At 35.3% G+C, this 72,089-nt stretch overlaps 1 protein-coding gene across 1 annotated transcript; it reads left to right on the top strand.

Annotated features, from left to right (window-relative positions):
• The first annotated feature begins 26,421 nt into the window (after nt 1-26,421).
• LOC131150907 (AP-2 complex subunit alpha-1-like) lies at nt 26,422-65,273 on the top strand. The gene is made up of 27 exons (XM_058101979.1): nt 26,422-26,914; nt 36,680-36,811; nt 38,982-39,107; nt 41,079-41,141; nt 41,281-41,378; nt 41,462-41,669; nt 44,697-44,768; nt 44,847-44,939; nt 47,232-47,333; nt 47,490-47,587; nt 50,020-50,101; nt 50,254-50,342; nt 50,710-50,815; nt 50,900-50,965; nt 56,299-56,405; nt 56,496-56,600; nt 56,720-56,840; nt 57,311-57,493; nt 57,835-58,077; nt 62,257-62,337; nt 62,441-62,605; nt 62,745-62,831; nt 62,912-63,037; nt 63,589-63,669; nt 63,751-63,822; nt 64,534-64,613; nt 64,716-65,273. Exons 1-27 carry the CDS (start codon nt 26,783-26,785, stop codon nt 64,855-64,857), a joined length of 3,060 nt encoding a protein of 1,019 aa, XP_057957962.1. The 5' UTR covers nt 26,422-26,782; the 3' UTR covers nt 64,858-65,273.
• The last annotated feature ends 6,816 nt before the right edge of the window (nt 65,274-72,089 follow it).

Here is a 72,089-nt window from a genome sequence, read left to right as displayed (position 1 = left end):
TTATTATTTATTTTATATTTTATATTTTATATTTTTTTCTTTACATTTCCATGCATACAATTTACTAGGACGTTAGATTCTCCTCTCCTTAAAAGAATTTCGTCCTCAAAATTTGTTGAATACAACCCAAGTAAAATTCACCGTTAACCTAACAAGTTTTGAGTTAACCTTTTGAAAAAGTCTATTAGAATTGATAACTAACATAAATTAATGGATCATACATCTTGTCCTAATACATCTTATTTCAGTATCAACACTCAACAACTTCAATTTTCATCTCTAGTCTTTCAAAGATTTAATATTAATATAACCTTACAAAAATTAATAGATAATTATCCTTTGATTATGACATGATCCAAAGATTCCATATTAGTTGTCTAAAACCCACATTTCCTATTTAGCATATAACTGATGCTATTATAATGTTTGTAAAATTAGTCACAAGTGTTATTCATGCTTCTTAAGTCTTTGAATGCCCCAAAAATTATCCATAAAAATTATAATAATTTGATCCAAGTATGGTTGAATAACTTGATTCATCCTATCCATGAAAATGTAAGGTGCATTGGTAACCCCAATTGGTAAGACCATAAACTTATAGCGATCTTACTATGTACTCAATTCTATCTTTGGGGTGCATAATTCCCAAATCTTAATTAGTGGTAATTTAATTAAAAATCATTCTTAAAATTTTTTTGGATTTTACCAATTAATCAAATAATCCACCAATCCCTAGAAGTCGATACCAATTCTTAATGTAACATGATTCAACTTCCCATGATTAATGCACAACCTCGAGGTCCCATTATGTTTCTTAGTGAATAACACAGGTGCAACCTATGATGATATACTAGGTCGAACAAATTCTTTGTCGATAAAATCTTCTAGTTGCACCCTAGGTTGCCTTAATTCAGTTAATGTCATTCTATACAAAGTAGATGACATAGGCCTCATTCCTACCACCAACTCAATATTAAATTCAATCTCCTCTTTGAGGTAGCCTCAATAAATCATCCGAGAAGAATATCTAAAAATTCATCAACTATGGGTAAAAAAGTTCGAAATTCGTTAACTCGTATATTTCTTTCATTGTTTTTACAACCCCAGACATGTGCCTAAATTCTATCCTTTCCCAAGAACTCAAAATGTCAAGTATGAGAGCTTGTTAGTTAGAAAAAAAATCCTCACTCCATTTGGATCTCTGAGTACTACTTCCTTTTGAAAACACTCAACTAGGTATATGATAAATAGATAACCACCAATGGTTAGCCTCATATTTAAATAGAGAACTTGCATTGATGACTCGTACTCATCAAGGACCATACTTGCTGGGACATCTCAGACCGGGGTTTGTAATCATTTGCTTATAAGATCAAATGTATAAAAGGCACTTCAAAACTCTCATCATAACTTTGTAATTCGTTTGAGTAAGAATTATATGAGCTTCTAAACATTCCCTAAAATTCTAATCATCCAATTCATTTTCAATGTCATACTATGCACAGGCTTACACTTTTAAATCAGGGTAAAGTTTTATTTTCCTACCAAATTGGTTTCTAAATTTATTTTTTCTTACTTTAAATAGTTTTTAAGGCTCAACTTCTAACTTATGGTGGCACATGTTGAATATCAAAATATAGTTGGAAAATATCCTTAATGAAAAACACGAATTGCAATTATAGCAAGTCTAAGTCCTAGTATACTAACTCAAGCCAACCATGATCTTGCTCCAGTGACTGGACAAATATGCAATAAACACGCGTCTTGGTTTTTGGTATAGAATACAATACTAATGAAGTTGTTCAGTCAGCTATGATCAGTGATCGGACATTATCTGGCAGCATAAATCTTATGTGAAATGGACCAAGAAGGAAAGGGTGACATTTATTTGTACTAGAGAGTTGCTAATGGTAGAAGCATCAGATTCTGAAGATGACTTCAAATGCTACAATCAACTGCAGAGCACCACAGAAGATTTCACATTAAGCTATATACAAATCAAATCCCAACCGAGCCGATGCCTAAGTTGTTAAATTGGTGTCCCATTGCCAAGTAGGATTCGCACTGGTTAGAGCGAAAAAATAAAACTCCAGGTCCTAGCATACATGATTTTCCTTCTAGATAGCAGATTGTTAAAAGTCTGAGTATCATTATGGATTTTCTTCTAGGTAAGTTACAAAAAATGATTTGGTTAAGTGTTATTTGGTTCACAGGATCCTTCGGAATACTTGGCAATTTGATGCCCATGACATCTTATTCTCATGTTTGTTTCCAGATTATGGTGATAACATCACTTCCTAGGAAATAAAGAATTTCTCCAAAACATAGGAGTCCAGTTGTTGCCCACTTAGTATCTTACATTCTTATGGGCATCTTAATTTTAGGATTAAACTGTCCCAACTATTTTGGCTGACTTATGGAAATATGAAAATATGTAGTCGATGCACATTCTCATCGACTTATTTTCTTTTTCACATACAATACCGACGCTCCCCAGGGTGACACGTTGGACCTGATAAACCCCTTATTTAACAATTCTTGTAGTTGCTCTTCCAACTCTTCTAACTCCACCAGTGCCATTCTGCACGGCGCTTTAGAAATTGGCACTATTCCCAGAGATAGGCTGATAGCAAACTCTATCTTATGATCAATAGGTAATCCCGGTAAGTCCTCTAGAAAACGTCCGAGAAATCCCTTATCACTGGGATATCCTCTAACTTAAGTCCCTCCTTCAGTGCTTCTTTCACAGATGCTAGGTACCCCTGGAAACCTTCCAGAGGTAGTCTCCTAGTATGAATCGCTGAAAGAATCTGTGGTATAGAGCGCACACATGACCCAACGAATTTAAACTCCTCCTCCCTAGGAGGTCTGAACACTACCTCCTTCCTATGGCAATCAATGCTCGCGTAGTTGGATGCTAGCCAATCCATCCCCAAAATGTCATCGAACTATGCATGTCAAAAATGATTAAACTAGCAGACAGCTTTCTCTCCTGAATCTCCATTGGGCAGTCTCTGATCACCCTACTACATACAACAACCGACCCCGTCAGCATAACCACTGCTAACTCGGCCTCTTACAACTAAGTCTCTACCCCACACAATCTAATGAATCCCCGAGACACAAAAGAGTATGTAGCACCTGAATCAAATAATACCACTGCACTATTTGACAAAATGGAAATAGTACCTATCACCACATTGTCAGTGTTCTTCGTATCTCCCGGAATAAGTGAGTACACCCGCACCTGAGCAGTGCCCCTTTGGTGACCACCTCGGGGTGCCTGGTTACCTTGTCGATGCTGAGGCTGTGAAGGAGTGTAACTCAACATCGCACGGTAGTCCCGCATAAGATGTCATGGACGCAATTCCTCAATCATCTTCGCCGACCTCCACCACCTCTTCGCTTCCCCTACAAATTTAAAGGTGGAAAACCACACCTTCTGCTCCTTTGTGCACTCCAACACACCAAGCAGTTCCTCTATTCCTTGAACCCAATCTTCTGCTACGATCGGGTTCGTTCCTCCTAAAAAAATCAGCGGATTCGTCCTAGTAAACTGCTGAAAAGTGCGGACTCGACTAACTGGTGGCTGATCTTGCTCTCTAGAGTCCCTCCGGTTCTCTTTCCTAGTCTGCCGCGCTATACTTCATAGCACAACCGAAGCCTCGACATCATCCTCACTAGAAGTATCCACGTGATTATCTTCTCCATCTACGATGTCATTTCCCCTAGAATCCATCCCGAAGAGAGGATAGAAACCGACTTAGAAACTCCTCATTTATCATAATTGAAGCAAGTATGAAATGAAAAACTACTAATACGTATGAATTCTCAGTTTAAAGATTCATTCCCCTATGTTGGCCTTACAAGACTTAAAATCTTGTTTAGATGCTAACAAACAAGTGAAACTTAACATATTTGGTTAAGTGATGATTTCAAGGCTCACATATATGAAAGTAAGGTCAAAGTACTCTATTGACCCTATTGGTCATGTGCCAATTTTGATAATGACAAATAATTTGATATTTAATGTCTATCAAGTTTGTGTGCAGGACCATATTAGGAAGATCATATGGATGGCACATGGTAACTTGAGGAAAATGAAGACCTAGAATGTTTTTTAATTGTTATAATCTATATTTCATCTTGATGGGTCTGTGATAATAATCATCCAAGGTCTATAATAATCTGCATATCATGCTTGTAGGATCTATAAGCTCAAGACCTTAGAGAGACCGGTCAACCAACGCCAGGTTTTTTGGCGTATTTAAAAAGGCCTTAGAAAAGACCTTAAGTCTATTGATTTAGGTGTAATCCCAGGAAGGGGGTGAATTGGGTATTTTAAATTCTTTGAAAGTTATTTACCACTTAATCCCTATTTGTATATTTAACAAATCAATTGCAGGGATTTAAGGCTGAATTAAATTTATTGTATCAATGAGTTCTTTTTACCCAATTAAGTGCATGTAGAGTTATTCAACATACACATGCAATATGATTAATGAAATGTAGTGCGGAAAGTAAAGAGATAAGGGAAGAGAGAATGCAAACGTGATTTTACAAGGTTCAGCCAACCTGACCTACGTCCTCGCCTTGAGCAACCCACTCAAGGATTCCACTATAATCCCTACTCCTTAAATTGGGATGGAGCTTCCCTTACATCCACTGCTTACAAGAGGTATTGCTTCCTCCTAATCCGCTGCTTACAAGAGATACAGATCTCTCCTCAAACCTGGTTCACAACCCGAACCATGATTACAATCAAATCTGTAAAACATTCAAAGTTGCTTCTAACAAAGCGAGTGAGTACAATTGAAATTCCTAATACATAATCATATGATGAAACTTGAAGCTCAGAATGTATGTAAAGATATGATCGTTATATGCAAAAGTATGATTCACTAACTCTCCCATTTATGAAATCTCCCAAAAAAAAATATTTATGTAAGTCAATGCTTTGGAGAACTTAGGTTAAATCTTTGAATGCACAAACAGCTTTGAATATTGCAAAGATTTGAAAACACACTTTGTCACAATAATATTTATCTCAAGTGTATATAGATAACCTTTAAACTTGTCAATCAAGTAGATTTTGGAATATTAAAAATATCGAGTTTTTGAATGAAAACTCACTTGAATAAAAAATATCTAATCAATAATAAAATCTTTTCTCAAGTGGGAACCTTATCAAAATGATTTAATATATATGCACACTCAAAATCAACCTTTTATCAAATATTCAAAAATGGATTTTGCAATGCCCAGCTCTTTGAAAAATGAATATCAACAAGTAGATTAGTATATATATATATATATATGAAGAACTCTATGAGACTAACTCTTAACAAGTAGTGTGATTTACCAAACCTCAATATCAAAAAGCTTGTACAATAATCACAAGAAAACCTTTTGAGGATGAAAGTAGCCTTAGCTCAAATGTGTAGTGTAAGATTTGAAATCCTAATCACAACCTCAGTAGTGTGATCTCCCAAGCTATGCTCATATGCTTAATCGTATTGCCAAGCTTTGATTTTCTTCTTCTTGTAGTTGAGTCTTATTGTTGTTCTTGTTCTTGTTGATCTTAGCCTTAGCACTAGGGTTTAGATGTTCAATATATAGGTGTCTTACCTTTAGAATCAATCCTAACCATTGGATCAAAGAAATAGCTCACATGTTCTTTCATTAAAAAATAAATTTTTAAACTTTCCCGCAAGTTCAGACGACTAAGGTTAAAAGCCCAAATGACTAGAGTTCCTTAATGCTTCAAAAAAATGACCTGGACACAGGGTTAGACAACTGAAGTTGGGGTTCAGGGGACTGAAGTGTCGGGTTCAGACGACGGAAGTCTAAGTTCAGTCTTCTGAGGTGCTTCTGCCAAGTTCTATGTTTCACCATAAATTCTCCAGGCGACTGAACTTAATTTTTGGTCTTCTGAAGAAATTCTTCAGATGACTGAGGTTAACTTCGGTCGTATGAAGTGGCAACTTCAAGCGACTAACTGTTGACTTCGATCTACTGAAGCTCCTATTTCCTAAATTTTTTCTTTATATTTTGAAAAACTGTTTTGCTCTCTTTCTTAGCCCTTTTATAAAAGTATTTTCCGGGGTTTTAAAGATATTTCTAAGTCCATGAAAGTCTCAAAATGTTGTTCATGAAATGCATGAGCTATAAATTCATTCTTGGGTATATGTTGAGTCTCAAATTAAATCATATGAAATGTAAATACATTGGTTCTAAGTACCCATTCTCATGACGTTCTTGAACTTGTTGCTTGCATCTTCATTTTTGTACTCTTTGAGTTCCATGGATTTGCCAAGTTGTATATGCTTTACTCTTCATGGCTTTCATGACTTGTTATTCTTCTGTGCATGCTTAATATAGTTCCTGTTCACAATCTCAATGCACGGATCAAGCACTAAGTGATTTGTCATTATCAAAACCGGATTTGAGTCATAGAGTCAACAATCTCCCTCTTTTTTATGATGACAAATACATGAGCAAAAATATATAATGGGTTACGCCTAACATGGCATCCCCTCAAATAATGCATCAAATATTCAGTAAATGAACTATACTCATGCCAAAAGAAATATGCTCATGTTCACACATACGTTGTATAGCCTGATTCCAAATGAAATATGCTCATGTGAGTACATAAGTTGTTTAGCCTGATTCTTCTCCTATAGTTTGATTTTTCTCCCCCTTTATACAACTAGTGTTGCCAACAATTTTTGCTATTATTCTTCTACCCTTTTGCACAATTAGGTTTGCCTACAATTTTTGCTTTTGCTTCTAATTTTAACAATTTTTGCTCCTGATTTTTAACACTCCTGATTTTTCTCCCCCTTTTGACATCAACGAAAAGGTGTATAATAATAATGCATGAGTGGACATAACCTTATGTTCTTCTCTCATATGAAATCTTAAAGTTTTAAACTTGTTCAACCATCATATTTGACAAAAAAAAACTTACTTCTCCCCCTTTTGACATCAACCATCCCCCTTGTTAATGCATAAATCTGTGCTGTGGAATGTAAATTGCATTGTGAACATACACAGTGTGCCAAATTTCAAAGATTATGTGAGGATACCAAATGTTAATTAATGTGATACCAAATGTTTACATCTTAAAAATGCGATTTAGAGAATAAATAAGCTGACTATGAGATTTTTTTTTTTAACAAATTGTGAATGTTAAGTGACATTGCTCCCCCAGAATTATGTCATCTAATGTAATTCTAGGCAACCTCTCAACTATGCATCAGGCCTTATTCTCACCTAATTTGGATAAACCTATCCTCCGCAAGTGATTTCGTGAATATGTCTGCCCATTGTTCATCTATGCATACAAACTCAAGTGTCGCATCCCCTTTTTGCACATGATCACGAAGAAAATTTTAGTGACCCGAAGAATAACAGTGTTTTTAATAATAAGAGGGAGAGAAAATAGAAACAGAAACAGAAGGAGGCCGTAGACTTTGCGTTTGTCGATGACATTGTAATTTGGAGAAAATATTAAATAATCATAATTACAGAATTTTGCCAGGCTTCGTCGACGAACATAGGGCTTTATCGACGAGAAAATACCGAGAGACAGTTCGGGGTGCTCCGAATTTCGTCGACGAACACAGGGTCTCGTCAACGAATTTTGTGAAGGGCTCGTCGACGAAGTGACATGACTCGTCGATGAACCTGGCCCTATAAAAGGCGGGAAACCGAGATATTTCTCATTTTCTCTCTCCTCTCTCTCTCCTACGACTCTCTCTCCCTTCTCTCTTCATTTTCGGCCCCACCAGTCACCGGATCGACGATCCGAAGCTACCACGACGCTCCTGACGGAGTTCTCTACGCTTCTACTAGAGCGGATCGTCAGGAAATCAGAGTTGGAAATCATCCCAAATTCAGGGTAAGCCCTTTTAGCCACTTTTTGGCCTCATGGCAGTTATAGGAAATAATGTAGGTAGGAAAATATTGATGTTTAGTTCTGGCAAATATTGGTTTCAAGGTGTTTTGTAGGAGACCCTGCGAGTATCGGGCTAGAGTACAGTAAGGGCTTTTTGAAGTTAAGGTAAGGGAAATATGCTATGCTAGGAAAATCCCAAATATTATACAGTGTATGTATTTACGAAAATTATGTATTTTAGTATGGTGTGGCTTGTGATTATGTATATGGTACGGGGATATGTTTTATGAATTTAGTTTCTGATTTATTATGAATTTCAGTATTATGGTTATACGAACTTCAGTATCATGATCTTACGGATTTCAATACCATGATTTTACGATATTTCAGTACCATGATTTTATGAATCTCAGTACCATGATTATACGAATTCCAGTATTACGCATATGTAGTTCCATGTTATGATTATTCAGATTTCAACACGTTATGCAGCATCATGGTTATTTCAGTATTTTAGAATCATGGTAAATCTGTTAGTTATGTATAGAAATATATTATATGATATCAGACCCTGTTGGACTTGCAGCTACAGAGCATGGTACTGTTGCTACAGATACTATGTTACTTTATGAGTGCAACCACCTATTCAAATAATACGTGATACGGTCGACCACCTAGGCCCTTGAAGAGGTTAGGCTCCCCATCCAGATATGGGTTGAGGTGGGCAGGTCGACTAACGGAGTTCAGTGATTTATTCCTGGTTGGCCAGCCAGGGTAAATCCAGCCTACGGGCCGCACAACCTCGTCATAATTGGCATGTCGTGACACAGATAACCATAGGGAACAGTTTCAGTTATTATTACATACGAACGGATTTACAGAAACAGGGACTCTACTTATGTACATTAGAAGTATTTTGAATTATAACCATAATACTGATATGTTAAGCAATAGGGAAAAGGGGTGGTGTGCTTTATTATTTGTACTGTACTTTTGTACTCAGTTATTCATGTTTATATGAAACAGATTTCATGATATATAGTAGTTCATTTGCCACACACTAGTAATAGCTTTCTCTTATAGAGTGTTGGCTCATCCTAGTGTTGAAATATTTTTCAGGTGATTCGAGTAGGCGAGTAGATCAGGCTCTCAAATAGAGGGCATCTGTAGTGCCCCATCAGAGAGTGAGTATCATTTTTGGGAATGATTTTGTGTAGCCCTAGCTAGTTGAGGGCATTTTGGGGGATACAGTTATGTTGTATATATTGCAAAACATTTTAGAACTCTGGTATTGAATGTAATGGTTTAGGTTATGTTTATATGATTCTGCTTCTCACTGCTTAGGTTAACACAATGGTATCAGAATATGTTAATTGCTATTATGGAAAAAAAAATCATGTTAATTAAGTCAGTCGTTACAAAAATGATGTCGTATTTCATATGCTTAGTTCGTGAATGTAATATGGGATTCTTTGAGTTGTTTATTGCACTCGTATTGTTGCATCTTATAGGAATTTTCATAGCTTAATCCAAAATTCGTCAGTTGTTGCTTCATGTATAGCGTTTGAGCACAACAATTACCTGCCGCTATGTATTCTGCCTCAACTGTGGAAAGAGCAACTGAATTTTGCTTCTTGGAAAACCAAGAGACTAACGAATGTCCTAAGAAATGACATGTACCACTTGTGCTTTTCATATCCACTTTGCTACCCGAAAAATCAGCATCGGAATAGTTGATAATATTAAAAGATTTGTACTTAGGATACCATAACCCAAGTTCAACAGTTCCTATTAGGTATCTACGTATTCATTTGACAGCTAACAAATGTAACTCTTTTGGTACCACCTGAAATCTTGCGTACAAACATACGCTAAACATTATGTCAAGTCTGCTGATAGTCAGATAAAGTAAGCTACCTATCATTCCAGGATAAAGCTTGACATCTACTGATGTACCTTGTTCATCTTTGTCTAATTTCAATGAAGTGCTCATAGGTGTACCTAGTATTTTTCCATCTTCCATATTAAACTTTTTGAGTAGATCTCTAATCCACTTTGATTGATTTATAAATATTCCATGTTTCGCTTGTTTGATCTGAAGTCCTAGGAAGAAATTTAGTTCACCCATCATGCTCATCTCAAATTCATTTTGCATAGTACTAGCAAATTCATTAGACAATTCTTTATTTGTAGCTCCAAATATAATATCATCTACATATACTTGAACTAGGAGAATGTCATCTTTCTTAGACTTTATGAGCAGAGTTGTATCTGTCTTTCCTCTGATAAATCCATTTTCTAATAGAAAACTGCTTAGCCATTCATACCAATCTCTAGGAGTTTGCTTTAAACCGTGCAGGTCTTTTATCAGTCTATACACGTGATCTGGATTCTTATGGTTTTCAAATCTTGGGGGTTGTTCTATATATACTTCCCCACTTATGTAGCCATTTAAAAATGCGCTTTTGACATCCATTTGATATTGTTTGAAATCTTTAAAAGCTGCATAGGCTAAAAGCATTCAAATGGCTTCCATTCTAGCTACAGGTGCAAAGGTTTCTTCAAAATCTATTCCTTCTTCCTGGTTATACCCCTGAGCTACTAAATTAGCTTTATTTCTAACGACTATCCCATGTTCATCTTTCTTGTTCTTATATATCCATTTTGTACCAATGATTGTCTTATCCTTAGGTCTAGGAAGTAATGTCCATACTTTGTTTATCTCAAACTAGTTTAACTCTTCTTGCATGGACAACACCCATGATTCATCCTCAATTGCTTCACTCACATTCCTAGGTTCTTCTTGAGATAGAAAGACAAAATGACTAAGCATATTCCTAAGTGAGGATCGTGTGGCTACTCCACGTAATGGTTCACCTATTGTTTGATCAATGGGATGATTATTTATGTACTTCCATTCTCTAGGTGGTTCATTAACCTCATTTTCAATTTGATTAGTTCAGTGGATGGTTCCTTAAGTTCATTTTTCTTTTCTGAATTATTCTGAATGGATAGTTTCTTAAATTCCTTATTTATTTCAATTTCATTTTCATCAGTTCTTTTGGAGAAGGGATTTGACTCATCGAATACTACATGAATAGATTCTATAACCGTTAATGTTCATTTTTTATATACTCTATAGGCTTTACTATCTAAGGCATACCCTAGGAAGATACCTTCATCTGATTTCACATCAAATTTTCCTAGATGTTCATTGTCTCTAAGAACAAAACATTTATAGCCAAAGACATGAAAATATTATATGTTTGGTCTATGGTCATTCCATAATTCGTACGAAGTCTTATTAAGTGATGGTCTAATCAGGACTCTATTTAGAACATAGCAGGTGGTATTCACTCCCTCAGTCCATAATTACTTAAGTAATTTATGTTCATTAAGCATAGTTCTGGCCATTTCTTGTATAGACCAATTCTTCCTTTCAACTACACCATTTTGTTGTGGTGTTCTAGGAGCCAAAAAATTATGAGTTATTCCTAATGAATTACAGTAGTCTTCCATGCCTTGATTTTTAAATTCTCTACCCCTATCACTTCGAATTTTAGTGATAGTATATCCCATTTCATTTTGGATTTTCTTGCACAGGTTTATGAATTGTTCACACACTTCATCATTGTAACCTAAGAATAATACCCACGTATATCTTGAAAAATCATCAACTATGACAAATGCCTATGATTTTCCTCTTACACTGTGAATTGGGTTTAGACCAAATAAATCTAAGTGTAGCATTTGAAGTGGCCTAGTAGTGGAGATTTCTTTCTTCTTCTTAAAGCTTGTTCTTACTTGTTTTCCTAGTTGACAAGCCTCACAAATTTTATCTTTGACAAATTTTGTCTTAGACAGTCCCTTAACTAAGTCTCCCTTAACTAGTTTAGATATTAAGTCCATGTTTGCGTGTCTTAGTCTCCTATGCCAGATCGAACTAATTTCATTCATAGCAAAGAAGTATGTCACACTCTGTGAGGTTAAGTTATCAAAACTGGTGGTATATACGTTTTCATGACGCTTAGCAGTGAACAATATCTTATTATCAGTTTTGTGTTCAACAATGCACTTGTCATGTTCAAAAGACACTTTGTAACCTTTATCACACAGTTAGCTTATACTCAATAAGTTGTGATTTAAACCATCAACCAATAAAACATCATCTATAATTAGTGATGAATAATTACCAACTTTACCTACATATGTGATCCTTCCCTTAGCATTATCTCCAAAAGTGACAAATCCTTCATCCTTGGGTGTGATGGATGTGAACTTCGCTTTATCCCCGATCATGTGACGTGAACATCTTCTATCCATATACCGTCTGTCTTTTGAGGATGATGATCTTAAGCATATCTGCAAGACACAATCAGACAACTAGCTTTGGTACCCAGATTTTCTTGGGTCCATGGGGGTTAGTACTAGATTCTCCTTTGACCTTCCATACTTTCTTAATTTTAACATCTTTATTTTTGAAAGAATAGTCAAATTTTATGTGACCCAACCTATTACATTTAAAACATGTAATATTTCTATGATAATCCTTAGTTGGAACATATGATTTTGACTCTCTTACAAAATATCTCATGTGAAGATGTCTTTGTTTTAGATTTTCTTTCCCATTAAAACCAAGACCTTCATTTTCTAGAGAATTTCTTTGAGCTCCTAGGAGTTTTTCAAAATTATTTTGTCCTTCAGTAAATTTACAAATAATTTCAGATTTATCTTTCAAGTCCTTTTCTAACTCCTCAATTTTCAATTCTTTGTCTTTCATGAGAGATGCATGAGATTCTTTTTGGCGTTCAACTAAGCTTGAAAGTTCTTTCTCTTTACTTTTCAAATCAGAAATTTTCTTTGTTTTCTTCATAAGCATTTTAATAGAGTACAAGTATTCTTGTTTCAATTCATGATATGAAAGCATGTCATTCTCATTTTCAGAATCACTAGAATAATGAGAAGATGATGAGAATGATGATTGTACCTCAAGATCATCATGTGCCATTAGAAATAGATTGGCAATCTCGTCATCGCTAGATTTAGATTCTAAACAGCTTGTGTTGTGGGTATCCCAACCAACTTTCAGTGCCTTCTTTTTTTTCTTTGAGGCTTTCACTAGTTTGGGACACTCAGGCTTGATGTGTTCAACCTCTCTGTAGTTGTAGTATGTTGGTGGATCTTCCTTTTTTTTCTTCATGCTTGACTCTCCTCTTTCTGATTTTGAGTTCCAGAATTTTTTGTTGAACTTCTTATTCTTCTTCAAGAACTTTTCAAACTTCTTTGTTAGCAAGGCCATGTCGTCATCTGATTCTGAGTCACTTCCCTCACTGGAGTTGAAAGATGTTGCCTTCAGTGTTGTGGCTTTCTTTGCTTTACTTTGCTTATTCTTCCTCTCATTTATTGGCAGCTCATAGGTGATGAGTGATCTAATGAGTTCGTCAACAGACATCTCCTTGAGATTTCTCCCTTCTGCTATTGCTGTAGCTTTCGCTTCCCAAATTGGAGGTAGTCCCCTGAGTATTTTCCTAATCAACTCATAAGTAGGGTAAATTTTTCCAAGTGCATTTAAAGAATTTGTGATGTGTGTGAATCTAGTGTACATGGATTGAACAGATTCATCAGTAGACATCTTAAATGCTTCATATTCATTAGTGAGCATGTCTATCCTACTATCTTTTACTTCCTTAGTGCCTTCATATGTAACTTCTAATTTTTCCCAAATTTCTTTAGTAGAGTAACATGTCATTATCCTATTAAATTCATTTACATCTAATGCACAGAAAAGCAAGTTCATTGCAGTAGCCTTGATTTGTACTGATTTCCAGTCCTCTTCAGGATACTCATCTTCAGTTTCTTATCAATTACTTTCATGGGAACATGGTTTCCCTTAGTAACTATTTTCCATACCTTCCAATCTACGTTTAATAGGTATATGCTCATCATACGTTTCCAATAGGTGTAATTTATACCACAGAAAATTGGTGGTCTAGTGGTTGAGTGTCCCTCACCAAATGGAGCTATACCGATATGTGCCATGTGATCTTTTTACAAATGAACTATTAAGTCTATGTAAGCCCGCTCTGATACCAAATGTTGATTTAGGTGTAATCCCAAAAGAGGGGGTGAATTGAGTATTTTAAATTCTTTGAAAACTATTTACCACTTAATCCCTATTTGTATATTTAACAAATCAATTGTAGGGATTTAAGGTTGAATTAAATTTATTGTATCAATGAGTTCTTTTTACCCAATTAAGTTTGTGTAGAGTTATTCAACATACACATGTAATACGATTAATGAAATGTAGTGCGGAAAGTAAAGAGATAAGGGAAGAGAGAATGTAAAAGCGATTTTACGAGGTTAAGCCAACCCGACCTACGTCCTCGCCTTGAGCAACTCACTCAAGGATTCCACTATAATTCCTGCTCCTTAAATTGGGACGGAGCTTCCCTTACATCCGCTGCTTACAAGAGGTACTGCTTCTTCCGAATCCGCTGCTTATAAGAGATACAACTCTCTCCTCAAACCCGATTCACAACCCGAACCGTGATTACAATCAAATCTGTAAAACACTCAAATTTGTTTCTAACAAAGCCAATGAGTACAATTGAAATTCCTAATACATAATCATATGATGAAACTTGAAGCTCAGAATGTATGTAATGATATGATTGTTATATGCAAGAGTAAAATTCACAAACTCTCCCTTTTATCAAATCTCCCAAAAAAAATATTTATGTAAGTCAATGCTTTGGAGAACTTAGGTTAAATCTTTGAATACACAAACAACTTTGAAGATTGTAAAGATTTGAAAACACACTTTGTCACAATAATATTTCTCTCAAGTGTATATAGATTACCTTTAGACTTGTCAATCAAGTAGATTTTGGAATATTAAAAATATCATGTCTTTGAATGAAAACTCACTCGAATAAAAAATATCTAATCAATAATAAAAGCTTTTCTCAAGTGGTAACCTTATCAAAATGATTTAATATATATGCACACTCAAAATCAACCTTTTATCAAATATTCAAAAATGGATTTTGCAATGCCGAGCTCATTGAAAAATGAATATCAACAAGTAGATCAGTATATATATTTGAAGAATTCTATAAGACTAACTCTTAACAAGTAGTGTGATTTACCAAACCTCAATATCAAAAAGCTTGTACAATAATCATAAGACAACCTTTTGAGGATGAAAGTAGCCTTAGCTCAGATGTGTAGTGTAAGATTTGAAATCCCAATCACATCCTCGGTAGTGTGATCTCCCAAGTTGTGCTCATGTGCTCAATCGTATTGCCAAGCTTTGATTTTCTTCTTCTTGTAGTTGAGTCTTATCGTTGTTCTTGTTCTTGTTGATCTTAGCCTTAGCACTAGGGTTTAAATGTTCAATATATAGGTGCCTTACCCTTAGAATCAATCCTAACCGTTGGATCAAAGAAATAGCTCGCGTATTCTTTCATTAAAAAATAAATTTTTAAATTTTCCCGCAAGTTCATACGACTGAGGTTAAATGCCCAGATGACTGAAGTTCCTTAAAGTTTTGAAAAAATAACCTGGACATAGGGTCAGACGACTGAAGTTGGGGTTCAGACGACTGAAGTCTAAGTTCAGTCTTCTAAGGTGCTTCTGCTAGGTTCTGTGTTTCACCATAAATTCTTCAGGCGACTAAACTTAATCTTCGGTTTTTTTAAGAAATTCTTCAGAGGACTGAGGTTAACTTCGATCTTCTAAAGTGGCAACTTCAGGCGACTAACCATTAACTTCAGTCTATTGAAGTTCCTATTTCCTGAATTTTTTCTTTATATTTTGAAAAACTGCTTTGCTCTCTTTCTTGGCCCTTTTATAAAAGTATTTTCTAGGGTTTTAAAGATATTTTTAAGTTCATGAAAGTCCCCTAATGATGTTCACGAAATGCATGAGTTCTAAAGTCATTCTAGGGTATATGTTGGGCCTCAAATTAAATCATATGAAATATAAATACATTGGTTCTAAGTACCCATTCCCATGACGTTCTTGAACTTGTTGCTTGCATCTTCATTCTTGTACACTTTGAGTTCCATGGAATTGCCAAGTTGTGTATGCTTTACTCTTCATGGCTTCCATGACTTGTTATCCTTCCGTGCATGCTTAATATAGTTCATGTTCACACTCTCAATGCATAGATCAAATACCAAGTGATTTGTCATTATCAAAATAGGATTGGAGTCATAGAGTCAACAAAGTCCCTAAACAAATGCACAAACAGTCCTCATATCACATACATAATCAGGTGAAACAATTGAATTAAAATAGGACTGAAAGGGCAAAAATTGTGAGAGGTCGGACGGCCGAACCCTTGGTGTTCAAAACACCTCGGTCGCCCGATCCACTAAGAAGTCAGCGGTTTGACCTAGTTTCAGGCGACCGAACCTAAAATGAATGTATCTCCCTCAGGCGACCGAACTGACCAATTCGGGCTATCGACCCTTGAACCGGGCACCCGAATCTTTCACCATATGGTTCTGACTTTAGTTCAGCCACTCGGTCCCAAACTCGGGCACCCGAAGCATTTTTTATAAATTTCTCTGATAAGTCTCTTCGGGCGACCGAACTAAAGTTCAGCCACCCAAATCCTCTCGGGTTGATTTATATTTTTAACGAGGTTAAAGGGTTAAATAGGGTTAATTTTGCTAAACTTTTTTAACAAATTTAAGAATGCCCTATGTGTCCTCCAACGGTTATAATTTTGCCATTCTCTATATATAGGGGCTTATTTGCAAAATTAAGGACAGATTTGCAATATAATTAGTGAAAAATTCTCTCAATCTCAAAAAGCTTATTTTTGCCTATTCCACTCCAAATACTCTCATATATTCATTTCATTGATACATCTTAGCATTGTGAGAGTTTTCAAATTGTGCTAGTTCTTGTTAGGTATTACTAATACTCCCATTGTCTTGCATGAATATTTGATATTGATTTTAGAGAGTTTAGCATAGTTTATCCCGTAGATTTTTATTAATAAAATCTTGTGTTGGGATAAACTCATAAGTTTAAGGATCTTTGCATTGTCATTGCAAGATTCCTATAGCTTTATTTTTGTGTGCAAAATATTTTACAAAACTAGATTTCAAACAACTCTTGTGCTAGATACATTTGAGAAAATATTTTTTGAGTTCATTTGAATATCATTGCTAGTATCTTTGAAACACTAATTTGATATTGAGATTTAATATACTCTGCTTTCAAAGATTAGCTTGTTAGAACACTCTGCGCATATTTGAAATTATACATCCTTAAGTGTTGATTGCACACGTAAAGCACCGAGCTTATAGTTCTTACATCATTAAGGTGCATTGATTCTATTGTGTGTAGTGGTACATATTTGCTTGTATAAGAAGCGTTTATTTGTACGAAAATTTTATATTAATTGTATTCCAGGTGTGGACCTGAAGAGGGAGACTAGCCCTATTAAATAGTTCCAGACTGGCTTAGACCCGGTTAGGAAAGTTAGGTGCGCCATCCTGGTAAGGCATGTTGGTTGAGGTCAGCCCCGTTAATTGACCTAGTTGTAACCGGTGCCGCTCCACCCGTTAAGTAAGTAGTAGTGGAATTTTTGTGCTGGTGTAGTCAAGGCGGGGACGTAGGCAGTATTGGCTGAACCCCGATAACATATTGTGTGTCTGTTTCTATTTCCGCACTTTACATTTACCACACATGTATGTTATAGTGTGAATGATGTGTATGATTTAAATTTCATATATTATACTTATCCACGCTTTTAGGTAGACATGCCCTAGGTTGTGTAATACTACAAATGTTTGGTTAAACTTAGGAAGAAGTTTAAAATTCCAATTCACCCCCCTCTTGGGAATACACCAAAGTTAACATACTCTGGTAATTATTTGTAGATACCAAAGTAGAGGGAAGCCACTTGTATGGGTGGGTGACCTTCCTTATTCTCGAAGACTTTACCTGGATACATAACCTGAGAGCTTACTGAGAAAGGTGAGTGTCCCGGTGTTAGAATTAGAGTAGAGGGAATCTACTTGTATGAGCGGGTAGACTTCCTTATTCTTGGGAATTATCAGTTAAAATAATTATATATGTGGGCATGTGATTGGTTGACAGAGAAGTTGACCATGGTGTGAATTGAACACGTTATTTCAGCTGCTATTGGATTATAAATGCATTTATACGGATATTTTAATTATATATTAAACACTTCAGCCACACACTGTTGTAAATTAATCTTTTCAGGTTATCCAGGTGATCGAGCTTAGATAACTCCAGGGCGGGGTAGTTTTGTGAGTTGAATATATCAGAAAGGATATTTACTTAGTTTATGTTTAATATATATTTAATTTTGGTTTTGTAATATAAAGAATGAGTTTGTAATTATTATGGATCTGCATATGTAAATATAGAACTCTGGCATTATGTTTGGGGTTATTTAATTAGTTCTGCTGCGTGAGTGGTATCAAAGACACGTGTTGGTCTTATAACACTCTGGACCCCACGTGGCGGGTTCGGGGTGATATAGTTGGTATTAGAGCATAACGGTCTTGCGGACTTTAGGAGGATTAATACCAGAGTATAGGTTTGAGTTGAATGAGGGTAGAAATGGGTAGATTAGGGTGTTGACAGGAGTTTGAGTTTATTTCGTAGCTTTAAGGCAGAAATCCCTTGACAGACTTTTGTGATTTTTTGAATCAGTCGACGGTTTCAAAAAACCACGATAAATCCATCAACGATGATGTTTCTGAACATAGTACTTGAAATTTGGAATTTGAATTTGGAAGTTAAAATGATTGCGGATAATTGGATATTGGATGTTTAATTGAAGATTTGGATATTAAATTGGTTTTATGTTTTGTGATTATGTCAGATATATTAAGATGTGGAAATTCTAAGTTGTCTCTGTTGTATATTTATATTCAGGGATGGATCCTAGAGGCAAAGGTGTGGATGAAGGAGGAGGAAGTGAATTAGTGGAATCATTGGGTGGTTTGCCCAAGGCGAGGATCTAGGCCGAGGTTGGCTGAACCTCGTAAAAACTGTGTTTGCATCTCTCTTCCCTTAACTCTTTTAATTTCCGCTTGCATTTAATTATTTTTTTGTTGTGTATGTATTAAATATTTATTATGTTTATGAGTAATTGGGTAATATTGTTTGCTTGATAAAGTCACACATTAAATTGATAATTTATGAAATACTTAGATGATTGTTAAGTAGTTTGTGGTTGTGTGATTGTAAGTTTTCAAAATTAGAATCTAAAGACCAAAATTTTTAAAATATCCAATTCACCCCCTCTTGGAATTACACCTAAATTCACAAAAGCCGCTTAAGAGAAAGAACTGCTCAGCAGATAAAAGTGTTGCTTAACAGATAAAATCTATTTAACAAAAGAGTTGTTTAATAGATAAAAGAGTTATTTAATAAACAAAAGACCTGCTCAGATTGAGCCAAAAGTGGGTCAACTACCTCAAATCGAACTGAATCGACTCAAAGTGAGCCCAAGATTTATCAACTCTTGAGATAAAGGAAAAATACTTAAATTAGATTTCATGGTTATACAAGGTTTCTGGTCCCCTCTCACATGACTTTGATTGAGTAAGAAACTCATTGAGCAGCTTGGAGATTCATCAATTCAGCTTGGATTAGACAAGCAACCTTTAAATATCTTGAACTAAGTCGAAACCCCTTTAATCAGCTCAGATTGAGCCATGAACCATTCAATTAGCATGAATTGGCCCAAACTCAGTAGCTCAAATTGAGTTGGGGTTCTCAAGGTTGGCCTAGGATAAGTCACATAGTTCAAGTGAAAACTTATAAGAATGACTGAGCCTTAATTTTCTTAAATAACACAAAAAGCCACTTGGATTGAACCAAAGCCACCGACAAAAAGCGTACTCTCGAGTTTTCGAATTAAATTTCTTTAATACAAGAGTAAAGGTAGGTGGTGATTGATATGACATTAAAATAATATTAGAAAAACAATTTAATGAAAGATGAAAATCAAGGTTTTGCAATTAACTTCTAGTTATTCCCATTAAACCAAGATGAAACTCCCCACCATCAAAATAACTAGCAAATAAATGCCAAATTTAATAAAGGCATGTCATCTCCAACTATAAAAGAGACATTCAGAAAGAAGGTAAGTATCTCATTCTCATCCACTCTTTCTTACTGTTGCAATCTTATCCTTCCACAGTCCTTGACTTAAACATCAGAGCGATCTCCCAAAGTACACCCTGGGTCCTCCAAGGCTCTCTTGTTCGATTCCTTGCAGGTGATTGCGATCAAAGATTAGTCTATATAAACCAACCAATTTTTGGTAGCAACACACACAATTATAGAAAAGGTGATCTCTACCTTCGTTGTGTTTCTTGCTAAGAGGGTAGCAAACAGATTGAATTTGATCATAGGAAAACAATTTATCCAAAGTACTTATCTATATAAACCAACCAATTTTTGGTAGCAACACACACAATTATAGAAAAGGTGATCTCTACCTTCGTTGTGTTTCGTGCTAAGAGGGTAGCAAACAGATTGAATTTTATCATAGGAAAACAATTTATCCAAAGTACTTATCTATTGAGGATTGTCAACTAGCTAATGAAAGAATGCTTTGGAATGCCCGATTTACTGCATACTTGCCAAGCAAATCTCATCTAAGAGACTTTGTTGGAGGTAAGAGACTAATGGATACTGTCCTCTTGGGATGAGTTAGGATAGAAGGCGTAGTGACCCAGGAAAAAAATAATAGAATAAATAAATAATAATAATAATAATTAATTAATTAAATATTATTAAGGAAATTAATTAAAGGAATAAACAAATAAAAGGAATAGTGTGGGGAAAAAATTGAAATAAGGATATATATTAAGTTATATATGTATCTGTGTGCATATATATATATAAAGTTATTATATAATAAGGTATAGAAAAAAACTTAGTGCTTAAGCTTCCTGGAAAAAAAAAAAAAACTCTCACGCTCTCCACTCCTCTCTCTACGATTTCGCGGCAGATTCTCGCCCAATTGAAAATCCGAAAATACCACTGGACTCCATTCTCCGCCACCGACATTTTTATTGAAGTGGATTTGTCATAAGAGCAACATAGCCATATCTCTTGGGGTAAGACAAATTCTCACTTTTACCTTAATTTTTCTTAAATTTTAAGTCAAATTGACGATCAGACACCACTACGAGAATCCAAGGATGACTCTCTACAAGTCTAGTGGAACATATTTCTCGTGGGATCATTGTAGGCATAACACCAAAACTAGGATAAATGGGTTATTTAGAAATTAATTGTTATTTCATTATTGTAAATTAGGAGAGGTTAAAATAATATTTTATTGGGGTTGATTTAATTTAATCAGGGTTTAGGTGAACGTTGTGAGTATAATTTTGGGAACCCTGCAAGTGTGGTTCAGGAAATCAGGTAAGGGGGAATAAAATTATATGAGTATTTTATTGAGGTGAACTAATTACTTACGAGCATATAAAATTTGTTATTTATCTATATGATTTTTTTTTATAGCAAATTGAGTATTGGAATATGATGATTTTGTTTAAGGTTTATATTTGGGACAATTGCATATGATATTAAATTCGTGTGACATGGGAACAATTTTTCTTAATAAATTGAATATGAATTACTGTAGTATTTGGATTTGTATGTGGAAATGTATTGATCTGTTGGACTACTGTGTGGGAATGTATTGATCCGTTGGATACTTGTGTGGTAATGCATTGATGCATTTGTGTGAACTAACTGGTGTGGTTATTCGTGTGCATCTCAATATAACGTTGGCATGAGGAAGTTGTTATATTGCCTAGATATAAATCATGATATGACGTTGGCAGGTCGAGGAGCTCGTCATATTGTCATTTATATGGGGTAGGACATTGCTAGGTCGAGGAGCTTGTTCTACTGATGTATGATGGATAAGTCATGGGGATTGGCTACTAGAGAATAGTAGTGCCTGTGTGGGCCACGTGTTGCGGAAGCTGTAGTGGTGCCTGTGTGGGCGACATTATATCCTTTGTGGATAATGACGCTTGTGTAGGCCATGTTATGTATCCTGTGTGGATGGTGGTGCCTGGGCCATGTTATGTACCTTGTGTGGGTAGTGGTGCATGTGTGGGCCACGTGTAGATAAAAAGTACGTAGGTGTCTGTGTGAGCCATATACTGATATATACGCAGTTGCTCTGTGTGGGCCACGTATTGAAGACATTGGAAGACGAAGTATGAGATGTATGATTCCTGTGTGGATGTGTTGTGTGCATATGAATTTGATTAAAACATAATAATAATGACATAGCATATTGTGAATGCATGTGTGTGCATGCGGCGAGGTAAGCATACCACCGGGGGCTTGCTAGGAAAGGCGAGTGCTCTGTTATGTAGTTTCTTGGTATCAGTGTAAAGGGATGCTATTTGTATGGGCAGGTAGACATCCTAATTCTCGAAAACCTTTGTCTTTAAAATAATAAAGATGTGTATACTGGCGGCGAGGTAATTCTTCACCTGAGGGCTTACTGAGTAAGGTAAGTGCTCTGGTAAGTAGTTTTTAGTACCAGAGTAGAGGGAAGCTACTTGTATGGGCGGGTAATCTTCCTTATCCTCAGGAGCTTTTGTCTACATAAAAATTATATACTTGTGCATATTGGGTGTGTGTATGATATCAGATGTCAGTGATGTTATTAATGATATGCTTTCTCATTTGTTATTGATGTTAAATGAGAAACAATTTATTTTGATATATAAATATTAAAACTCATTTGTCATACACTGTTATAATTTATTCCACCCTTACTGAGAAGTGTCTCACCTTAGTAGATTAACAACTTTTCAGGTTTTTCTGGAGATCGAGTTTGAAGGCCTAGGCTGGGATTGTTTTTGGTGGTTTATTGTTGGAGTATTGTGAGATACAAATATATTTGTATTGAGCTATATTTTAAATGCTGATTGTAGATACGGATATTTGGATGCTGTAGTGTTCGTTTTTGGGTTGTTATATAGAATTCTGATATTTATTTGAGGTTATTTATTTATATTCCATTGCATGTATGTTAATTATGGTATTAGATACAGGTGATTGGAACATGTGGCACCCGAGTCCCATTTGGTGGGTCCGAGGCGTCACAGAAGGAGATAACATTCATGAAATGCTCAACTCTACTTGTGGGTGTTCTTAACCTTTTTCCAGCTATTATTATGAATTATCTCACTTACTTTTGTGCCAAGATGAAGACCGAGTTCAGTTGCAAGCTGATCTCCTACATGTTGAACAAGGGGATTATAGTCATGTCATTTGTCACAAAGAATAAAACTAATAATTTGTTTGATTAATGTTTATAAAATTAAAAGAAATTAAAATTTTGATTAAACAAATGCTCATTTGTAACCTTTAACAAATTAAAAATTAAAACTACCACTAAAGTAATAAAATACAAAAGAATACAACTAAAAATGTTATAATAAAAGTGTTATAATTATTCTATTTAATTATAATATATCAAAATTCATTTTTAGTACTATGAAAATAATTTTGTTGTACATGACAGCTGCAAAACAATTAACTTCTAAATAATTTTTGTTATGTTTATTCAAAATTTAAGAAATTTTACTTGTATATTTTAATTTTAATTGTATTTTAAATTCACTAGTCATTTGATTTTAATTGTAACTAAAAATTATGCAAACAATGAATAATCATAATTATAAAATTAATTATAGATATTAAAATTCTTTGAGATGAGACTATTGAAATGACTAAAAATTATAAAGTTTAATTTTTATTTTTAAAAATTGCTAAAACTTGACAAAAGAACTGCTCGGCAGAAAAAAGAGTTGCTCAGTATATAGAATATGCTCAACAAAAAAGTCATTCAGCAGATAAAAGAGTTATTCAGTAGATAAAAGAGTTACTTAACAGATAAAAGTGTTCAGTAAATAAAATAGTTGCCTATCAAATAAAATCTATTCAGCAAATGACTTGTTTAATAGATAGAAGAGCTATTCAACAAGCAAAAGAACTATTTAGATTGAGCCAAAAGTGGGTTAACTAGCTTAAATCGAACTGAATCGACTCAGAGTGAGGCAAAGATTGATCAACTCTTGAGACAAAGGAAAAATACTAAAATAAAATTTCATGGTTATACAAGGTTTTAAGTCCCCCCCCCCCCCTCACATGACTTTGATTAAGCAAGAACCTCATCAAGCGACTTGGAGATTCATCAATTCGGCTCGGATGAGCCGATCAACCTTTAAATAGCTTGAACTGAGTCGAAACCCATTTAGTAGGCTCAGATTGAGCCATAAACCCTTTAATTAGCATAAATTAGCCCAAACTTAGTAGCTTAAATTGAGCCGGGTCCTCAAGGTTGCCCTAGGATAAGTCACATGGTTCGGTTGAAAACTTATAAGAATGACCGAGCCTTCATTTTCTTAAATAACACAAAAACCACTTAAATTGAACTAAAGCCACTCGCACAAAACAAACTATTGAGTTTTCTAATTAAATTTCTTTAACTCGAGAGTAAAGGTAGGTGGTAATTAATATGACATTAAAACAATATTAGAAAAACAAATCAATGAAAGGTGAAAATCAAGGTTTTGCAATCAACTTCTAGTTATTACCATTAAACTAAGAAGAAACCCCCTACCATCAAAATAACTAGCAAATAAATGTCAAATTTAATAAAGGCATGCCATCCCCAGCTATAAAAGAGACATTCGGAGAGAAGGTAAGTATCTCATTCTCATCCACTCTTTTTTACTGTTGCAATCTTATCTTTCCATAGTTCTAGACTTAAGCATCAGGGTGATCTCCCAAAGTATACCCTGGGTCCTCAAAGGCTCTCTTGTTCGATTCCTTATAGGAGATCGTGATAAAAGATTAGTCCATATCAACTAGCCAATTTTTGATAGCAACACACACAAGTGAAGAAATAATGATCTTTGCCTTTGTTGTGTTTCATGATAAGAGGGTAACAAATATATTGAATTTTATCATAGGAAAATAATTTATCCAAAGTACTTAGTCTGTTGCTGACGATTGTCAACTAGCTAATGAAAGAATGCTTTCGAATGCCCCATTATGTCAATTAATAATTTGGGCCGATCTCTCTAATGTGGTGCCAAGCAAATCTCATCTAGGAGACTTTGTTGGAGGTAAGAAACTAATGGATAATGTCCTTCTGGGATGAATTAGGATAGAAAGAGACAACATTCATGAAATGTTCAACTCTACTTGTGGGTGTTCTTAGCCTTTTTCCAACTATTATTGTGAATTATCTTACTTACTTTTGTGCCAAGATGAAGAATGAATCATTGCAAGCCTAAACGCTGAATAAAAGGATTATAGTTATGTCATTTGTCTCAAAGAATAAAACTAATAACTTATTTGATTAATGTTTATAAAATTAAAAGAAATAAAAAATTAGATTAAACAAATGCTCATTTGTATCCTTGAATAAATTAAAAATTAAATCTCCCACTAAAGTAATAAAATACAAAAGAACACAACTAAAAATCTTATAATAAAAGTGTTATAATTATTTAATTTAATTGTAATATATCAAAATTCATTTTTAGTACCATGAAAATAATTTTGTTGTACATGACAGTTGCAAAACAATTAACTTCTAAATAATTTTTGTTATAATTATTCAAAATTTAAGAAATTTTACTTGTATATTTTTATTTTAATCACATTTTTTAATTCAAATAGTCATTTGATTTTAATTGTAACTAAAAATTATGCAAACATTGAATAATCATAATTATAAAAATTAATTAATTATAGATATTAAAATTCTTTGAGAATAGATTGTTAAAATAACAAAAAATTATAAAGTTTAATTTTTATTTTTAAAAATTGCTAAAATTTGACAATAAAAATACAAATTAGTACATAAATAATTTGTTGCTATATATATATTTTAAGAATGAGAATAAATTTAAAAATGAAAAAATAATATTAAATATTCCATCAAGGTGCATTTGGTTGAAGAATTTTTCTAAGAAAAAATAAATAAAATATTATAAAAATAAAAATATTTTAATGTAATTGAAATTTTTATAAAAATAAATATTGATAAGGTATAAAATTAAAATTTCATCATTATTGGTGCCGTGGAAAGAAGCGGACAATCAAGTAGGAGTATCGGGGAGTTCAATTCCTGGTAGATGCACTTGGTTAGTTAGCAATTTAATTGTGGATGATAACTTGTTTGACCCAGTGAGCTAGCAGTTGACTATGGTTACTTATGGAAACTGCGACCGCATTCGGATTTAGAGGTAGACGGGTCAGGAGGGTTCGTCTGCCCATGAGTTGGTGCCGCACCGTGGGGTCCAAAGGGCTTGCGGGAGTCCCATGTAAATAAAATAAAAATAAAAATAAATAAATAAAATAAAAAAAGTGGAATCATTTCCATTTTCCATCCCAAAGTTAAATGGAAACGAGTTTTCCTTCATAACTTTATTTTCATAAAATTTTTCAATACCAAAAGCCTGAAATGACGGTGCACACAAATGGTAAAAGTCGTCTGCTGCTGTGGGCGACGGCTTTTCCAAATTTCCTCAGTCCACCCTCTCTCTCTCTAGAGACGTTTTCTTTCTCTCTCCTCTCTCATTCTGTGTGAACTTCTCTCTCTCTCGCTCTCTCTCTCTCTCTCTCTCTCTCGATCACATAGTTTGCTTTGAAGCACTCTCTCCATCTCTCTGCGTCTGGGAGGGGGCATTGGGTTTTAATTGGTTTGGGATTTTGTAGTTGACATTGCTCACGATCCGCTGAAGAAGTGGTGGGATCTAAGGAGAGAGAGCAAGACTTGTACGGCTGAAAGTGTGGCGTCGCTGGATCTGAGAGCAGATGGCGTTATCAGGCATGAGAGGTCTCTCGGTCTTCATCAGCGACATTCGTAATTGCCAAAACAAAGAACAGGAGAGGCTTCGGGTCGATAAGGAGCTCGGCAACGTCCGTACCCGCTTCAAAAATGAAAAGGTTAGGGTTTCTGCTTCTTCTTCTTTTATCTAGTTGATTTTTTCTCGTCATTTTTTTTTTTAAACTTTCCCCATATTTATTGATGATTTGACAAAGTTTTGATCTGTCTCGTAAGCTAAAGAACGTGTGAAATGCTTTTGAACATGATCAAACAGGGTCCATTTGACAAATTCTTAATCTTTCAGTTTAGATTGCTAGAGATTGATCATTTTAATTTTGATTTTTTATTGTGTGTGTGTGTGTGTGTTTTAAAATCTATTTTCTTTTCGAACATCACTAAGGCAGAATTGTTATTGTGGCGTGCAGGGGACGGATTAGGAATCGATACTTCATGGTGTGGTAATTTAGGTAGAATGTAGAATTTAGTAAAAGATGAATATGGAATGTGTTGGAAAAGGAAGAGCTCTACTTTTATTTTATTTTATTTTTAGATAAAAGGGGATTTATTGAGACTAGCAAGGAGAATCAAGTGCAATAAAGGATAACAAAAAGTCCTCAAGCCTAACAAGAGAAAAAAAAGAAAAAACCAGCATCCTCCTAAAAATGCTCTCTCTGTCCTGAACATCCTGAAAACAGTTGCCCTCCAAACAGCCTGCACTGTAAGCCAAAGAAAAGTCAAATACTGCACACTGTCCTGAAGATCTGTCAATAGCCTCTTTTTTGAAAATATTCTAGCGTTCCTTTCCAACTCAATTCCCTATAGAACAGCATAAAGAGCAAACATCCACAGCCTCCCAACGTCCTTGCCCTTCTAAAGACCATCGAAAGAAATACTCAAGAGCTCCTCCACTGATTTTGGGCATAACCTCAAATTTCCAAAAGCTCCAAATAACGTGTTCCACAATTCCCATGCAAATGAGAAGCATCCTTAGAGTTACTATTACACACGAGACACATTTTTGGAGACAAAGCTTTAAGGGCCACCGGCCCAGAGTATCCTGTTACTCCCGCTCAGATTGTTGGTGTTAATTCAATTAAGGGCTGCCTGCCAAAAGAACATTTTTATCTTAGAAGGAACTTTAGCACATTGTTGGTGTAAATATAAGAGTTTTATAAATAAGAATTGGATTGATGAAGGGTTTAAGTTAGCAATTTGATGGTCCCTGTATTTACCTATTGGAATGAAATGTTTTCGTTATCTCTAGTCTGTTGGTTTGAATGAGTCTGGCAAAAATTGACGATATTGACTTGTACAAATGCACTTCTTATTTTGTTTGTTTGCCAATCTTATGAGTATGAAGGTAGTATGTTTTTAGATACCGACATTGTTAGAGTATTCATCTTGGTTTGAGCAATAATGAGTGTACAGCAACAGTATCAAACAGAGCTAAGACAATATATGTATTTTTATCAGTAAAAAGAACTTTATTAATGGGGCATCATGGGGAAGCAGTCAGTCATCCTGCAGGATGTCACAGAAATCAAGGATTACATTATGATCATTCACAACTTGCCCACTGTGCTGACTGAAACAGTAGCAACTCACTGCTCTTTACTAATCTGAAGTGGCATAGTTGAATCTTTAAAGGCTGTCGTGTTCCTTTCCTTCCAAGCACACCAAAAAATGGCAAGAGGGATGACTGGATGAGAGTCAAAGCCTTTCTCTTCTCCTTGGTGGTTTGAATCCCTTTCCGAGCCCAAAACTCCCCTCCCACAGAGCTGGCAGAAGCCCACTGTTGTCTGGTCAAGGACAGAGCCATGCTCCATAGATTCGTGGTCCAGGGGCAGTGAAGAAGGATGTGAGCAACTGATTCTGCATCAGCCATGCAAAGACAGCACCTGTTGGTATTTAATGATGCATTGTGGTTTTTCTATGGTTCTACCGAAGAAATGATGCTTTAATTTGATATTCAGGTTGTTCTTGCTCTTCAACTGATGACGTTGACATGATGGATATTTAGCTTAATACTGATAAAAAGTAGGAAAACATTACAATTAGAATGACATTGTCTGCAACTAGTAATGTTGCAAGCCAAGTCTGATTCCAATTTTCAGCTTCATGAGGGTCATGAAGACATTGATGGGGTTAATCAATCAAGTGGGTTTGAAACAGGTTATTAGAGTTGACGAGTTGTTGGAATTGTAGCTGAAAATTTTTATTGAGAGCAGGAATGTACAACTCGTTTGGTTCTTGGAATGGAGTTGAGGAGGAAGAAATCAAGACATGCATGGAATTTTGATAACAATGGAAAGGAATGAGTACAGCGGTAACGATGGGATGGAATCAGTGCAGTGGTAACAATGGAATGGAATGAGTACAGTGGTACCTGTGTTTAGCTTGAGCACAGAGTTGAGGTTGGAATGACATGGCAATTCCATTCCATTGTTTGTCATGTATAATGAAGCTCATGAATAACAACAACAACAACTGCAAACCAGGCCTTAAGTCCCACTTGGCTGGGTTGGACCGACAATTTGAGGGCTATTAAAAAACTAGTGCTACCAATATATCTTCTTTGTTGTCTATATTGATTCATTGAACAATTGCAAATTATCCTCAGTCAGGGATGTTCATTCTTGGTGTCTGGATAATTCAGGGGCGTTTTCTTGTAAATCATTCTTTGCATTTTTGGCCTATTTAAATTACCCCTTTGCTCATTATTCAGTTATTTGGAAGGTTAAAGTTCCTCCAAAAATTAAAGCGTTTATTTGGTTGGTTGTGCTTAACAAAATTAATACCAATAACTTGCTACAGATTAGGAGACCTTTGAAGGCTCTCCCTCTCTCTCCAGATGTTTGCGCGCTCTGTTATAGGAATTCCGAAACAGTCTCTTACCTCTTTTTGCATTTTGATTTTGCATGGAGGATTTGGAATAACTTGTTCAGTGTTATGAAAGAGAGTTGGGTCTGCCCTTATTCAGTGGGAAGATTTGTTAATCACTTCTTTTGCGGGCTTTGAGAGAAGGAAGGAAAGGGCTGATTTATGGAAGTATAGTAAGTATGCAGTTTTATGGGTTCTTTGGTTGGAACGTAATGGGCTTTTTCCGGGAAGAAGTTGAATTTGTATTTGGTGTGGAAAAGATTCAGTTCTTGACTTCTTTATGGTGTATCGGGTTTGGAATTTTTAGAGAAGCTAGCTTTCGGAATTTAAATAGTGATTGGAGGAATTGGTTGGTTTGATTTCTGTATTTTGATGTTTTAGTTTTTCTCTGGTTTGTTCCAGATTTTTTTGGGTGATGCCTTTTCTCCTCCTTGTAAATTCTCTTCCTATTAATGAATTTCTTTTGCTATAAAAAAAATTATATGTTCTCCTTGTGTCAATGAATGATAAATTTTGTAGGACATAACCAAATTATGTAAACTTTTATTTTTTATACAAAACTAGTGGAATTAATAAATACAGTGTAAATATACCAGTAAAAATTTTTGCAGCATGTTTCACTATTTTTGATGCTTCAATCATAAATAACTAATGGCATATAGATCATGAGGCACTGACAAGGTTGCAGGGCCTTCATAGATTAGAAGGTGGTTTCTCCTCCAAAGCTATAAGGAGGCTCCATATTAGGCCTTTGAAATTGATGAAACAGGATTTTTTTTTTCCCTTTTTATGGAAGTGGTACTATAGTTCTTTTTAGCAAGAACTAACAAGGGATAATGATAACGAAATCTTTGGCAAAAAGTTTGCGATTTGGGAGTATGATGTTTGTTATTGGGAATGTTGGGTGACTAGGTTTACTGTTCTAATGGGGTTGATATTTGGTAGGCAAGAAAAGTTCGTGGTGGTAGTAAAATTCAGAGTGGGGGATGCAGATAAAGTTAGATTTTGAAAGGAAGTATGATGTTGGGGGAAGTGCTTATATATTGGACTTGCCAGAGCTCTTATGTGAGAAAGGAGAAACAGAAACCTGAATGAGAGCTTTTGTATTGGGGCTGGGAAAGTGCGGTCTTGGAATGTAGTACTTGTTAAGAACTTTAATAAATGGGGTTTGGAGAGTATGGAGTTCTTGTAGAAATTATACACATGAAATTGGTGGGAAGGGTTTCAAGATGTATTTTTGGATGAAAAACAGAATAACGGAGCCTTTGTTGATGTCATTTTTTTTATTTTTATATAAAATTGATTGCTAATAAGTGTACTTTTCAGAAGGAAAACTGTGGTAACATCTTGCGACAAATGTGGCATTTCATGCTTCGATAACAATGAGAGAAAAACTGTTGATGGCGAGTATCATAACCCAATGAAATTGTTTAATTATGGAATATGTGCAGAATGTGCAAGTTATGTTTGAATTGTTAAATCATCTGTTCCTTAATTGGGGTGTCCTGGGGCATGTACATCTCCCCCCCCCCCTCCTTCCATTTTGGGATGATGCTGGTGATATTTTGTTTGGAATTTGGAATCTAACCCTATGTTTGGGAGATGCCTTGAATTTGGATTTGTGTGAATTTGGACAAAATGTAATAAAAAATTGTACTAAATTTTGTCCAAATCCAAGACCTGAAAATCCATGGTCCCAAATGCAGTGTTATTTTTATTTGGCTGGGATTGGGAGTGTTGTGCCTTAGGCCATTTTTTGACAATTGATAAGAGAGAAACAAAAAGAAAGGATAGGCTGCTAGAGTTTCTTTTGGTAAGATTGAAGCATATTTTGGCCATAAGAATGTATTTATTGGAGTGTTTGAATAATAAAGGATGGAGTTGCCTTTTTATGGATTTTGTGGATTTGTCTTGGTTTACCTCCCCAGGATTGGCTGCCTCAAACATACATTCCATGTAGGCATGTACATGAGCTTTGGCATTTTTTTTTTAAAAAAGTGTAAAATGCTTGCTATTTCTTTTAAGAAATATCTGACTTTAGCTAAACTTGGCAATGTCTGGACCCAAGCTTCACGTATAAGCATTGTCTTAGGTCCCCTTTGTGCCATTTACTTTTTTATTTTTATTTTTATTTATTTATTTATATATTTTGCACCTTCTATGTTTTTAAAAATATGTTTCCTTGATCCTCCATAAGCTGTTTAACATCTTATGCGATCTATTGGGTTGAGAGTTTCATTTATTTATTTATTTTAGCTATTCACTTGTTGGCTACAGAATTGTAGAAACCTCAACATGACCAAGGACCGTGAATGCATTGGAATGGGCTTTGCTTTTTCTTTGTTTTTATTTTTTAAATTATAAAAATAAAATGCTTCCCGTTTATTATTCTCAGAAATACATGGTCTCAAATGGTGTTTCTTTTGGTCTCTATTTACCATTCACATCTTGTGCGATTGATTGGGTTGACATTGTTATCGATTTAGTACCCTAAAATGAGGTAGGCTGCGTGATTGAGGTGATGTGGGCTTTTAGTGGGGATGGTTAGTTTAAATTGGAAGGGAAGCTTTGGCCCAGACAGTGAGGGTGTTGCACCCAAACATGATGGTCACAGTTTCAAATCACGAAACAACCTCTCTAAATGCGGAGGTAAGACTGCATACTTCTCGTCTTTCCCAAGACATTGATGTCTTTTTAGTTAGTTTAAACGGTATATGAGCATTAGAAGGAATTTTATTGAATCAGAGATTGAGGACTGCCGTAACATCTTGAAACTCCTTCAAAATAGTGGGGCAACTTAAGGGAAGAGAGGAATATATGATCAGATGGGTACACTATAAGAAAGTGAAGTTTTCAAATTGTGTTACAATTGATTCTTAAGAGGAAGGGAGGCAAGGGCAGAACATTTTTTTTTTCTTGGAAAGCCATTTTGTAAAAATAAGGTTCAAAACCAAGGTAGCTTTTTTTTTTTTTTTTCACTTGTAAAGCAACTTGGGAAGAAACCTTGCTGCATAGAATTTGGTTAAGAGGGCTTTATGTACAGCAAACAAATGTTATTGGTGTATAGAGGAAGAGACAGACAATCATATCATATTAAACTGCAGATGGGTGATAGTACTAGGAGTCTAGGACCCTAGTTTATGCTTCTCTGGGTATCTGGTGGATGACAGCAGGAAAGGTGGAGCAAGAATTGAGGGTTTGGAAGGGCTCTGCAGAGATTTTTGTATGGCATTCCTCTTCCTCTTGCAGTGTTTTGGTTAGCCTGGAGGGAGCGAAAAGTTAGAGATTTTGAAGGGCCAGGGGACTTTTGTGGAAAGATTGAAAGGAAAGCAGTTTTCTGTCTTACAGTTTTGGATGAGTTGATCTCTTGGTAATGGTGTTGGCCCTTCTGTACATTCTGTAGAGAGTTTATTCTGTGGTATCTGATAGCCTGATGTAGCTTGGGTTTCTCCCACTTGAAGTCCTTATAGCAATATACAAGACGCTGCTGAAAAATTAAAGACTTGAAACTTATTAGAGTATATCAATTTAATACCCAGAATTATACTTTCTGTTGACCTACAAATTTGGTAATTCCTTCCTCACTCTACTGCATGGGGAAATTGGATATGGATGCATTTACTCTGTTAGCTCTGGTTCTAGCAATCAATTTCTACCATAATTTTGTGTTTTAGCCATGGTTCTTGGTGTAAGTTTGATATTTTTGAACTTAATGCTGTGAAAGGATGTTGGGCACTCTTTAAATTTTGTGACCTAATTCATTGACCATGAGGGAACCAATATTTTTTCTAGCTATTGTTTATTATGGTTGTTTCTAGACATTTAGGTCGGTGATTCCCCTATGTCCGGATCTTTTCCCTGTCCTTATAGACTGTCATATTTCCATGATGCATTCGGTTCACCATTTATGGTATGGAGGGATTTCTTTTTCAAGATATTTTCATTTCATTTGAAACCTCAATTGTGGGGTGGGGAATTGATGGGCTTGCTGATTTGATGAATTCTGTTTTGGCTTTTGCTTGTTTTCCATAGATGGTATGTTATGGTTTGAAGAAGGGAACAGTTCTGGCAATTTCTCTTGCTGTTATTATTGCTTCAGTTGTGGAAATCTTTTACTCCTTTTCCATTGGAAAATGCAACATGGAAGGCAAAAATTCCCTCTAAAATAGAGGCATTCACCTAGATTTAGGATTCAGAGTGGGAGACAGTTCTTGCTGAGTTGCTGGTATTTTTGTTGCAGTTGTGGAAATCTTTAATTCGTTCTTATTTTCCATTAGAAAATGCAATGAGGAAGGAGAAAACTCTCCAAAAATTAAGGCATTCACCTAGATTTTGGTTCTTAGTAGAATTAGTACTAATAGTTTGTTGCGGTTGATTAGGCTTAACAAAGCAGTTTGTTCAGGCTTTTTTTTTTATCAAAATGTTTCTAGCATCTAAGTAGATGACTGTATATTTGTTTCGTCGTTGCCATATGGCAGCACTACTTTGGTGTAGTATGTATGCTATTCTTTTCAAAGATGTGGGCAGTTCATTTAATGAGGAAGATTTTATGCCGGTGAAATTTTGTGGTTTTGATAATATTGTTGGTTTGCTATTCTTTGAGTTCTGTAGAATGACTGAATGAGAGGGTCATAGGATCGTTAAAGACCAAGTTATGGCCAGATAATTGCTTCGGGATAGAGTAGTCTTCCTAGCTTCTAACATTTTTAGAGAATTTTTTTAGATAGCAAAAGAAATTTATTAAGAAAGAGAACAGATGAATTAACAAGCTAGGGGAGGACAAGAGATCCTCAAATCAGAAAAGAAAAAAAAAAGAAATAAAAAACCTAGAAAAATAAATAAAAAAACAAATAATAAAAATAATCCCTAATTAAGAAAACCCCTCTTTGAACCCTTCCTTTCATAATTAATAGAACTTTGAAGTCTTGCTAATTCCCACTGAATTTAGTTGATTTACTTTCAGATCCATCCAATTGAACTTCATGCTCTCCATGATCAACCATCCACAATCCCATTTTATCCTAAAGATTTTTTGCAGCTACATCTTGACCATTAATCTTAACCACATGAATAGGTAGTATTCCATCCTTCTAGTGATTATTCACTATCAAATTCTCACCCAGATCTCTCTACTCAAAGATTGAAACATCCTCTAAACCTTCAAGCAGAGAAGGAGACAACAAATATATCCCGCAATACATCTGAAGAGTCTGCGCATAATCCAGATTTTTACGCATATCATCCAACAATAAACCACACTCACAAGCAAAATCATTACCAAATTTACTATCCTTGTCTGAGACATCATCCCACTTTTTTCTCTCTCTGAATTTATTTCACTCTCTTCCCCATATAAGCCTTAGTGCAACTTTGAGATTTCTCAACATAAAAATTCCTATCATCATCTAGTTTTGAAAATTTGCCCATGTACGGTTTTGAATTCATAGAATTGTTAACTAGAAAAATTTTCTTAGCTTTGCCTCCTTCCTTGTTGATTGGAGGTTGTAAACCTTCGTGACCATATCCACTTACATTCACTTCATTCTGTAAATTCCTAGAGATACCCCTTGAGCAAAATCATTAATAAGACTCTCATCAGTCTGTTTGCCTGCTGATTGAATTTCCTGCTCCACCCGCAAGATTCCTCTTAGTATCTTCAGCAGAATTCTTCCTTCTCAAACCAACAACGGCACTGTCCTCACATTTATCCTTAAAACTGTGGCCTTTATTATGGGCCCTGTCATTACAGTTGCCCATCTTAGGAAGGAAAAGCCCTCCTTTTTTCCCTATAAACTATTGATATCTGTCTCTTTAGTGCATTGGGCCTGTTCAAAGGCTTGGCCCATCTTCGATAATAAATTGGCTCTTCGTTTCTCAAGTAACTGGCCCAAATCTAAGACAACCAGCAAGCTCCCCGGCTCAATCTGCATAGTCTCATCATCCCCAAGAGAAAAACCCTAGCAGCCTTTACCACCTTTGCAACTCCAGCTGAAACCCTAGCCGCATTGACAATAGGAGTTGCCATCTCCAAACAAGAACTAATGGCTTCTGGAACATATTCTTTCGATTGCAGCTCACCTCCACATTTAGAGCAGATCAGTTCTTTCCCTGCACCGATGACCTGACTCGAAGGCAAACCTGTGCTTTTACATCCTTCACCTTCAACGTTGTTTACTGCTGCCATGATCTGACTCTAAGATCATTGAACTCGCTGCGAACCTTCGACCATACCACCAGCCTGGTGGAGACCCTTAGTCACCTCACAGAATTCATTTTCAAAGTTTTGCCATCCATATCTTTAAATCCAATGAGTACATCTTCCTTTTCCGACCCAACCCTAACTCCAGAAATTTCCCCACCTTCGTTACACGAATTGACAACCAATATCGTATGCTACCCAAATGCTCTGTATGAAATCGTCTTCCTAAATGACAAATATTGACAAACCATCACAAAACCATTTTGCAGCCTCTGAAGGAAATCTTACCCATCTGTTGCGATTCTGGTTGTGCTTGAGCAAAAACAAATACAGCTTCTCCCCCACTTTGTCTATAACCTCTCTCCTTCAATCCGAAGTGAACGCTTGCTTAAATCTATTGACATTTTCTAACAATTCCATAGTGCAATACAAAGAGAAAGAACAAAGATGGTTTTGTGAGAGAGTATTCCATTCGGCCTCTCTATTGCTAAAGGGGTCGAAACATTTTTAGAGAATTCCTTTTACTGATGTGCAAACAGAATGGAGAGCTGATTTTTGTGTAGTTTTCCCCCTAATTTTGTACTTTTTTTTGGAGGACTATTTGTGCCCCTTTTCGATATTCTTCTAGTCATTTCTTAATAAATCTCTCTTTTTGTTAACAAATATTTTTGTGAGGTAATTGTAAATTTGATAGCTAGATGACCACGGATATCATCTAAAAATTAAAGCAGCTTTTAGGCTGTTCTTATCTTAATTAATTATGGGGATCGTCCAACACTTATTGAATTTCTTTTCCTCTTGACAGGGTTTGACACCTTATGAAAAGAAGAAATATGTTTGGAAAATGCTTTATATTTATATGTTGGGTTATGATGTGGATTTTGGTCATATGGAAGCTGTTTCCTTAATATCTGCGCCAAAGTATCCAGAAAAGCAGGTACTATGATCATTTATTGTATTGTGATTTCTCAGATGTTATGATACTCTTTTGCCTTCCCTTGGATGCGTATAATTTTCTTACCTTTGGCTGGCCCTGTATCTGGTTTTTCTTTGGTATGTAGCAATGTTTACTTTTTCTGTCATTTTTTGAAATGTGGATTTAGTTTGTTAATTTGATTGTTGAGAAAGAAAATCATCTTTGAAATCCACATTGAACTCCAATTATTTGATCTAGGGTTCGCGATTCTTTTAGCTAGGAAAGGTAAAACGTGTATTGGTGTTCAATATGTTGCACTTCGTATCATGTCTAAAGATAATTGGTTGCGCAATTCGCAAGTAGTTGAATTCTCAATTGTGATGTCTTCCTTTACGGAGTTTCCATTTTTTACTGTAGACTGGTATGTGATTTATGTGGGGTTACTTTTGCAATCATTTTGGAGGGGATTACTAGACAACTGAAGGTTGAAGGCCACCTATACTTCTTTAATTACCTCACTCTGAACCAAAGCATGTATTCTCCTTTTTCCCTTCATAAGACACGGTAAGTGAGATGGAAGAGACTTTGTTCAGCATGTGAATAATATTTATTAGGAGCATGCACTGTCTTTAGAGCCAGCATAAAATTTTTTAATAAACGGCAAAATATCAGTGGCATATCAAGGGGCTAAATGAAAGTGAGTTGTGTTGATTTGTACTAGGACAAGAATCACAAGGCAATGTATTATTAGCTAAAATCTAGCATTTAAGTTGCTTAAAAATTTATTGTTTATGTTATTCGCTGCTCAAATTGTACATTAGTGCAATCTTCGTTGTTGCATATTACCCTGAAAAATGGTGGTGGTCATCTGGGATCTGGCTATGATGTTTCTGAAACTACTTCTTAGAAGGATGCAGAATTTGGACTTGTTATTGTACTTATTATGTGGACTGTTGATGTAGAATTTGGCTGTCTTGAACTTTGAAGAGAAATCCTGGAATCTGAAGTCATTAGGTTATGTAGGACTAAGATCTAAGTAATGATAAGGGTATGGTCCATAGTTGATACATTGGGGTTTTGCACCATGCAGGCCCTGTGGGCTGCTTCAGCCCGACTCTGGGAATTTAACAGGCTCACTACTAACAGACTAGGAGCAAAAAATGCTGCACCCACCTGCTAACCATATGACATATGCGGCAATGAGATCTATCTAATGGTAGCAGTATTTAATTATGAAACTTTGCTGGGTAGCTGACCCAAAAGAAAGATCAGGGTTGTTAGTTAGGATCAATTATTCACAAAATTTGACTTATAAATAAAGTTATTGACAAAAATGGAGGGATTGAAAATGCCATTACACATAGGAAAAGGTAGGATGGCTAAATGGAGAAGTGCTCATCTGAATTTTTGGACGATCGGTTTTGAGGAATCTTAGAGAGCAGTTTTGTAAGACCGGTTATGAGATATGGATCAACAATTAAGAAAAAAGCATGCTCCAAGAGTGAGCATTGACTGAGATGAAAATATTTAGATGGATCAGTGGAAATAAAGAAAATAGGAAATGGATGTATTCGAGGGAGTTTATGGATATAGCACTAATTGAAACAAATGATATTAGTAAGTTTGAACGTGTAACGGAGATTTATACACTAGGAAGGAATAATGGTTTGAATGAGTTGAAGGACATTATTATAGGATAAGAGATGCCGAAAAAGAAAGTGGAAAAAAGCTTCATCAAATAAAATTTACTAGAAGGAATTGCTTTTAGATTGAATTGAGCAGAGAGGTGAAGGATCCACGTAGCCACAACCCTAAATAGTTTGGGATAAAGTTTTGGCTGTTATATTGATGTCTTCTTGAGGTTTATGGAGAGAGGGATTGGTTATTTTTTGTCATTGAATTGGTTGCTTTCTCTGCTGCTTCCTACTATGTATGTTTCGTTTCTTTTTATAGCATTTGGAATGATATACTCAGTACTAATCATAGTTGTCTGACAGAATCCTCGAATCTGGATCCATATGATTCTGAAATGTAATGTGACTGCTTCCTGTCCTTAATGACTCATTTGTCTTCTCATATTTGGCCAATGCTTATGCATTCTCCTATGCTTGCCTGCTTGTTATCTTTAGAAATAATGGTGCATGACATGCTACTACTTGTTTGACCTTTATAATGTGACAAAACCCTGCAGGTTGGGTATATAGTGACATCTTGTTTGCTCAATGAGAACCATGATTTTCTGAGATTAGCAATAAATACTGTGCGCAACGACATTATTGGTCGCAATGAAACTTTTCAGTGCCTGGCGTTGACAATGGTATGGTGATCATGGTGACAGTAAATATGTTTAGTTTTCATATTGTTGTATTAATTTTTGTTAAATAATGTGTTCGTACGCGGATGTAAATTTTCTTACTCTTTTACTTGATAAAGATGCTTGTTTACGCTTTGTTCTGTAAAATAACTCATTTTCCTTTGCCTAGTTGGTTCCTTTATTCAGAGATGAAGCCAAGTTTTCTGCTAAAGGAGATTTTTATTGAGGAGGGAGAGATAAAGGAGAACACCTTCCGTGATCAATAGCAAACTAAAAGAGTCATTTGTTTTCAACTCTATCATCATTTTAGTTTAGGGAACCTTATTTATGGACTCTGAGAAGCAAGATAAGCCAAAATCCTTCTGAAAGCAAGCCTGACCAACAAGTACCATGGTCTTAAAATCTCCATGAAATTGTTGAAATTTCTGTTGAAATTTCCTGTTTCCACCACTCTCGAAATCAAAATGGCAATCAATTGTTGTCTTGTGAAATTTCCATGGATCATTTGAAATTTATCGGAATCTTGAAATTTTAGCAAAATTTGTTGAAATTTTAGCAATGTAAAATTTCCTTTAATTTATAATATCAGATTCAAAACCCAAATGAAATTTCTCTCTTAGTTAATCTTTTCGTTTTGGAAACTAAAGATTATCACAAGAAGGACAAGAATTATGGCATTCAAACTTTTGAAATTGTATGGAAAGTTAAACTTAGCTATTAGATACAACATTTTATTTGAGTATTATCTCCAAATCATTTGTATCTGTAAAATAAAAAATGTTAAACTAATTTGTGAATTTAATTTATATTAATTGAATATGTTTAATATGATTATTATTTTAAATATTGCACCTTGTACACCATATACTATACGTGTAATTGATGTATTTTATTTTTAATATTTTAGTTCTAAATTTTGCATTATTATATTTATTAACAATTTTTAAAGTTTCATAAAAGAATGCCATGCTTTACTGCTAGTTTCCATCATTTTTTAAAATATTGAAAATTGAAATTGACATTGACATTGAAATTACCTTCGAAATCTAAGGCATTGCCAACAACCCTGGATTCTTAGAAGCCACATTAAAAGCCAAAATCCTTCTGAAGGCAGGCCTAACAACCAACAAAAATCAAGTAAGATTCAAACTTAGTAGAACGTCTATAAACTTTATTCGGCTGGTTACAACTCACAAACCAAGAAAGGATTCGTAAGTCTCAAGTGAACTGGTAGAGACAATATGATCATGAGCGAAGACTTTCTATATTTTAATCAATATTTGATTAAATACGAGCAAGGACAGTCCTATAACCAAATGGTTGCCAACTAGGAAGTACCAATCTTATTATGCCAAAATTACCAAAACACCCCTAATAGTGTAAAACTCATCAAATAGGAACTAGAGAACTATAGCAGATGATCCTAACAATGGCATGGGTATTTTCTTTTCACCACACAACCCTTCTCCAAGTAGTAGCCACTAGATTAGGTCATTTGCTATTAATTGTCCATTATCCATGGAAGTACAGTAGAAACATAGTTCCATGCTTCCATTATATATGCATGAATGCATTTATTTAGATTTTTGTTGCAAGTTGGGCACCTCTCCTTTGGCACGAGTGTACCCTTGCATTCTTGTGCTAATCCAAGTTACTAAATTATCTTATCTAAGACTTGTAAGTATTTGTAATGTGCATCATTCTTTTTTTTTAGGACATTAGATGCATTTTATATTAGCATTGCCTCTCTGCTCTCATTTTTTAATTAATTTTTAAAATTTTAGCATTGCCCTTTGGCATTGCCTTTTCCCACTTTTATTTTCGTTTTAATATTTGTTTAGTTTATCTGCTAGTGGCCATACTGTCATTTTTCTGTACTTTTTTTCATTGTATCATGCTTAAATGATGTGAATGCAGTGCATTTTAGCTTTATGGTGGCTGATATACTGCCATTTTTGGTTATTATATTCACAGGTTGGAAACATTGGTGGGAGAGAATTTGCTGAATCATTAGCACCTGATGTTCAAAAGTTACTTGTATGAGGAAAAGCAAAATTTTAACTTTTGATTGCAATTAATTGAAATTTAGATTTCCTTCCTAGAAAACATGGGTTTTGGTAACTGGGGCATACATTAAGATTTCCAGTAAATAATTGTAACTGGCTTGTTTGCTTAGATTTCCAGTAGCTGCAGACCACTTGTGCGAAAGAAGGCTGCATTATGTCTTCTGCGCTTGTATCGGAAAAATCCAGATGTCGTAAATGTAGATGGCTGGTACGCTCATGAAGCTTTTTGTAGCAAGCAGTTTTTATAATATTACTCATGCCTTCAATAAATATCTTTTTAAATATTTTCAGGTCAGATCGGATGGCACAACTTTTAGATGAACGTGATCTGGGTGTTTTGACGTCTTCTATGAGCCTTCTTGTTGCCTTAGTGTCAAATAACCACGACACATATTGGAGTTGTCTTCCTAAGTGTGTTAAAATATTGGAAAGGCTTGCTAGGAACCAGGATGTTCCACAAGAATACACTTATTATGGTATTCCATCTCCCTGGCTTCAGGTTTGTGTTCCTTTTATTTGGTCCCTCTATCACATAATATGGATTAAATTATAGAGCACACGGTCCTTCCTTGGGGTCAGTCTGGCTTGATGGACAATGTGGTCCTCTCCTAAATGGGACAAATTGAAATCCTATGGGTTGTCAATGGTAACATGTGATTGGGGAAGGAGACATAAGGTTTTAGAAAAGTAAAGAATAAAAGCAAATGTTATTTCGGTAGTTTGGCGTGCTTGAATGTTCCAATAAAGTTTGATATCCCTGTTGCTAATTTTCTCCTAGCATCAACCCAACAAGTAAAACGGCCATTTTCTATGAACAAATGTGCCAACTCAAATTTCTGAGTCCAAAAATTTTTCCTCATTTTTTTATTTTTTATTTTAGTAATCTATTGCCTTTTAGTATATACTTTTTTTAAGTTTGGAACCTAGAGCACTTGTTAATATTACTATTTTAAGAAATATTCTTCATTTTATCCATTGGGAATTATTACATTCAATGTGAAACTATTGCATTAAAAGTCAGAGTCTTTCCTAAAGAAGACTGAACAATGCCTCTAAGCCACTTATTAACAAAATATTTTAGTTTAAGTAGCACTTTGTGATCCTTGGACTCGAACATGTGTACTGGGTTACCGGTGCATGCTTATTATTTTTTTGAGGTTTTTGCTTATTTCCAAAGTGTCTTCATAGTGGAGTATATACCGTGGTTAAAATTGTGAGATTTTAGAATCCTACATAGGTTCATATATATTTTTGCTTGAACAATCCTAATCCTCTAGAGAATCACAAATTGGTGGGATCACAATAGGATCGGTGGGATAGTTAGGATTGTGGTAAAATTGTAGTCGATTGTAAGATCCTACAATACACTTATATTTTTTAATATTTAATAAAAATTGATTGTATTGTAGACTTCGTGTTTTCTTGTGTTACTAGTACAAGAAATGGATAATTTATGAAGCAATTTGGTTCATTCAATATTAACGAAATTATGGCCTTAAAATTTTTTTTGTGTGGTCCGTGAGGGTATTTAATACCCTGATGCATTGGATGATAATAATGATGATGGTGCTGGTGATCTAAATTACGGGCTTGATGAAGTTGTCAATGGCAATACTAATGAAGCAGAGGGGGCTTGGATGATGGCATTAGTGTTGACTAGATAGATTGACAGTTTTGATTTTGTTATAATTTTTGCTTAAACGATTAATCTTTTTTATCTAGGGTTTTTGCATGGTCATGCAGTTTAGTTTTTTGTGTTAAAAACTGTGTTCTTATTCTTCCGATCAAATAAATTCTTCTTCTCCTTGTTTTGTAATTTGATTTAGGAAGCAACAATTTGCACACTTGATACCTTTGTTTATGAAGGCTTTTCCTCTCCTTGTTATATACTGGCTCTATCATATGAACTACTTTTGGTTATTTAGTCTCTAACTACTAGCCTATTTTTTAGGTTTATATTTTTGAGAGTTATGAAAACAGTATATAAATGTGCTTTTATTTTATATTATTACTAGAATCTTATGATCCTTGGTCCTATCCTACCATCCAATCCTGCTAATCATCCTAGCAATCCTTTGCTGGATTGTGGTTTTCACCACCTTGGACTACACAGGTAGCTATCTAGTGTAGGACATGGCGATGCAGGGATATCCAGAATTTAAATATTCACCAAACAGCCTATTACTGTTGAGGATACTATAGCAATTTAGCATTAGTGTCACTCTTAATGTTGCTGCATGGGGTACTGGTTGAACTACTGTGCCATATCATACTTTTAGGGGCTTTAATGTCTTTTTTCTTTTATGTAGTGCTTGTCTTCAAGCAGTCACATGACTGGCCTGTGACTTTTAAATAAACAGAAGGCTGAGATTAAAATTTTAAGTGTAATGAAGAGCTAGGATCATAGGGTTTTGTAGTCATTGTATAGAAACATTGGTTAAGCCCTTTGTTACAAATTTTTTCATCAGTATCATCAGTGCCTCTTAAAATCAGATTGCAGAGATATTTTGGAAGCTATTCAGTCCAACAGTCCTACAACTCACATTCTATCATTCCAAATTCGATTATTTTTTATTTTTCATCTTATTTTCTTCCCTGTTATTGCTGGGAATCTTAGTTCAAGAGGACAGTGGATAAAAACATTTACACTACTTCGCATGGATTCTCCCAGGTGACCTGTCTGAGATTCAGAGGAAGCACTGGAGACTTCTTGAATTTAGATGAAGGCTGTGTCATGTGGATGCCAGTAGGAGTCTTTTGTGCATCTGTAATAGCATATGTTTTTGTCCTTTTTGGGGGTTGCCTAGGTGTTTGATGCACTTGCCCCTAAATTGAAGGATACGGACAATTAATTTATTGAAGTTTAAGATTATCATTATCCCCTTTTACACCCTCGAGCAGATGTTGTCACCTACTGTACAGAATTGGCCGTGGGCACTTATATTTATTGTAGAATAGGAATGTGGCAAGAAGGCCACCAGTGAACATCTGGATGGTTGGGATTGTGCTCTTCTCCGTTCATTGGTCATTGAGGTCAGCTGCATCCTTTGAGTAGGGTTGCCAGTACACATCTCATACCAATGTTCATGCCTGATGTAATCATTATGGATACTTAATGGACACCTGACATATTTTGAAGTTTTCATGTGATAATAGGAAAGAAGTAGTAGTGGCAATTGAAAATGGCATAATTGCAGAATTATGTTTAGAAAAAAATGCTATTTATTTTTTGACCAGGAAAAGTTATAAAGCACTTTTTTTTTTAATTATTTATTTTATTGGTGTGTCTTGGCTTTGTCTGAGTTAATTTTCTTTAGAAAATTCAGCCTAGCCATAAGGTATCTAATCCACGCTGTGTGTCTGTGGACATGCAACAAATAGTATTTTATTAGAATCCTTTGAAAAAAGAGATGCAATCCCTAATATTTTTCCATTTCTTTCTTCCTAAAGTAAGGTAAGGATTGGATTGTTTCTGCCAACAAAAACCAGTTTGTGTCTAGTGCTCACTGCCATATGGGCAATGCAGGTGAAGACAATGAGGGCTCTCCAGTATTTTCCAACGGTTGAAGATCCAAATACCAGAAGAACATTGTTCGAGGTTAAGTTTTCTCAAGGAAACTGGTTTTGTTCTCATTAGATTATATAATTTTAAAGAACTCTCTGTTGGTGATTTCAGGTTTTACAGCGTATATTGATGGGAACAGATGTTGTGAAAAATGTGAATAAGAACAATGCATCACATGCTGTTCTCTTTGAAGCACTTGCTCTTGTAAGTTTGTGTTTCAAATAAATTTTTTTAGTTTTATGGATGTTGTAGTTTGGCATGGCTAGTAGATTTTCTTGATCGGCTAATCTACTCTTGTACGCTGTACTCATGTTTGTGTTTCTAGCCATTCTTAATGTCTTTCTTTGATTGCAAAGGATCCTGAAAATTGAGTATCTGTTAGGAGGGTTATGTCCTAGTTCTTAAGATCCTGCTGGCTTCTAGAATCATTTTCATTGGCTAATGATGTAGACTGTGTAGTTATATATGTGGCTTTATACATTTGTTTTGTCTTGTCACTCTTTTGGATGGTTGAGTTGTCAAAATATCACCAAAATTCTAGTAAAGAAAAGAAAGCCTGAAATAAAATTTTCTTGCAAAAAAGAAATCCTATAATGTTTCTCATATCCGACAACTCTTTTGCTTGTTTTTGACACTGAACTTTCTTTTATATTCTAATCTCTGTTTAGTTTTTTTTTTTTTTTTGAAACGGGAGGATATCTTGTTCTCACTGTTTTTTCTATTTTTCCTTTTCTGTTTTCATGATTGTAACCCTTCTTTCATCCTTCAATATATTCTTTATTTATCAAAAATAATAATATTTAATATTATTTACTGGAATCTGCAATTTGGGGGGATGTAGCAATATTGGAAATAATTGTGATGGAGATGTTAATTGAGAAGCTATGAGTCCAAATTAGAAATAGGGGAAAGACTGGAAAACCAAAAACCAGACCGAAACTGAACCGTTTTGCATTTCAGTTCTGTTTTTCAGTTATAGTTTTAGAATTTTTTGAAATTGGTTTTTTAGTCTTGGTTTCAGTTTTACAGATAAACTGATCTGAAAAAAATGAAAACCAAATTATAAATGTATTATATATTTTATCTATTATGTTTTATACTGTTCTCTATTATTCCTTTCTAATTGTCAAAATATTTACTAAAATAATTTATTCTATACTTATTCTGACAAATTGAATTTCAAATAATATAATATTTTTTAAGTGGGGATAGAAGTGATTTATAGATGTGGAAGAGAGCTATGTTCCTTTTCCTAAACGATGTTAGATAACTTGTTTGTTTCTTGACAACTCACAAGGCAGTGTGTTACTGCAGCCTTGAGCAATCTCCATTTACCTTAGTCCCACATTGATTACTTATAAACGTTGAGAGCCATCCTTCCCTTATAAAAGGATAACTTGGGCTCGTCTGGATATAACATAATGGGCTTGAGCTGGCTTTGCAAGGTGCTTCTGCTGAGGGCCTAAAATTATTGATTTCAATTGCATAAAAAGATAAATGTAATCGGTATAAAACTGAGCTGAACCTATGAGTTTGTGGTTCCTGTTCTGACTGAACTCGGTTAGCGGTTCAGTATTGGTTGGACATCATTCAAAACTGAAAATTTGGCTCAGTTTTCTGTTTTGGGCATAGCCGAACCATATGGAACTGAGTACACCCTTGTTAGAAAAGACGCATAATAAGCCTTTCTTTGGGGAATTTCTAATCATATATAAGATTTTAATTTTTGAGTCTTATTTCTTTTTGATTATGACGGGATGCTAGGCCCTTATTTGGGAAGGTGAATTTGTGCCCTGAAGTTCCTAGAGCAGTGGCTTTTTCTTTGATAGTCCAACAATAGCAGGATTTTCTTGGACAGTGGCTTAAAATAAATGACACAAGGATATCATATTCTCATCAATAGAAATTGTGGTCCCTAATTTATGTATTATGAATAAAGAGAGCTCAGAATCTGTGGGTCACATTTTTATGCGCTGTGAAGCACATTGTGAGTTCTGCCCATCCTGTAGTCCTTCAAGCTTTTCCTTGTCCATGTTAAAGCCGAAAGCCTAGTTCTTCAAAGTTGGGAAGAAAGAAGTAACACTATTGAGACAACCATGCTGCTATTTTGTCTTATTTGTGCTATGCCAGTGTGTGTGTGTGTGTGGAAATAACATGTCAACTTCCTGGTGGGTTCATGTTCCCTCGTCTGAATTAGGTAATGTGTTGACTAAATTTTCTCATGTTTGCCTTCCGGGATCATGCAATGTTATGAAACAGTGTATTCATTTTTGGGAGAGACTCTTATTCAGCCATAATTTTTTTGCACTGTTCAGCTTTGTGAATGATGCATGTGCTTGGTGCCTGTTTACTTGTTTCTTTTATTGTTCAATTTTATTTTTCTTTAAAAAATTCCTCCACCCCCACTTTAAGAAAAAAGGAAAGGGAGAACAAAGTACTAAAGACTATTTTACGTGTTGTACTATATTTTTATGTGTTCTGCTTGCCCTGTCACAGGTCATGCACCTTGATGCTGAAAAAGAGATGATGTCTCAGTGTGTTGCCCTTCTTGGGAAATTTATTGCTGTTCGTGAGCCAAATATTAGGTATCTTGGTCTGGTAAGTTGTGAAACAACACTCCTATGAGTACTTAGTGTTCTCCTTTCTCATTGTTGAGGCAGACATGTCATGATTAAAGCATACCAAACTGAACTGCATGTTTTCTGGGGTCAACTGTTTGACTGCTTGATTTTACCTTACACTGATCTGTTGCAGGAGAATATGACTCGGATGTTGATGGTAACAGATGTACAGGATATCATCAAAAGACATCAAGCCCAGATCATTACCTCCTTGAAGGACCCTGACATCAGGTTAAGCTTGAACATACTTTACAGTTTTAGTTACATGCTTAAAGATTCTGGCCTCTTGATAATGGTGTGATATATTTTCATAATACAGCTATGAGCTATCTTTTTATCAATTGAGATGTCTGTAGCTACATTATTTTGTACACTTTGGAACTGCTGAACTGAGTGCTTGTACAGCCATTTTGGCTCAAGACAATCTGCCAATGGCAGTATGAGTAACTATTGATGGGGAGCTTGTGCTTGACTTCTAATTTACTTTTAATAGTTTTTTTTTAAGATTTGTTATGAAGTGGCATGCATGTCATCTTAGCTTAATTGCCATTATTTAGAGATGTGCTATGAGGAAAATTTTTAGATCTTTAAGCTAAAAAACTTCAGAAAGGCAAAATAATGAACAATTTTAGAAGTTTCTTTTGTGTTCAGCGACATTTGCTTGGACACTGTAGTGTAGGTTCCTGCAAAAGGCCTAGGGTAAGAATAAAGCACTGAAAGAAGTAGTATTCTAATGGGTTTCTTGCAAAACACTAAGTGCAAAATGGAGACACTGCATCAAACATATAAATCAAACATATAAAGAATCCAGAATGAGAGGGAGATTGGCAATCTTATTTTGTTGTTGAATGCTTTTTTGATTCCTTCCATTTTCTGCGGGAGTGATGGTAAAAGATGGATTTTGCAGCTTCTGGTAACTTTTCTTGTGATTCACCCTTCGCTTATTTGATTTGTAATCCTTGTGACGCTTCTTTCTCTCCAGGCTCACATTATTTTGAAGTCGAAGATTCCTTCCAAAATCAAAGCGAGACTGCATTATTTTGAAGTCTAATATTCCTAAACTCCTTTATTTTGAAGTCTTAAGATTCCTAGTCAAAGCTTTCACTTGGATTGCAACCCTTCAAAGAATCAGTATGAATGATTTATTTCAGATAGAATACTGAATAAAACCTTTATCTCCTGATGTGTTCGCACTCTGTTACTAGAATGGGGAGACTATTTCTCATTAGTTCTTGCTTTGTCTCCTTTCGGGGGCAATTTGGAATAATTTGCTTGGAATTTTTTTCTTTTATTTATTATTATTATTTTTTAATTCTTAAAAATTTGGAAAGCAATGGTTCTTCCTTTCGTCATTGGAGAGCATTCTCTTTCTTTCATAAGGTTGGTTAAACCAAGGAGAGGAAATGATATATGAAAACAAAACACTGACTACGATTTGTTGTGAAGTGAGGGCAATAGAGAGCATAATACTCAAGCAAGGGTTGATCTTCTGGAGTTTATTCCATGGAGGAACATAGTTTTGTGGGATCTTCTGGAGTTTATTCCATGGAAGAACATAATTTTGTGGAATGTTTATTTCTAAAAATTAGGTCTGCTTCATGTCACCAATTAGAACACTTTATATCACATGAAACCCTATGAAAAAAAGACAAATTCCAGCCCTTAAAATACGTTTAATCTCAACTGCCCTAGATAACTTAAAGAAATGAACTGAAAAAGACATAAAGGCCCCTGAAAATAACTCTGCTACAGTGACATTAACAGTGTCGTGGTGCTGTAGTTATTATAGTGCTGCGAACAGTAACCTAAAAAATTTTCAATTTTTGCTCCATCATCATGAAATATCTGTAGAAAAAGTGCCATGTTTGCATTGATTTGTTGCATTTTGTTAGAGGATGATGCAAGAATCCTTACAGGTTCTGTTTACACTGATGTCTAGCTTTGGTGTAGGGTGGTGTTTTTAGCTTCTCTTTTGTTTTCTGCTAATGGGTTTTACTGAGGAGTTATATTGGCTAGATGTTTTTTCGTATGTTTATCTCAAAAAAAGGCAAGTGTTATAACTCCCTTTTTAACTATCCAAAATGGGGCAAAGTATGGTTTATGTTCAAGATGGAATATGTTTATTAAACTTTTTCTTAAGAGCTGTACTATAATAGTTGAGACTCGAGGTAAATCTTGCTGACCTTCTAATGTGTTTGTAATCAGTTGCACAACTTGGAGGTTTTTAACTTTTCATGTGATGCTGTTTTTGGTGGAAACAAGTGGCTTAACCTCAGTAGTGCTTGTGGTGGTATAAGGTTACTTTTGGGTTTTGAAAGTACAGTCCGGTGAAGTTTTGTCACAAATGGAATATTAAAATTATCAACATGGGTTGTCATTTAACTCTTGTTGTAGGTGAAGACGAAGAATAAGAGAGTACCAAAATTAGTCTAATAACGGAAAAAAAAATTTCATGGCAATGAAACCAAAATTAGGCAACTCTTATGGTAGCATCTAGTGTATGCTGGCTTCCTTCTTTATTTTTCCATGTGATTTTGAATTAAGTGACCTAGTTTATGCTACAGAAAATTAATCGTGAATAATTTAATGTTATATTCTCCCAGTCATAATTTTTCATGGATTCCTCTTTTGCTAACTGGCGACTCGTCCCCCTATTCCCTCAGTATTCGAAGGCGTGCTCTTGATTTACTTTATGGCATGTGTGATGTTTCAAATGCAAAGGACATAGTTGAAGAACTGCTGCAGGTATATGAACAATGGCAAACCCAGTTTCTTTACATGATTTCAGTAGACAATGTCATCTGAATTATGTGTGTTTATAGTCTGGAATAGTGCTGCAAGAAAGACATCTGAAGGTAAAAAATAAGCTTCTTGTTAACCGTTCATCTGTTTTTCAGTATCTCAGCACAGCAGAATTTGCAATGCGTGAAGAATTGTCCCTAAAAGCTGCTATTCTTGCAGAGAAGTTTGCTCCCGATCTATCATGGTAAGGGTGGTTTTTCTGTGCAAGATAAGCGTAGTATTGTAGGAATGATACTGAAAAAGCGGCTTGTATTGTAGCTTTAGGGGAATTGTGGAGTAGATGAGCATGTCTTCCCAAATTATTGCGTCACTAAATAGGCACAAACTAAACTAATGTTGGGGATTTTTTGCCCTTCAATATTGGATGAATATTTATTGAACATCACGAATGGTAATCCTTAATCTTTTCTGTTTCCCTGCTGCTCAAAATCATCTGAGCATGTTAGGCGTTGAGAAAAATAATATTCACTTTACAGTTCTCTGCCATATTTTTTATTGTGTAAAGTGTGGATCTTGTATGTATGACATCACATAATTCTATCATTACACAGGTATGTGGATGTGATACTTCAGTTGATTGATAAGGCAGGAGATTTTGTCAGTGATGACATATGGTTTCGTGTTGTGCAGTTTGTTACAAACAACGAGGACCTGCAAGTAAATTTTTATCATTTACAAGTGATAGCATTATTATCCTGAAAATTTCATTTGTTTAGATTTGGCTGAGACATATTTTTTCAGCCTTATGCAGCTGCAAAAGCCCGAGAGTATCTTGACAAACCTGCTATACATGAGACAATGGTGAAGGTTTGTATGTTGGCACTTTATTCATCTGCCTTGTGAGATTTGTTTTGCATTGAAGATTTATTTTTTGTTTCTCTAGCTTAATTTTTACTTCCTTTGGTTTGCACATATGCATACAAGGATGGCACCGGGATGGGATTCTCAAGTGATCTGTTATGTCACTCACGCTAGATTGTTTGCATTATAGCTATGTCTGAGATAAGAGTTTGGGAAAAGGTGCACAAGACAACCACCATTAGGCTCAGGGGACTAGGAGAGGAAGAGGCCCCGCTTTGGTAATATTTAAAAGGGGAAAGTTGAGGCTGACCAGTATGTGTATGGTGCGTAAGCCATAACTTTTGCTGGCTTGATGAGTCCCCAGTCCCACAGTCCCACTAAAAATCTCATTGTTCTATTTGTTTGACTTGAAGAGGGGAATAAAAATAGTATAACATTTTCATTGTGTGACCAATGGCCACAAGTGGTACGACTTCATGCATGAGGTGGAAATCCATGTGAAATTTTGGAGGGAGTGAAACCATGGGTGAGGGAATCGTGCCTATTGTGTACTATGAGAGGCTCTTTAAAGAAACTCAACAATGGGCGCCATCTACTGAAGAAAAAGAGATGTTAACAATTTGTGGTTAATATGGAGTAAATGGGGAGATGAAGTGAAGGTTTTTCAAGATTCCAATGAGGGCGGGTCGTGATGGGATGATTGGTCTTCTGTAATCAATTTGGGAGCCAGTGAGGGAGGATATTCTTAAGATGTTAAATGGCTTTCATGCGAATGGGTAATTTGTCTGAAGCCTTAATGCCTACCCTTATTTCCTTACTCTATAAGGAGTGGGGGTGGGAGGAACATTAAGCTTCATACCATGAGCTTAGTGGAACATGCACATGAATAGATAGAAAATATCTTGCTCTCTGATTTAAAAGGTTTTTGATGGGTTGGTCTCTAACTCACAAATTGCCTCTATGGAAGGGAGGCGAATTCTTGATGTGGTTCTAGATGCCGATGAGTGTGTAGATTTTAGATTAAAGAGTGGAGAATGCGAGGAAATACACAAGCTTGATATTAAGGCCTAAGTACACATGAGTGGGGCCTTTCCAACGCTGCCTAGAAAGTGTATTCCAGTTATGGGAGCGTGATCGCATTACATTAACTGCTCTAAAATGTGAAACATAAGGAGTATACTTATATAGATATATTGGTAGAAAATGTGTAATGACATTTGTATTTTTGGGAGAAGATTTTGAGATGTTTCTAAATCTTGAAGAGATTTTTTGGGTAGATTAATAATTACTGAAAATGAATCATAATGTGGCAATTCTCCCCTTTTACTAGTAAAAACTAAATGTTAATATATTGAATTAAAACATCAGCTTGTTAGATTTAATGTTCCGGATTGAAAATGTATCACATTTTGGAATGTTTGTATTCTGTACAAATTTGTGGTTCGCTAGGGTGTTAGCGTTTTTTGGTAACCACGGGCCTTTCCTTTGTGTATCTTGAAGATGGATAGGGTGGGAGAGATTGGGGTAGGGTAATCTCTTTTTCCCATCTTCTGTTCGCTGATGGTACTGTTGTTTTTTATGGACCTGAGTTGAATCAATTTTCTAGTCTCATATGAGGTAGTGAGGAAGGATTTAATAGCTCTTAAGTTAGTTGAAGAAAATTCCCTAGATCGAGTGAATTGATGGAAGAAGATTTATATAGCTGACCCCACATAGTGGGACTTAAGGCTTGTTATTGTTGTTGTTATTGTTTCTTTTTCGTGTGGAATTGAAAAAGAAGGTCATTTGGGATCCTATAATTTGTTGAAACTTTGAAATAGCTCGCTGGATGAAAGTCTCTCCTTTATATGAGGGGGTAGATTTGATCTCAGAAAATGTTTGGTTTTTGGCGCCCCACTGTATTTTTTTTTTCTATCCCTAAAAACATTTGATGCAAGTGGGAAAAGATTCACCCTATGTTTGGAAGAGGCCTTGTATTTGGATTCGCGTGGATTTGGACAAAATTTAATACAAAATTGTATTGAATTTTGACCAAATCCACCCAAATCAAAATCCAAGGCCTGAAATCCATGCTCCAAAATGCAGCATTGAAGAAGATTTGTTTGGGAGAATTTTGTGAAGATTTCAAATTCCACTTGGTTGGGTGGAAAATTGTGGAAGGAACTTTCAGTAGAGGAAGGTTGGAATTTATATTTTCAACCTAGCTAATCTTGCGTGTAATGGCTTTAGATATTCATGAGGAGAGGATTAACTTGTGGAGAATGGTGATTTTATAAAACGTGGAGAAACAAGAAATGGTTGGACTCTTATGATTGCTAGGGTTAGGTATGGGTATGCTTTTGGAAATTCATTTGTGATGGTTGGGAGGACTTCTTCATATTGTTCCTTTTGAGGTGGGACCAAGATCTTCACTTTGATTATGACACGATATGTGAATGGGGATATTGTTGTTGAATCACAATTTTGTTTCGTGCTGAAACTGGCAGCCAACCTAGAAGCTCTAGTGTGCGGGTCCATGCTGATGACAGAGGAGACACCTCTTTGGAATCTGATATTTTGATCTTCATAAGAGATGCCCAGTTGGATGGGGAATAAAGTTAATTTACTTTCTCAAAAGCTCAGACATAAAGTTGGATGTTGGTGAGAGGAATAAGACTATATGGAGTTCAACACTTTGACTAAAAATGAGTCGTTCTCGGCTAAGTCCTTCTGTGGTGCTTCCTTTGATGGGCACACTAGTTTGGCGATTGAGATCTTCACTTGGAAATGGTTTGGGAAACCAAAGCCCATGCTAAAGTTGCTTTCTTTACTTTGGAGGCCTTTTAGGAATGCATAAGTTGTTTTACTTGCAAAGAAAGTTAAATAACCTGGTGAATCAATGTTTTTTTTGTTTTTCGCTACTTTGACACTGTTTGTTAACCACATCCTTTCATTGCCCTTTTGCTAGAGGGCTTTGGGATTCGATCCTTGCAGTGATGGGTACCTGTTGGGTGTAAATCAAGTCTGTGGAGCACAAGCTTCTCACTTGGCAATGGTTTTTTGAGAGCAAAGGTAAGGAGAAAATTTATTTTTAGGGCAATAGACATTGACCTCACCTAAGATTTGGCAAAAAGACACTGACCTCCCTTGAGGTTTCAAAAATTTCAGGGACTTCCCTTGAGGTTTGTAAAAACGATTCAAACCTCCCCTTGTCTTTTGCAAAAAGACAAGCTTTTTGAGAGGACATCTGTGTCTTTTTGGAAAGTCTCAAAGGAAGTCTGTGACATTTTTGAAACCTTAGGGGAAGTCTATTGCATTTTTTAAAACCTTAGGAGAGGTCTTTGTCTTTTTGCCAAACCTTAAGGGAGGTGGGTATCTTTTGCCCTAGATAGTAATGACAAGAATGAAATAGTAATAGTATACTGCAATAAATATAATAATAAATAATGCTAGTATACAATAATGATAATGGATAAATAGCGGTGAGATGGTAATAATAGTACTAATAATAGGGAAAAAGGCAAAAGACACTCACCTTCTTTGAGGTTTGGCAAAAAGATAGAGGTCTCCCGTGAGGTTTAAAAAATGCAACAGACCTCCCCTGAGGTTTCAAAAATGTCTTTGACCTCTCATGAGGTTTCAAAAATATCATAGACCTCCCTTGAGGTTTGTTTAAAAGGCATAAACTTCTCCTAAAAAAAATTATATTTTAGCATAATATAAGGGGAAGTTTGTGTCTTTTTGGAAAACCTTAGGGGATATCCTTGGAATTCTTGAAACCTCAGGGGTGGTTCCTGGAATTTTTGAAACCTCAGGATAAGCCATTGTTCTTTTGCCAAACCTTAGGGGAGATCAGTTTCTTTTGCCCTTATTTTTAAGAAATAAAGCTAAGGAGAATTTTTGAGGCCCAATTCCTCTTCCGTTTTGTTGACTTATGTGGAAAGGAAGAAACTGTAGAGCTTTTGAAGTGGTGGAGCTGTTTAGAGTCATTATGGGGAGGCGATCCCAAACATTTTTTTTGGGTGGGTAGAAGGGTTTTCAGTGCTAGTTGTAATGACTGCAAATTTTGTTGATAGCATCCTTTTCTACTACTTCCTTGAATAGCTTTTCTGATGTTTTTTTGGGTACTTTAGATTGCCTTGCTGCCCATCTTTTTAGTGAGTACTGTTCATTTACTGATTAAAGATGTCATTCTCATTGGACTAAATGATACTCTTTTATTATACTATGAGGCTGTACTAACATGTCATTCAGATCATATTGATGAGAATTTGACTTGAAAGAAACTGAACAAAAGTTCTCTCTTTTGGCTTATTTCTTGAACTTGACAGCAACAAAACAAGCCTTGAATCCCACCAGGTGGGTTGGCTAAGTGAATCCTCTTCTGCCAGTCTGCACAATTCAGAGCAATATCCTTTTAAAAATAAAGGGTTAACAAATCCTTGCCTACTATCTCATGCCAAGTTATTTTGTGTCTACTCCTCCTCTCCCTCCCCCTCCTCATCCTATTACCACTAATATTAGCTAGCTCTGTTTTCATTGGTGCATTATTTGGCCTATGTTGCATCTGCCTGAACCATCTTAATCCTTTGCCGCCATCTTATTTTCCACAAGGGCTATGTCCAACTTACTAATGTGTGTGTTTGTTAATTTATCTTTTAGAGTTATATCACTCATTCACCTTAAATTAAAAATGAAATGAAAATTAGCATATTTCAAACATTTTCTTCTAACCTAGAATAGCTGGGCTACATGATATAATTCCACATCTTTAAGATTACAAAAATAGGGGGCCCTCAAATCTGAAAGCAATTGTCCTTCCCATTGTCAGTGATTAACTTTTGTTCTTATTGTTTGAGGAGTACTACATGCACATAACTTGTATCATGCCAATAATAATTTCCTCCCATGCTGTTGTAAACCTAACACGATGTGGCTTTCAATTTACTGTTCTCTCCCATTCCTACCCTGTTCATGTCTGAGACAGCCTGCCATGTTACCTCTTTTACTTTGAGCAGCATGCTGTTGCAATGAAGATCTATTCAATTTGAGGTCATTACCCATTGTCAATTCACAGTATTGACCACAGCTGGCTTTTGCAGCTTTAGTGGTATAGCTTAATGACTGTTGGACTTTCTATGGCATAAGAGCATATCTTGCAGATTTTGGATTTGAGTTGGCCTTTTTAGATCATTTTAGGGTATTTTATATGTCCTTTTTATTCATGTATGTTCGCCTACCAAGGTTTTCAGTCATTTCAGAATCAATTTACATTAGCACATAAAACTTCTGATTTATTCAGAAAACAAAACTAAATCCATCAGAGTGCGTTTTATCTCTAATTGGTATATATGTAACAGGTTAGTGCTTATATCCTTGGTGAGTATAGCCACCTTTTGGCCAGACGGCCTGGGTGTAGTCCAAAGGAAATATTTAACAGCATACACGAGAAACTCCCAACTTTATCGTGAGAGCTCTTCACCTTTGGCTCTTTGACCTTTTCTTCTTAAATACTTTTTTTTGTTCCATATTTTTAAGATGCACAATGTATCTTCAGGACTTCTACCATTCCTATTCTTCTTTCAACATATGCTAAGATCTTAATGCATACTCAACCACCAGAACCCGAACTGCAGAATCAGATTTGGGTGATTTTCAACAAGTGAGAATCTGTGCCTAATTTTCTATGGTTTTCCTTGTCCTTTTTGGCTGTGGTGCATTTTTGTTGTTTATGGCAACATGAGGGGAAATCTATAACACGGTTGCACTATATTTTTCCAGATATGAGAGTTGCATTGATGTTGAAATACAGCAACGGGCTGTTGAATATTTTGCATTGAGTAGGAAAGGTGCAGCTTTAATGGACATATTGGCTGAAATGCCCAAGTTCCCTGAACGCCAGGTATGTCTTCTGGATTCACCATTTTCTTTCATCCAAGTTGGTTTTGTTGAAGTAGGAGTGCAACAATTTGAAATTTTGATCTCTTTCTTATATGGGGGCTTGACCATTTGAGCTACTTTTGTTTGATTTTCTTAGTTTCAAACATTTTCTACCCAAGTTGCTTTTCTTATATAATCAAAACTTATGAAAATTACTTATAAATGCACTTCGATATTTGTTTTATATGGTTGGTGGAATTTTATGTTCCTTGATCAAATCCCACGATCCAATCCTGCTATACCCCCTAGCAGTCATATGTAGGATCCTTACTTTAACCACCTCGGATTTGATGAAAAGTTTTCAAGTTTATGATTGGCTGGATGTATATCCTCTAAACAAAATGACTGTTCAGCTCAACCCCTCTCAGGAAGAGAAATTTGGAAAACACTGCACAGTATTTTCACTAACTTTTATATCCTTTTCTAACATAGTCAGCGTTAATAAAAAAAGCTGAGGATACTGATGTTGACACTGCGGAGCAAAGTGCTATAAAATTGAGGACCCAGCAACAGAATTCTAATGCTTTGGTTGTAACCGACCAACGTCCTGCAAATGGAACTCCTACCATTGGCCAGCTTAGTTTGGTGAAAGTTCCGAGCACAAGTAGTAATGTGGTGAGCATTTTATCACCCCATATTTCCTTGCAAACTCTAGTTTTGATATTTTAAAAGTTACTTATTCTAATAAAACTAAATAGTTACTTTTTTCCCAAAAAAAATAGTTAAAAGTTTACCATTTCATTTCACTATTTGAGTTTGTGAGCTATGAAATACAGAAATGATGTAGTTCATATCAGATACTTGTACAACATGGTATGTTATAGGAATGAAAGAAAAGGAACAATAAACAAACGAATTCTTTATTGGGTCAGGAATTCAATATTGCTAATGCTTAGTTTTGAGGGTAGTGAATATTTGTGTCCATAGAAATTGACTTTTGTTGAATATTTTGACAGGATTATAACTCAGCTGACCCAGGGTTGACCCCGGAAAATGGAACTTTGAGTAAAGTGGATGCTCAATCTCCAGCACCTACACCTGATCTCCTTGGTGATCTATTGGGTCCACTGGCTATAGAAGGCCCACCTGGACCTGCTGTTGGGTCTGATCATAATTTAGTCCCTGGATTGGATGGTATTCCAAATGCTGTGGATGCTGCGGCCATTGTACCAGTAGAAGAACAGACAAATACCGTTCAGGTACAACTTTCTGTAATACTTGTATATAGTCCATTAATGAAAATGATGTGAAATGAATATATTCTCCCACTTAACATTTAAGGGTCCACTTGGATCAAGATTTTGTTTGGGAAAAAGAAAGGAAAGGAAAGTAAGAAGAAAACTCATTTGCCATTTTGTTTTCTCTGTCAAAATACTATTAATAATGAAAAATTGATCTAGTATGATTAAAAATTAAGGAAAATCAAATTTTAATGATGTGTAAAGTCAAATTTTTGTTCATTCATTTTGTATATTTTTTATTTTCTTTCTCAGTTTCCTAGATAAGGTTCCTTTTTTTTTTCCCTTTCCTTGATGTTTTTCAAGTTCCAAATGGAACGTAGCAGCTTTTGTAAAAATTAACAAAGCAAATGAACTTGGTTTCAATTTCAAAATGTTAATGAATTTTCATGCCACAGATGTGTGTGTTTGTGGTTGTGGGCGATAGAAATTTTTTTTCATTGGTAGATAAAAGATGTACGAAGCAGATGATAAATTATCCTCCAAAGATGCAGAAGAAGAAAAAAGAAGAAAAATAACAGTAACTCATAAAAATAATAATGCCATCCAATCCCTCAGAAAATCTGAGAATCAGATCCCATGGAAGCAACCAGAAGAAAAAGCGCAATGAGAAGCAAGGAAGCCAAAACTATCCCAAAGGTAAAGTCAGAGACCGCTCATTAAACATACAGCCATTTCTCCCCAACCAAACTCCCCATCAATTAAATTTTTGAAGACAGCTGTTCCCACCCGTACTCTTACTAAATACTGTAAAAGATGTTAGTAAGATATCATCCAAAGAATCCAGGCACACCCAATTCTCACCCAGAAAGATGCTAAATACACTGTTCCACAAACCCCAAGCTACTGTGCAGAGAAAACAAAGATGTGAATTAGTTTCAGCACTGTCAAAACACACAAACATCTGGGGATGAAAGTCTCATAAGGCTGCCTACTCTACGACAGATTGTTGATGTTAACTCTATTAGGGACTGCCAACCAAATAAATTCCTTAACCTTGGAAGTAACCTAAGATCTCCAAATATGATTTAAGAGACTATAGATATCAGGAGCCTTCTGGAATCCTCACCCTATAATCCCTCCTGAAAGTAGGGCCATCTAGAAAATTGGACAACAAAGAAAGTTCAACCACCTCCCGATCCTTTTAAAATTGAAATTCCAACAAATACTCTCCCTCAACCATCATGAAAGAAGTCATGGGGTGCATTGTCTAACAAAGAACGCCCATAAAAGCAAGAGAAAATGAGAGAGAGGATTGCCTCACCGACAATGTCCTCTTTGATCCAGATATCAGAGGTCAAGAGGCATCACGAACTTTATATTTAATAGAAAGTCAGTGCAAGGAAGGGACTTGGGAAATGAATTTCCAAGGACTCCTGAGATGTAGTCTAGTAACAATATTAGCATCTAAACCATTGTTTTGCATGCTAATTTTCTTATTAACCTACCTCCTTACTCCAATGGGATCTATTCCCAAAGGAAACAGACAGGACCATTTACCCACTAAACCAATGCTTTAAGCCACCATTTTACTGAGTCTCCACACAAGCTCCCAGTTAGCAAGATGATCCCTCCTCTTCCCCATGCCAGAAATCCTAAACAAGGAAATAAAATGGATAGGAGTGGAAGAGAGGCACACCGGAATAGGGTAATGATAGGATCAGAAAGGACCAAGGACCAAGCATGACCCCTCAGAGGAACCAAAGTCAAAATGGGTGGAAAATGCCACAGCCAGCCAAATTAGAAAATTTCGCTGTCCTATCTGTATCCAAATTAATTGTAGCAATAGAACTCTTATGTTGATCCTTGAACCAGAAACCTTTTCAAAAATCTGACGAAGTATATAAACATTATCAAGGACTGCATATCATCAACCAGGAAGCATAGTATCATCATCAAATTCCATGAGACAATAACTTTGTTGCTACGCATGAAAAGTCTCCTGAACAGAACCTCTCTCCACTGCCTTGTTGACCAGCATACTCAGACATGTGCAACCAAGACAAATAAAAATGAGGGCAAAGGATTCTCCAAAATACACCTCTCGAAGTTGTGAAACAATTTGAAAGTTTCCCATTAATGATACAATAAAAAGCAGCAGTAGACTGACAACCCTGAATCTACCTCCTCCACCTTTCTATCCAAAACATCTTCTTAAAAATTCCATCTGACTTGATCCCAAGCTTTCTCAAAATTCAATTTAAGAATCAACTCCATGCCCATTCTTCTATTCATACATGCAACTAATTTTAGCAGAGTGAATTATTTTGTTGCAATGTTAAACCATGGTTCATATTATTGTTGCGGTGAGAATTTACTACCTTAAGACATCTTAACTTCATCTATTTTATATAGCTGGACTGCTAATAGTCTCTTCATTTTCATTTTTTGTACTAAGGTGTGATGTGGATATTCCTAGTATAATCTGACAATGAACCAAACTAAAATGAGCCAGGCTCTGCATTTAAAAAAAAAACATCTTTAAGGATAATGTGCATGGAGAAAAAAAAATATTGTATAAAAAAAAGGAAAAATCATGATAAATTAAGTAAAAACATTTATTAGGAACTCCCTCCTCAAAGCCCCTCCATAGTGTTCTCTGAACTCATCTGATTGTCCAACCCTTCTGTTCTGCCAAATCTTTTTCATTGTATAAATTTTTACGGAATTATTGAGTTTAGTTTCCTGCCCACTATAGGGACCAACTTCAATTGTATCTCATCTCAAAGATCCCCTTGCACCATGCCCCACTGTAAGCTGACCATATCCCAAACTAAAATGAGCTTTTAAATTTTGAGGGATTGGTAATAAACTGTACCTTTGTATTTTTTCTGCTCTTTCCCAGCCTCCTACTAGACTTATGCTGCTCAGACTTCAGATTTGCAGCTCTGCAAAATGCCAACAGTCTCTTTACCTTCTACTTGTCCTTGGCCTCCACTTCCAACATCCTTGAATGTTTAGCACTTCAAATGCTTCTAAATTCAATTTTTTTTAAACTTTTCTTTTAAACATTCTCGAACTTGAATCATTACTGAATACTCCATGCTTTTTCTCAATTATTTTCAAACTTTCTCTATTTTCTTGCAATATATGTCATGGTTTTAAATAGCACAGCTGCTGCTATAATTTAATGGATTTTTGGGATCCTGACACTGATACAATACCATAGTGGCGGGAGTAAAATTCGCTGCTGTTGCTTATTACGTAGTTTTGTCTTGTTCAAGTTGTTAATGCTTTATTTCTTAATGATCAAATTTATGGTTATATTATTGTAATTTTAGATCTTTGATAACTTGTTGGTCTTTATTTATTAAATTTTTATTACTTGATAAAATAATGGAACTTTTTTAACTTATTGTATGTTTTATGTGCTTAATCGATAAATGGAATATATCATTTTACATGGTATTTTATTTTGTTCTATATTTATCACACAACTCATTAATGAAAAGTGAAAAATATAGTTTCTGTCCATAGAATTATAAAATCAACGCAAAACTTATTATCCTTGCTGTATAATGTTAGTTGGTTGAACTAAAGGAACCGAAAGTACATTAAAGATCTTTTTAAGAAGGGGTACTTATTATCCTTACTGTATAATGTTAGTTGGTTGAACTAAAGGAACCGAAAGTACATTAAAGATCTTTTTAAGAAGGGGTTAAGGGCTTTAAATATGAAAATGTGCCCATATAGACATGGTAATTCAAGATTCTGTATTTATTTTTTCAATAAATTCAAGGATTTGTGTTTGGGGAAAAAAAATCATGCCTGTAACACTCGCTTCTCACTATGTAACATCTGCTACTTTGGCTTTGCTACACATGTTACCATTATGCTGTCTAGCCATTGCCACTATTTAAAACCATGAATTATGTGTATACACCACAATATCCCATGGTATATATACTACAACGTTCTCAATTTCCCATTTTAGGGTTGATATTATTTTAGATGTATGGAGGGTGCCAAAGGGTGCACCACATATATGCAATAGTATGGCTGAAGCCATTTATGATTACATGCGAGGATGTGATGGTATATTGTCCTCATTAATATTTGAGAGTTTGGTTAGTAGTTCAGCTGCTATATATTAGATCATAGTCATCTGCTCGCAACTAACCAATTTAATCACACTTGCAGCCAATAGGAAATATCACAGAAAGATTTCTTGCTCTGTGCTTGAAGGACAGTGGTGTTCTATATGAGGATGTTAATGTTCAGGTTTGCAATCCTTTAGTTTTATCTGTGGTAATTCAAATTAGCTTAATTTTTTTTTTGGCTTTCCCAAGGCTTATATTGACTTTCTTGTTCATTACCATTCTAGATTGGTGTTAAAGCAGAGTGGCGGGCCCATCATGGACGTTTTGTTCTTTTCTTGGGAAACAAGAACACCTCTCCCCTTGTCTCTGTACAAGCTCTGATATTGCCTCCCTCCCATTTGAAAGTGGAGCTCTCATTAGTACCTGAAACTATTCCTCCACGAGCACAGGTAAAAGACTATTTTCATGCTTGTCATTTTTTTACTGGATTGATCTATCCCTTGTATCTTTTTTTTTTTTTTAAAATATATATTTAATATTTAAGGAAATAGCTTCAATGTATATTTTTTTCCCTCTTTGGGTATATAGGTCCAATGCCCACTTGAAGTTGTGAATATCCGCCCTAGCAGGGATGTAGCTGTTCTCGATTTTTCCTACAACTTTGGTACCGCCATGGTACTTTCTATGAATTAATTTCTATATTTACATTTTCAATCTTGAATAAATAGGCGTTATATAAGACTTTTTGTTGATAGGTCAATGTCAAGCTTCGCCTTCCAGCCGTCTTGAATAAATTTCTTCAGCCTATATCATTATCTGCAGAAGAGTTTTTTCCTCAGTGGAGATCACTTTCCGGACCACCTTTGAAGCTCCAAGAAGTGGTAGGCGTTCTTCATCTCCTGTTTCTGTGGAAATAAAGTTCGCTTAAAGCAGGACATAGAGTTCACTTTAAGGGGGAAAATTGAAGATGATGAATGTTGTTTTATTAAAGGATGGCTGTAATTAATGAATGCATATTCTCTGCTAAGAGATCAATTGAACAAATTAAATTTTTACCCTTTTCCAATTTTCATTGTTGCCAATCCTTTTAATCCAGAATCAATTCCTTGTTATCAAATGGTTGGTTTTCCCCTTCAAAATCCTATTCTGATTAGAAGGTGTTAATAAATTTGGCATGATGGGCATTTCCTGCCTTTTGAAAGGTTTTGGTTTCGTCATCTTATGTCCTCGTGAGAAGTTAATCAACTTCTTGGCCAAGAATGGTGATCAGAAGTTGATCAATCTTTGCATTTTTGAACATATATAGTACTGTAAATGCCCTGGTCTCCATCAAGTGATTCACATTACTATTTTCTGAGTAGCTGTAATCCTTAATGTCGAGTTATATGGTCACTGATACTGATTTTTCTATATTTCTCTATAAAACGAGCAGGTTAGAGGTGTAAGACCATTACCTCTCGTGGAAATGGCAAACTTATTCAACAGTTTTCGGTTGATGGTTTGCCCAGCTCTTGTAAGTTCTTTTTTCTCAATGCTTGAGCCTCTCTTTATTATCCATGTACAAATTTGACAGTGTTTGTTTATCCCTTTTCAGGATCCAAACCCAAATAATCTTGTTGCAAGCACAACCTTCTATTCAGAGAGTACAAAGGCCATGCTGTGCTTGGTAAGGAATTCATGTCCATTATTGACCTCCATGTGTTGCTTTTCCTAGCTAGATGGTTTTGTTGCAACCATAAGATTAGTGTTTTTATGGTGGATCTGATGAACCAGTATTTAAGGTAGGATAGGTTGGATTCAACCCTGTTCTTGCTTGAAGCATTTTCAGTTGATATGGATTGCTGAGATTTAAACCTTGCAGCTGACAAGAGTTGGAGTGAGTGAAAGCCACGTGAGGTTGTTCCTTAATGGAGCTTGGTGTTACTTTTTTTTTTCTTATATTCCTCCTTTTTGGTGGTGGGGGTAGTGTGGTATATGGAATGGTATCACTTGTACTTTGAGTGCTAAAACTGAGGTGCAGCTCTTGGCATGTAATTATTTGATAATATCACCTTGTAAACAAGAAGCCGTAATCCTACTAGGTAGAGTCGGCTGCATATATCCTTTTTTGCTAATTCATACGATCGAGGGCATTTTCCTTAGCCAGCTTAAGGGCTATTGAATTCTTCTTCACTATCTCATTTCATTGTTCTAGCTCTACCTCTATCTCTTCTAAAACCTGTGACGACTAGTTCACCCTTCACTGGTATACTATTTGGCCTGTTCCAAATACCTGCATTTAAGTGTCCAAACCATTTAAGCCGCTCCTTAATAAAGTAGTATAATTTTGGAAAATTGTCATTTGACAGTGCCTTTTTTTTTGGTTAATGATATTCAGGTTAGAGTTGAGACAGATCCAGCAGATAGAACTCAGCTGCGTATGACGGTTGCTTCGGGGGACCCAACTCTAACATATGAGTCAGTATATATATATATATATATATATATTTTGTGTTCTAAGTTTGTGTGATGTTAAATCTTACTATAGTTAGGGAGATTATTCTGACATTGTATGAACAGGTTGAAGGAATATGTCAAGGAACAATTAGTTAGCATCCCTACAGCTTCCCGGTCACCCGCACCAGCCCCTTCGGCACCTTCACCTGCTGCTGCTGGGCCAGCGGTAACAGATCCTGGGGCTATGTTGGCTGGTTTGCTGTGACGATGTGGCAGTACATTTTAGTGAGAAGATTTTTTTCAGTATACACTTGTAAAAATTCGATTTATATATCCAGCTTGCCTATCTGTGAAGAGGTGGCTAACGTGATGCAAGGGCTGTCGGAATTATAGGGGTGAGCAAAATTTGTCATCGGCATAGTGTTTTGAGTGGATTTCGGTGGAGGATCGGGTTGGGGATTGAGATTCTTTCCGCACAACTGCATTTGTGCATTTGATGAGGGGCTTTTTTCCTTTCCTCGTTTGGGTGAGGTACTTTTTTCGTTGTCGTCTTCTTTTTTTCCTCGGTTTTACCAGATTGGCTTCTGTAATATGATATTCAATGGCATGTCAGCAATTGCATGGAGTAGAACCAAAGTGTAACAGCGATGCATTTGTTAATCCATATTTATGTCTTTTTTTTCGGCTGGAGTTTAAACCTAGGGGGGAATGAAGTTTACAGAAGTTATATTTGATTAGAAACTGGCTTATAGCTATGTTGTAACGTGATCGTGCTGTATGGGAGAATGAAATGTTCATATAGCATTGCTCTTATTTTAAAAAAATCATAATAATAAAATATGGCAATGGGATATTAGTGTAAATTAGATGCATTACTTTCGTTCAATTGTTACAGTTATGACCTCAGGAAGTGAACCATATGAAATTTACTCCACAACTTCTTATGGAAAGAACCAGATTGTTTGAGGGCTATGGATTATAATTATTAGATTTGTGCAGAATCAAATAAAACAATGTTTTGTAGAATTTTATATAATTTCAATTTCAAATTCAAATTCAAATTCAAATGGATATCCATCCAAATTTGATTATTGGGATAAAAAAGTCAGTGAAAATAATGCTACAAGTAATCCCTATTGATGAGGAAGAATCTTCTTCAAAGAAGTTGAACCTTGGACCTCGAAATATGGGGTCAGGATATAAAGCACCAAGCCAAGGCATAGGTTTATTTATACATTGAATGGATTGATGATTAATAATAATTTTGTTCAAATTATTTTTTCATCTGAAAAATTCATTATTGTTCAATTATTTGAGGCTAGGTGTCAAATTTTTAAAATTTAAAAGAAAAATAAAATATTGAACCTGCCATTGGATTTGGGACCGCTTGAACTGTCGATTTTTTTATTTTAGAAATTTCCAATTAATTTCAACATTTGGAGTTAATTAAATTGCTGGGTTTTTTAAAAATTCCAATTTATTTGAATTAATCGTTCAACTTTCTTAAATTTCATCTGCTATGAAATTCGGGTTGATTAAAAGTATTTGATTTTAAAAGAATTTTAAAATTATTTTTGAGTTCGAGATAGATTGTTTAAATTGGCTTTATTTTAAAATATAAACTTACGAACCATTATTATTTTAATCTACTTAGTTTAATTAAGCTTGAACCCAAACCTGAAAATTGAAATCCAAACTAGAACCTGGTGTGTTGCGAGAATTCTATAAACATTGAAGCAAAACTGAAATTTAAAAGAAGGGAGAAAAATGTTAAGAGAGCTAAGTTTGTGACATAAGTTTGTTCACAACATTATACTTTTTTTTTTTTGTTACTGTTTGTTTTAGGTACATTGATTGGATAATTGATCAGATTTTATATTTAAAACTTGTGCAAAAAGAAAATTGTTTTTGACTTGATTTTCTGTGAACCAAGCAAATATTTTACCTTTTTTTTTTTTTTCCATAAATCGAAGTTTCCGTTTCCATCAAATTTGAAAAGGTTAAATTTCGCGGATGAAGTACCTAAAGACATAACAACTTGCTCTGATAACAATTTGTTGTATAAAACTCAAATTTGTATAACAAAAGCCTAACACAGCAATCAGTAAAGAACAAATACAAAACATGACCACAACAATCAAATGAAAACAAGAATAACACAAGGAATTACGTGGTTCGGAATGCCTACGTGTAACGACTCGAAGAACAATGATATTTGAATAATAAAGAGGGAGGAAAATAAAAACAGAAACAGATGGAGGCAGCAGGTTTTGCACTTTGGGTGTAATAACCCGGAAGTTTTACATAGGGCCTTGTTGACCTGTTACAATCTCTAAAATCTTGATAGACTAATTTCACACTATTGAATGCAATTACGTACCAATGACATCATTTTTTTTATAAAAAATTTCCAAACTAGATATAATCAAAAGTGTCTAATTGAACTAGAGACGTCCCTACTATTGATGTTCCTCATATTTACATTGATTATTTTCATAGTAGTGAATGTAGTTACATATCAATAGTTAATTATTTTGTTTCATTTTTCAAATTAGCATGGAATGAAGATTATTTTTGAACGAATGTAGTTTCTTGAAGATTCCTTTCCAACTTTGGAAGCAAAAAAGAAAAAAAAAGGGCATTTGAAAGATCAAATATTTGAGTTGGGGAAAGTAAATGGAGAATAAAATGGGGACTAGAGGTGTGAAGAAGACATGAGCCTTCGAATTTGCTTGACTAGGAGAACTTTGTTGAAAAATATGTTTGCTAATAATTTCACTTGTGAGTTTGTTACACATTAAAAAAGTAGAGTGGAAGATGTGTGCTTATATATATATGGTTGAGTCTATAACCCAATAGGCTTAAGCTTTTTGGTCATGTTGGTGCTCACCCATATATATCAAGCTCCTATGAAGACTCCCGACACCAATAAGTGGTATTAGAGTAGATGGTTTATAACTTTGGGCAAATTACATCGTAAAGTTAAGGTGTAAAGTTAATTTTCCTAACGTGTTAACAGTTGGAGGATCAAGTGTGTGAACGAGGCCAACGAGGATCTTCTAGGCTAGTAAATGTCAGGTTGTGGGTAGTAGGATTGGTTTGGAGACATGTGGAATATAATTTGAGACACGTAAGGTGTAGGAGTAAGACCCACTTGAACAATTGTTAGAAAATTGAGCTTACTCACACAAGAGAGATGGTTTATGCTTAAGGGGGAGAGGTCAAATCAGGCACACAAAATGATCAATCATACTTTTGTTCAAAGGGGAGTGGTTAGAACTCACAAGTGAAGGACATATTGTTAAGAATCTACCTGTGAGTTTGTCCTACGTTGAAAAAATAGAGAAAAAGATGGATACTTATATACATGGTTGACCTCAAGACTCAATAAGCTTAAGCTTTGAATCAAGTTAGTGCTCACTCATTTGTATTAATAATCTCACCCACAAATTCCTCCAAATCCTAACAAGTGATATTAGAGTTGATGGTTCATAACTCTGGGCAAGTGAGCATCATGCATTTGAGGTATGGAACTAATTCTCCTAATTAACGTGCTAACAATTGGAGGACTAAGTGTGTGACTAAGACCAATAAATATGTTAAAACGAATGAAATTTTAACTTTTATTCATACACAAAAATTACTTACACAATCCTTTATATACACATTACAATAAACATATTTTACAACTAAAGAATAAAATAACAAAATTCTACAACTGAAATATGCTACTATTATCTGTTAAGCTAATTGAAAAACTGAAGAACTGAAAATTTTGTTGTTGCTGTAACTGATATGTTGTTGCTGCTGTTTAACTGAAATGCTTGCAGAGCTGTTAAGACTTCTAATACGCCCCCTTAAGATGGTGATGGGGAATAAGGATCAACACACCCATCTTGCGCAAAAGATGATGAAAAACATCAGAACCTAAGACCTTTGTGAAAATATCTGCTAATTGGTGATGGGTGGAAACATGAAGAAGATTTAAAAAACCAGCTTGAACCTTCTCTCGAACCAAGTGGCAACCTATGTCGATGTGTTTTGTTCTTTCATGAAAAACAGGATTAGAAGCAATATGCATAGCAGCTTGATTATCACAGAATAAAGAAATGGATAAAGATACCATTAAAACCTAGATCATTGAGGAAAGTAACGAGCCAAGTAAGTTCACAAGAAGTAGTTGCCATGGCTCGATATTCAGCTTCAACAGAAGACCTGGAAATGGTAGTTTGTTTCTTAGATTGCCATGATACAAGAGAGTTACCAAGAAATATGCAAAAGTCAGTAACCAAGCGACGAGAGTTAGGACAACTTGCCCAATCAGAATCAGTAAAACCAGTAAGTTTTAGAGGTGAATGAACAGGAAAGAAAATACCCTATCCAGGAGATGATTTCAAATATCGAAGACCACAGTGAGCTGTATGAAGATAGGGTAGTCGTGGCATATCCATGAACTGAGTAAGCATTTGAACAGAGAAAACAATATCAGGTCTGGTGATTGTGAGATATAATAGCCTTCCAACAAGACGTCGATATGGTAAAGGATCTGGAAGTAAACAACTACAATCTAAGAAAGTTTGAGATATTGAGTCATCGGAAAAAGAGACAAATTTAGAACCAAGAAAACCAGTGTCCTGTAAAATGTCCAAAACATATTTGCACTGACAAAGAAAAAATCCTTTAGAGGAATAAGCTACTACGAGCCCTAAAAAATATCTCAAGAAGCCAATATCCTTAATTTTGAAAGATGAATGGAGAAATTGTTTGATGGCATTGATAGATGACATACTAGAACTTGCAAGAATAATATCATCAACATATACCAAAAGAGCTATGAAAACTATAGCAGATTTCTGAATAAAGAGACATGAATTAGACTTGGACTGATAAAATCCATAAGCAATTAAAGTCGTAGCAAGCTTGGAAAACCATTGTTTGGATGCTTGCTTTAAACCATAAATACTTTTATGAAGTCTACAAACCAAATCATGATTCCCTTGAATTCCATAACCAGGTGGTAATTTCATGTAAACTTCCTCTGATAAGTCACCATGGAGGAAGGCATTGTTCACATCAAGCTAATAAACAAACCAATTTCTGGTTGTAGCAACAGCTAATAAGCAACGTATGGAAACCATTTTAGCAATCAGAGAAAAAGTTTCAAAATAATCAATGCCCTCTGTTTGATTGTACCCTTGTGCTACCAAGAGAGCCTTAAATTGTTCAATAAAACCATTTGAATTAAATTTTATATGATACACCCATTTGCAATTAATAGGTTTGTGACCAGGAGGCAAAGAAGTGATTGACCAGGTCTTGTTTTCTTCAAGTGCATGTATTTCAACATTCATGACATTATGCCATTCAGGAATTTTTACAGCTTGATGATAATATTGAGGCTCAGATTGAATAGAAACATTTAATACAAAAGAACAATAAGCTGAAGAAAGATGATTATATGATAAAACAAAAGATAAAGAATGTGGAATACCTGAGGACCGCTGAAGAGAGCTGTGAGGAGGAGAAGGGATTGAGTTAAAATTTCTAGCAAGAGAACAATGATAGTCACGAAAATAAGAAGGTGGTTGTCGTGGTCGTGTTGAATGTCGTAGTGGAACTGAAATTTAGCTAGATATAGTGGAAGATGGGGGTAAAGAGTTAGATGAAGATGGAGTGTTTGATGAAAAAAATAGAAATATCAAGAGCAACATCTATTGGATGAGTGGGTAGAACAGTATTAGAAACCAATGGTTTTGTAAGAAAATCATATGGTAAAGAAGCAAAAGGAAAAACATGTTCATGAAAATTAACATCTCAAAAACAAAAAATTGATGAGTTTGTAAATCAAATAATTTGTAACCTTTGATGCCAAATGGATAACCAAGAAAAATACAACGACGAGAACGAGCATCAAATTTATGACAATTGAAAGGAAGAGTAGAAGAAAAACAAAGCGCACCTATAACTCTCATGTGAGAATATGAAGGAGGTTTGCCAAATAGAATTTCATTAGGAGTTTTATTTGATAAAAGGGGAGTGGGTGTGCGATTTATGATTTATGCAGCAGCTAAAACACAATTAGACCAGAAAACTAATGGTAAATGAGCTTGAAAACAAATTGCTCTCGCAACATTAAGTAGATGTTGATGTTTTATTTCCATAACTGAGTTTTGTTGAGGAGTAGCAACACAGGATTTTTGATGAATGATGTCATTTAAACGATAAAATTCAGACATATTGAATTCAAGACCATCATCAATTCGTATAATTTTTACAGTGGCCTGAAACTGATTTTTAATTAAAGCAAAGAAAGAATGAAGTAGCATGCGAGTTTCAGATTTGAACTTCATGAGATAAATCCATGTACATCTGGAATAATCATCAATAATAGACAGGAAATAACGAAAACCTTGTAAAGAAGGAATTGCAAAAGGACCCCAAATATCTGCATGAATTAACTGAAAATTAAAAATTGATACAGATTGACTATGTTGAAATGGTCATTTGTGTTGCTTTGCAAGTGGAAAAACATTACAAGATTGATGATTATTTGAAGGAGAAAATGAAATATAATTACGCTACATATGTAAACGATTATGAGAGAGGTGTCCTAGTCGTTGATGCCAAAGATCAAACGACTGGTGTACATTATTTGAAAAGGAAGAATTAACAGCAGATGTTGCAGAATGACTTCCAGTTAAGAAAGGAAGCAGATAATAGAGACCATTAAGCAGTTGGCCTAGTCTAATCGTCCTCCATAGCCGCAGGTCCTGAATGTAGCAGAAAGAAGAAGAAAAAATTAGACAATAAGATGAAGTTGATGATAATTTGCTAGCTGAAATAAGATTGAAATTGAAAGAAGGGATGCAAAGAACATCATGTAAGATTAAAGATGATAATAAAGTAACAAATTCCTATATGAGTTACAGAAACACAAGTTTCATTTGGTAGATTAACAAAAGATTGAATCGAAGAGGTGATGGTAGTTAAGAAACGAATGTCGCTAACCATATGGTCAGTTGCACCTGTGTCTATGATTTAGGAAGTAGGGGAAGACAAAGAAGAAGAGAAATTGAAAGATATACCTGTCATACACATTGGAGTTAAGGAAGAACTACCATTAGGAACAGTTGATGCAACCAAAGCTGAGGATGATGCAGGTGAAGGTTGAAGAAGAGCTAACAATTGATTGCATTGTTCTTGAGTAAAAGGCAAAGCAGGAACCTTTGAAATGGCTTGATTGGCAGAAGGAGTGCCTCTTTTGATTTAGTAAATTTAAAACCTAGTGGGAAACCATGAATTCTGTAGCATTTGTGAACAGTATGACCTGGAATTCCACAATGAGAACATATAGGCTTGTCTTTCTTGAAAGATTTTGAATTAATGGATGATGGTGAAGCAATTGCAGCCATGACAGCAGAATAAAAAATTGGAGCAGAAGCTGCTATAAGCTGATGTTGACCTTTATCTTGAAGGAGAAGAGAAAACGTTTTGTTA

This window comes from Malania oleifera, chromosome 3 (assembly GCF_029873635.1).
Source record: "Malania oleifera isolate guangnan ecotype guangnan chromosome 3, ASM2987363v1, whole genome shotgun sequence".
In the NCBI taxonomy this organism is placed as follows: domain Eukaryota; kingdom Viridiplantae; phylum Streptophyta; class Magnoliopsida; order Santalales; family Ximeniaceae; genus Malania; species Malania oleifera.
Note: the sequence above shows the minus strand (reverse complement) of the source record. Positions and strands in the feature narration are given on the sequence as shown.

Bases quoted from the DNA above. Each gene is read 5' to 3' on its own strand.
- LOC131150907 (XM_058101979.1), top strand. From the start codon at position 26,783: ATGGCGTTATCAGGCATGAGAGGTCTCTCGGTCTTCATCAGCGACATT. The intron at 39,108-41,078 runs GTATGGTGATCA...TTATATTCACAG, and splicing joins AGTGCCTGGCGTTGACAATG to GTTGGAAACATTGGTGGGAG. The intron at 47,334-47,489 runs GTAAGTTGTGAA...GATCTGTTGCAG, and splicing joins ATATTAGGTATCTTGGTCTG to GAGAATATGACTCGGATGTT.